The sequence below is a fragment of the Marmota flaviventris genome, chromosome 2 (assembly GCF_047511675.1).
Source record: "Marmota flaviventris isolate mMarFla1 chromosome 2, mMarFla1.hap1, whole genome shotgun sequence".
NCBI classification, from domain to species: Eukaryota; Metazoa; Chordata; class Mammalia; order Rodentia; family Sciuridae; genus Marmota; species Marmota flaviventris.
The window spans coordinates 5,861,967-5,931,948 of record NC_092499.1 but is presented as its reverse complement, the minus strand read 5'-3'; the positions used below and the strand labels follow the sequence as shown (position 1 = coordinate 5,931,948).

The window sequence follows — 69,982 nt, the reverse complement described above, 5'->3', positions numbered from 1 at the left end:
TCCTTCCCTGTGCCACCACTTTCTGGTCCTCTTGTCAGGACCATGGCCCAGGGCCAGCTCTGCGGTGGCCACGCACCCCTCCAGGTTCAGTTGAGCTGTCCCCTCCTCCAGGAAGGCCTCCTGAGTGCCTCTGTCCTCCTGACCCCCACCCAGGCTAGATGGGTTCTGTGCAGAGCCTCAGACAGGAGGGCTGATGGCACAGTGTGTGGAGGTGGGGCTCCCGGGGCCTCTGAGGCTGGGGGCTGCTCTCCCCACTGCCCCTGGCCACCCCACCGCCCTGCTGGGCTCATCCCCTCAGCCCCACCCGGCTCCCAGCACAAGGCAGGTCCATGGCCACCGAGTCTGCACCAAGGGTGTGGGCATGACTTAGGTGGCTGCCTGCTCCCTGATGGCGTGGGGGGACTGATTACCCAGTTGCTGCAGGGGGCTGGGCTGGTGGGCGCGACAGGGAGGCTGACGCGGGGTCTGAGTCTCGTGGGTTTGCTGGGGTGGGGGCGTGATCGCCTCGGCGAGGGTCCCTGTGAGCGCCCGCAGGGCCCCACCCGCAGGGGCACATCAGCATTCCCTGCACGGGGCTGGGAGCGGTGACTCACGCACCGGCTGACTGATTGGAAAGTGAGCCGTGGGGCTCTGAGTGGGAAGGTTCAGCGGATCTTAACAACGGAGCAATGGAGATTTCATTCTCATTCTAGACCTTTCCTTCTGCCAGGAAGGCGGCTCTGCCTCTGTGGATGACAATAAAGTGTCTTTGGTTGCTCACCTGCGGCTGCTGGGGTTGGGAAACTGGTCAGTTTGCTCTGAGCTCAGGGGCTGCCTAGGCTGGGTCACTTGACCCTCTCGGGACAGCAGGGACCGCGTGTCCGAAGGAGGAGAGACCCTTGGTGGACACGGACCACAGTTCAGACTGAACATCTTTCAAACCAGGAGGGGGACCCGGCACTGCCCTCTGTCCCCCAGGGTGGCGGGCTGCAGAAGGGGCTGCTTCTCTGGTTCTGGGGGCTCACTGTGAGAGGGCAGGGCTTCCCCTTATCTTCAGATGGGCAGCAGAAGCACAGAGAAGTGAAGTAACTGGTCTGAGGCCACAGAGCTGCCGCGTACAGGGGTGGGACAGCCCAGACTGTGGCTGCCGCCGCGGAGCTGGTGGGGCGGAGCTTGAGCCCTGAGGTCAAGCTGCAGTGTGGCCTCTACTTGGGAGGCTAGTTAAGTGTCACTGCTTTGGTTCTCCCCCGTCCTCTGGGACCCTAGCAGCAACACTCCGGTGGCGCTCACTGTTTGCATGCACGAGCTGTCTCCGTGCTTGTGGCAACTCTTCTTGGGAGGGGGTGGTGGAGAGGGAATGGACTAATGTGAGTCCAGCACCTGGGACAGGCACAGAGGACACGCTTGCTGAAGCCTTGTTGTGACCTTTCCTTTTCTTACTTGCTGTGTGTCTTTGGGCAAGCAGCTCTCCCTCTCTGAGAGCCAGCTGCTTCATCTGCAAAGTGGCGATAACGATGATCCCTATTTCCCAGGGAATTCGGGAAGCCCTAATGAGGCGGCTCATAGAAGATGCTTGGCACAGGGCCTGGCACCTTTAAAGTGCCCCATTAGAGCTTGCTGTGATGATTGTGAAGTGGCAGCATGGGGACTGGCACCCGGCCCGGGCAGGCTCTTGGCCTAGCAGCGTCGGCCTCCTCAACAACCATTTTACCTTCCCCAGGTCGCGGGTTCTCTCTGGCTGCCGACGATGGGCAGAAAATGGAAAAGCGGAGAGCGGGAGGGAGTGTATTAGTTCCCAGAGGCGCCTCCTCCCCACCAGGAGCCGCCAGGCAGAGATAACATCCCCCAGATAGGACGGCTGGAGTCAACCCATTACAAGTGCGGACACGCGTGGAGATAACAGAGCCCGCGCGCCCTTAATATCCTGCCTGGCGCGCGGGGGGAATAAATGAGGGCCCGGCGAGACAGCCCGGCTGCAAATGTGCCGCCGCGTCCCTTGGCCATCCATCAGCCCAGGTGTCAGGCAGTGCCTTTGGTCTGGATTTGGGAAATATGGTAGCCATAGGGATGGCGTCCAATGCATCCTTTCAAAAATAGATCTGCTTAAAATTCATTAACTTGGACAAGTCCACAGAAGACGCGATCGATGCGCCACTCCATCGGCGAGCCCTGCGAGCGGCTCTCCTCCTCAGTGCCCGTTAAGCTGATGAAGGCCCTTTGGGTCCAGCCGGGAGGTAAACCCACCCGGGGGGGCACGAAGGGGGCGTGAGGTGGGCCGTCTCGCTGCGACGTCCAGGGTTCAGACCCCATTACCCACCGTGTTCAGCCTTTCCATAAGTCATTCATCACTGGCCAGGGCTCCCCTGGGCCTTCTGGGTGCCCGGCTGGGCCAAGGTGAAGAGAGACCAAGGTCTGGTCCTGCTCCCAGGGAGACACAGGTAGTGGAGGGACGTGGCCCTTCGTGATGGTCCTGAGTCACCTCTGCAGCAGGGACCTCTTCCCTGAACCCGGGGAATCCTGCCATCCAAAGCACAGCCCCCGGCCCCGAGCCTGCTCCCTGGTCCCAGCTGCAACTCAGAAGCCCCCAGCACCTTCACCCCAGGAGCGGGTCTCCTCTGCTTCCTCCCGTCCATGAGCACCCTGAGTCCAGTCTGTTACAGACCCGTGGGCTCCAGCCTCCTCTCTGGGCCTTGGGGAGGCGGGGGCGGGGCTACAGCAGCCCCCACCTGGTCCGTCTGCTTCAACCCGCCCCCATCTCACCCCCGCGGCTGGAGGCACCCTCTGCAGGGGTGACCCACAGCAGCCCTCCTCTCCTGAGGCTCCTGGGCCCAGCCAAACCCAAGGCCCTCCCCCTGGGCTGCACCCCATCCCCAGCCTGCTGGCCCCGCCCCCCGTACTGACACGGGTACCCACTGGTCACCCAGCTGTCCTCTCCAAAGCCCCGGGGCTTCTCCCCCAGGAGCTCCCTATGCCTTCCCCAATGCCCTGCCTTGACAGCCCTGCCCACACGCTCCTTCCGGAACTTTCCCTCAACTGCCTGTCCCTCTCGGCCCCTCCCCGCTGTCCCTGAGAAGCCCCCTGCACACTCTCTCCCATCCCCACCTGTTCTCAGCACCAGCCCAGCCACTGGCCTGGGGGCCTCTGGGCCCTTGGTGCTCCCCTGCCCCTCCTGCCCCCTGCCCCTCCCCCACCCCTCCTGCCCCTCCCCTGCTTATGACCTGCACTCTGCTCCCTCTCCCTGTCCAAGCAGCCTTTGAGCCAGCCCTCCCAGCAGTGGGCAGTGGAGGCCAGCCGTGGGCAGCAGCAGACCTGAAGGGAGGGCCGGCCGGGCAGGGTGGCGGCCAGAGCTCACACTGGAGTAATGAGGCACCACTTATGCATGCGGTGAACCCCACTAAGAAGAGCCACAGCACAACCTGGGCCTCTCCGGAAGCTTCTAGGCTGTGTACCCTGCACTCTCTGTTGATACAATTCAGTTTGATCCGATTAACAAACATTTACCCAGAGCAGGCTGCAGACAGCCCTGCGCGGCCCTGGGGAGCCTCTCCGCCGCCCCTCCCTCCTGCCTCCTGCTCCTCCCTCCTGCTCCTCCTCCCTCCTGCTCCTCCTCCCTCCTGCTCCTCCCTCCTGCTCCTCCTCCCTCCTGCTCCTCCCTCCTGCTCCTCCCTCCTGCTCCTCCTCCCTCTTGCTCCTCCTCCCTCCTGATCCTCCTCCCCCTCCCTCCTCTCTCCTGCCTCCTGCTCCTCCTCCCTCCTGATCCTCCTCCCTCCTGCTCCTCCTCCCTCCTGCTCTTCCTCACCCTCCCTCCTCTCTCCTGCCTCCTGCTCCTCCTCCCTCCTGATCCTTCTCCCTCCTGCCTCCTGCTCCTCCATCCTGCTCCTCCTCCCTACTGCTCCTCTTCCCTCCTGCTCCTCCTCCCCCTCCCTCCTGCCTCCTGCTCCTCCTCCCCCTCCTCCTGCTCCTCCTCCCCCTCCCTCTTGATCCTCCTCCCCTCCCTCCCCCTCCCCCTCCCTCCTGATCCTCCTCCCCTCCCTCCTCCTCCCCCTCCCTCCTGATCCTCCTCCCCTCCCTCCTCCTCCCCCTCCCTCCTGCTCCTCCTCCCCCTCCCTCCTCTCTCCTGCCTCCTGCTCCTCCTCCCTCCTGCTCCACCTCCTTCCTGCCCCCTGCTCCTCCATCCTGCTCCTCCTCCCTCCTGCTCCGCCTCCTTCCTGCCTCCTGCTCCTCCATCCTGCTCCTCCTCCCTACTGCTCCTCTTCCCTCCTGCTCCTCCTCCCCCTCCCTCCTGCTCCTCCTCCCCCTCCTCCTGATCCTCCTCCCCCTCCCTCTTGATCCTCCTCCCCTCCCTCCTCCTCCCCTCCCTCCTGATCCTCCTCCCCTCCCTCCTCCTCCCCTCCCTCCTCCTCCCCTCCCTCCTCCTCCCCCTCCCTCCTGATCCTCCTCCCCTCCCTCCTCCTTCCCCTCCTCCTGATCCTCCTCCCCCTCCCTCCTCTCTCCTGCCTCCTGCTCCTCCTTCCTCCTGATCCTCCTCCCTCCTGCCTCCTGCTCCTCCATCCTGCTCCTCCTCCCTCCTGCTCCTCTTCCCTCCTGCTCCTCCTCCCCCTCCTCCTGCTCCTCCTTCCCCTCCCTCCTGATCCTCCTCCCCTCCCTCCTCCTCCCCCTCCCTCCTGATCCTCCTCCCCCTCCCTCCTCTCTCCTGCCTCCTGCTCCTCCTCCCTACTGCTCCTCTTCCCTCCTGCTCCTCCTCCCTACTGCTCCTCTTCCCTCCTGCTCCTCCTCCCCTCCCTCCTGCTCCTCCTCCCCCTCCTCCTGATCCTCCTCCCCCTCCCTCCTGATCCTCCTCCCCTCCCTCCTCCTCCCCCTCCCTCCTGATCCTCCTCCCCTCCCTCCTCCCCCCTCCCTCCTCCTCCCCCTCCCTCCTGATCCTCCTCCCCTCCCTCCTCCTCCCCCTCCCTCCTGATCCTCCTCCCCTCCCTCCTCCTCCCCCTCCCTCCTCCTTCCCCTCCTCCTGCTCATCCTCCCCCTCCCTCCTCCCCCCTTCTCTTCCTCTGGCCCTTCTGGAGGCTTCTCCAGAGACCCCCCGACCCTGACTCTGGAGGTCACGCTGCCTGGCCACCCAGGCACCAGGCCTGACACCTGTCCCTCCGGCGCTGTCCACCCGACTCTGATGGAGAAGCAGGTCTCCTTAGCCTGCGCTTTGCTGGTGGCCTGCTCAGACATCCCAGCAAGGGCCATCTAGGAAGGGGAGCAGCCTGGGCACAGGCACAAGGGGCAATGGGGGTGGCAGCCAGGTGACTCAGAAGGGAGCCACAACCATGGCCAGCCGTGCTGGGTGGATGGGGGTCTGATGGGGTGAGGGGACTCTGAGCTGACCGTGTGCCCGTGTTTGTCCACCTGCTCATTCACGCATCTGCCAATTGCCAGCTGAGCATCCAAAGCTGGGTCTCTGGTGATCGGGCTCCTGTCCTTGCTGAGCTCTGTCCAGCCAGCAAGAAGTCAGTGAGACGATTCCCAAGAAGCAGGTGGCATGGCGAGCCACGGTCCCCACGCCCCAGGGGGAGCAGCCCAAGAGGAAGTGCCCACTCCTGTTCTCCAGGGGGGCAGGGCACAGCCACACCCCTGACCAGGACGGCCTGTGCGGACGTGGCTTTTCCTCTCGTCCCTCTCACCCACGACTGATTTATCTGGCTGCTCTGGTGTCCCTTGCTAAGCCCCAAAGCCTCCGCAGGATAGAGTGGGGATAAATTAGTACATGCTGTCAGCTGCGGCGCGACGGGGCGGCCAGACCTGCCCTCAGTCCCCGCGCGTCTGCCCGGAAGGTGACAGGAAAGCTCGGAGGACTTAATTGTTCCGAGGCTAGGTGTTTTTTATTACAGCCAGGAGTCTCCAGGGCTGACCTCGTGTCCCATCTGCATGTCCCCTCCTCCAAACCAAGTTCAGAGGACGAGCGTGTGAGGGCATCCTTTGGAACGGCGGGGCCAGGACGGTCAGCCCTGAAAAACTGGCCTGAGTCAAGCATCTTTGCGAGCTGCCCCCCATCATTAAGGGGCACCCTGAATTTGCTCACCCTATCCCCCACTTCATCCTGAAGCACCCCATTCCCGTCTGGAAAAACCACTGTCAACCCTGGCTTGGGGCCCCCGGCCCCCGGGTCCCCAGCCTGCAGAGAGCAGAGCGACCCAGACCCTCTGGCTTCCTTCCAGATCTCCCTAAAGGTCACGTGTTCTAAGCTCGACTGTCACCTGCCCACCTTCCTCACAGGGGCCAGTGCTGTGGGCGAGGGCTCCAGGGCACTGCTGAGTGGCTGTGGAATGACTTGGGGTGCCTGGACAGGAGAGCATGACCCCAGGCCCACAGTGTCCCCTGCCACAGGCCCTCCTTCAGAAGCCCAGTCTGTGGAAGATTCCTCCCTGGTCATTTTACAACCAAGACCCTCTCAAATCCATATGCCACCTTAGGCGTGACATCTGTGAAAAACAAGCGGGCCCGCTGCAGCCCCCTTTGATCCCGCACAGATCCCCTGCTGATGTCCCTGTCACCGGCAGTGAGCCACCTTGCAGTGCTGTCACTCTGGCTGACAGGCTCAGGCGTACCCATGTTCAGGGCTCCGGGCGAGTTCCGTGTGGCCCGTCTTCCCAGGAGACCGTGGGCAGGCCTTGAAGGCAGGCCTTTGATCCCGCCCGTGTGATCCTGCGGGCGCTGTGCTGTCCCTGGACTGGTGGGGCTGAGGCACACTCTGTTCAGAAGCCAAGCCCTGGGGTGCAGCTTCCTTCAGCTGTGCGTGATCAGCCTCTGAAAGTTGCTGCTGGGCGGGCTCCGCGCAGCAGCCGCTGGGTTTCCTGGGTCACTTCACAGGCATGGAACCCACCTTTACACCCCTGTCCAAGGACACCTGGGCTTACGGGTGTCAGCGGTGCTGGCGAGGGGGCGGCAACACCAGATAGCGCCGGAACCCGGCCCCCTGCGGGCCCAGCTTCAGGGCATGTGGGCGGAGGCTGTGTTCACAGATTGAAGGAGGGATTTGGTGGCACCGAGTGCATTCACAGTGTTGTGCACTCTTCAACCCCATCCTGTTCCAGGACATTTTTATCTGCATCCAAAGGAGACCCTGTGCACACCAAGCAGTCATTCCCCGATCCTCCCCCTCCCAGCCCTGACCACCACCAGCACCCATTCTGCTCTGTGGATCCACCGTCCTGCACGTTCCGTGTGAATAGGATGACATCCCGGGGACGGAGCCTCTCTTCCTTCACCTAACATTCTGTTTCTGGGATCTGCCTGTGTGTGGCCTGTCTCAGACTTCAAACCTTTTCATGGCTGTATACCATTCCACCGTGTGGACACACCACTTTGCTTATCCGTGCGTCAATTGGTGGACTCTAGGCCACTTGCATGCTTGGCCCTGGTGAATAACGCAGCTGCGAGTGGACGTGAGTGCGTCCGTTTGGGGCCGTTGGTGGTCAACCCCATTTGCCAGGGGAGAGGCCTGAGGCCCTGAGAGGTGCTGAGAGCTGCCCACCTGTTGCAGCCCCGAGAGCCAGGCAGGGTCCTCGTGCAGGGAGTGTCCCCACCAGCCTTCAGACTCCCCTGCTTTCCCGCTGTCACTCCGTCTCCCCCGTGCTGAGTCTGCCCTTCCTGTTCCTCCGTGAAACATCATTTAAGATTTAATGCACTTTAAAAGGTGAGCCAGGGCGTCGCGGCCTTGCCAGTCTCTCTCGTCCGTGTTCCTGCGTCCTTCACGTGTCTCGTTGGAGGGGTGGCGGTGACGGTGGCAATGACACAGTGCGGCCCATCTCAGAGGTCCTGGTGTTGAGTGGTTGGATCCTCCCCGTCACCCACCTGCCGGCAGCTCTGGGCTCCCACGCAGGCCTCAGCCAGGGAAGAGTGCAGGCACAGATAAGCAAAGTGGTGTGTCCACACCGTGGAAGAGTATACAGCCACGAAAAGGTATGAAGTCTGAGACAGGCCACACACAGACAGATCCCAGAAACACAATGTTAGGTGAAGAAAGAGAGGCTCCGTCCCAGGGGATGTCATCCTATTCACACCGAATGTCCAGGATGGTGGATCCATAGAGCAGAATGGGTGCTGGTGGTGGTCAGGGCTGGCGGGGAGGATCAGGGAATGACTGCTCGGCGTGCACAGGGTCTCGTTTGGATGCAGATAAAAATGTCCTGCTGATTAGCAGAGGCTGGGTAGGCACAGGCCTCAGACGAGGAAGCCACAGGGCTAACTGGGCCCCCCTAGGGTTCAGGGGTCACAGGGCCACTGTCTGTCTCAGTGGAGGCCTAGAGACCCCGCGTCTCAGTCATGGGGGCTGCAGACAGACATCCTCGGGCCGTCTGGCTCCTTCCTGAGAGGGCAGAGGGCCCACCCCAGGCGGCAGGGGGTCTTCTGCGGAAGCGTTGTGGCACTGCCGGTGCAGGAGGCCCACCAACAGGGCCGAGGGGGTCCCAGGGCCCTTTGCAGCCACGCCCACTTCCCGCGTGGGGAAACTGAGGCTCAGGCTGTGCGGCTCGCACAGAGGCCCTGAGGGCTGGAACTGGGGGCTGTGGGAGCCTGGGGCCTCGAGGGGGACTCTGAGTCTCAGGACTGGATCTCAGCATGCCGAGCTGGCTTCTCAGAGGGACGTGAGCCCTACTGGCCCCCGGACACAACGGGGCGCCCAGCCTGGGCTCCGGCCAGCGCAGGAGCTCAGGGTGCCGGGAGGCGCTCCCTGAAGTCCCCGGGTGGAGCCCCTGCCCTTCGCCCCTTTGGCCACGGGAAGGGCGGGTTTGCACTTGGGAGTTTGAGACGCAGCCCCTCCGGGATCCGAGGTTCACAGCCTCCCACCGCGAGCACCTAGAGTGAGCGCCACCCGGGCAGGTTCTTCCTGCGGTCTGCCCTGCACCGCTCTCCTCCTCTGGGCTGTGGAAGTGTAGGGGACCCTGGGCCACTTGGCCCTGGTGAATGACACTGCTGCGAGTGGACGTGACTTGTGTCCGTTTGGGGCTGTTGGTGGCCGGCCCCATGGGGCAGGGAGAGGCCTGAGGCTCTGAGGTCCTGGACTGCCCACCTGTGGCAGCCCGGGAGAGCTGGGAGCCCCTAGAGTCTTTCCAAGTCCAATTTGCTTTTTAGCGGCTTTATCGGTGTGGCATAGAATTTCTGTGCTGCGAAGGTCACCCCTCTTAAGTGCACCATTCAACAGTGTTTAGTAAGTGGGCACAATCGCACAGCCATTACCACAATCCAATTGTGGACACTTCCAACCCAGAAACCTGCCCACCTAATCTGGTTTCCGCGTATCCGCTGCCTTCTGTGCCTTTGCTGCGGGGCTGCGTCCGACTCCCGCGGTAATGGACTCCCCTCCTGCTCCGGCCCCCCCTGGTCCTTCCTTGGGCTTGCTGAGGACCTGCCCTTCCCTGCCAGGGCAGCCAAGCGGCCAGCTCCGTTGCCAGCGAAGAAGCAGGGGCTGGAGGGGGCCGCGTGACCTGCTGATGGTGGCTGACCGGTGGCCCAGAACCCACGGTCCTCTTTGGGAAAAGGGTCGTAATTGAAGAGACGGAGGCAAAAATCTCAAGGTCACCCTGGATCACCTGCGCGGGCTGCAAGTCCAACGTCGCGTGGACACAGGAGGCGGCCTGCAGGGAGGAGTCAAGGCTGCTGACCGGGAGCTCGCTGGGCCATGGCTGGCCACTGCCACCTACACTTGGCAGAGACACACGGGCAGCAGAGGTCCCAGCGACAGGGACACTCGGCTGCTGGCCGGGTGCTGGAGGCCCTCTGGACCTGGGACCTGGTCCGGAGCCGGGAGAGGGGAGAAGCGAAGGAGGCTGTCAGTCAAGGCCTGGCCCTTGGGCTGTGGGGGAGGTCACAGGTTGGCTCCCAGGGTGGTCACCAGGGTCTCCTGCAGGCTGACCTGGAGCAGGCGGTCTCTTGGGGATGAGGGTGGCTTGCTGGGCCCGTGGCCGTGGGCTCTGGGTCAGAGTCGTCCTCCTATGTGGCCCCCACAGTCTGTTTGTATGTTCCCATGTCCATGGACAGACGTAGGGGACACAGAGGCGGAGTCTGGGGGGACATGGCCATGAGACAAAGCAGGCCAGGAGTCACCAGAGGCTGGGGACGCCCAGGAGGGGTCCTTCTGGGCTTTGAAAGGAACGTGGCCCTGGGGTCGGGCTTCTGGCCTCCAGAAGGTCAAGAGAACATTTTGGTGTTGTTTCAAGCCCCCGGCGAGTGGTGACTTGTGGCAGCCTGAGGACCCCTGTCGATGGGGAGGTTAGGCCCTGGCGTGACCCTTGACCTCAGTGGCCAGGGGCAGGCCGAGGGCTCTGTGGTCCCAGCAGGTGAGCCTGGGGGTGGGTCTGAGCCTGGCCCTGGACCAAGCTTGGCCCCCTCCAGGCCCCAGTGGGCAAAAGCCCCTGGCCACCTGCCCCCAAACTGCTGAGTTCTCTTCAGTGCTCAGCCCTAGGAACTGAGGGGACAGACGTCTGGCGATGGGCCTGACGGTGACTTCCTTCTTTCCTCACTTTGCTCCAGAATGGCCCTAAGGAGATGACAAGTGACATCCACCCTGTGGGTCAACCCACAGGGAAGCTGGAAATGTGCTTCAAGAAGGAGTGAAGCCCGGGTCCAGGGCAGAACAAGGCTGAGCATAAAGGAGAGATGATTGGATGAAAAAAGCATGGCTCACATTCTTCTGCTCCTGGATCCAGCCACGCCTGATGTCCTTCCCCAGCCACTGTCACCAGACCTCTCAGTTAAGTGAGTCAACCAAGGACTAACAAATTGCTTTAATAAATTGGTTTTAGAAAGAATGACTTGGGCTCAAGTGTCTAATACGAGAAGGACAGAGCAGGAGAGGTGGGGGGGGGGGCTGGCAGACCCTGTTTCCTTCACCCGTGCTTTGGATGGTCTTTGGGCTGTGATGGGGCCTGTGTGTTCTCTGAACCTGGATCTGGAGTCCCTCGCTGCACAGAAAATGGTGCTGAGATGGCTATCCCGCTGAGACATCAGTGCAGGAAAGGCTGGCCCGCGCAGCTGTGTGTTGGGAGGGTTGTATCGAGGACGGAGGTGGGCAGCTGCTGACCCACGGAGCTCACCGTCTCCTGGGCGAGGGTCCCAGAGGCCCCCATGAGAACACAGCAAGCCCAGCCCCCAAGGCAGGCCAGGGCCTGTTGGTACAAGAATAAGGCTCCTTTTTTCTTTGGAAATATTCTGTTTCTTCACCAGGACACTGAAGGGGACAAGCTTGGGTCTTTCTTTGGAAGAGTGACCGTCGTGTTCTGCTCCCGGGTCCTTCTTGAGGGCAGGGCTTCTCCCCTTAGCTCGAGCCATTTTCAGGACTGGGTAGTACTCTGCCGGGACCAGCAGCATCCCTGACCTCTACCTGGACGCCAAGAGCCTCTCCAGCCCACGTGACAATCAGGAGTGCCACCAGACCCGGGGGCACGTGGGCCAAGCCTCTTGTGCCCAGCACGTGTGTCTCCCGGATCAGAACAGGGAGAGGCTGCGGAGCGCGGGGCGGCGGTGAGCGCTGCCTGCTCTCTGTGTTTGGGTGGATTTTCTAAGTTACAGTCAACGCTGGGGTTGGATCTCAGGGCTGGGGTCCTCGACTGGGTGTGCCAGGCCCTCGGTCCTGGGCTGGGAGGCCGCTCAGCTGGTAGAGCGCCGGCCTCGCGTGCGCGAAGGCCTGGGTTCAATCCCCAGCACCGGAAAACCACACCAAACCAGAAAGCCTCCATCCCACCCCCAGAACAAAAATACTCCTCATAAGTACAATCGGAGTAGAAGAAAAACAACAGACGTGTGGCCCCTGCCGTCCCCAGGTGCAGGACGTGGCGCCCTGAACACCCTCCCATCGTCCCGCACCACCACCGTCATCGTCCCAAACAGCATCTCCGAGCCCTTCAGCCCATCCCTGCTCCCCCCCCCCGAAGACCCCCATCCCCACTTCCTGTCGGTGAGCGTGACTACTCTGGGGACCACGAAGAAGTGGGCTGTGACATTTGTCCCTTTGTGTCTGGCTCTTTGTCCCTTGACCCAGTGTCCTCTCGTTTCCTCCCTGGGGGGGCGGGGGGCAGATGGTCTTTCCTTGTGTATTGTCAGCTTTCTTTATCCTTCCGCCAGGCCAAGGGCGTGCAGGTCATTTCCACCTTTGGGCTGCTGGGAGGGCGGTGGTCTCAAGGCTGTGGGGGAGCATCTGCCCGAGTCCCACAAGTGGCATTGCCAGACCGACCGTGTGACCGCTGAGGCCTGGCATGGAACCCAGGACCTGGTGCATATGAGGCAGATGCCCCACCACTGAGCCACCTCCCAGGTCTTCGTTTTGAGCCAGGGCCTTGCCAGGTGGCTGAGGCTGGCCTCAGACTTGCAAGCCTCCTGCCACTGCCTCTGGAGCCGCTGGGTTACACGCATGGGCCATCTTGACTTTGAGTTTGGAAACGGGGTTTGGAGGTTCGTGTGATGAGAGGGAGGGGAGCTAGGGACATGTGGGCAGGGTGGGGCTTGTGAACCTCTACTGTACCGGACAACACCTGATCCTCCAGTAGCTGCTGCTGCCTCAGGGTCCCCGGAAGTCACCCCAGGAACGGGGAGGTGGGGAGTGAGGGCCGAGAGTCACCCCAGCCACCCCACGGGGAAGAGCCAAGGAGGAGACACCAAAGTGGCCGTCCTGCGTGCTGGGTTTGTGGCTTGCGATTCGAGGCACGGCGCTGGGCCCCAGGTCCTCCCCCATGGAGCGTGACCACCGTATTTTTAGCCTGGACATATTCGCAGGGTGGGAGCTGCCCAACACCTACATGGACCATAAAATAATTTCCATAAAGCAGCCATGGAACACCTCGCTGGGAACACTGTGAGCGCCTGTGCACCCTCCAAGATCAACACGGCTCCCAGCGCCGCCAAGGCCCCGAACAAGGAGGGCTGCTGTATGGGGCCAGACGGGGCGGCCGCCCGCAGCCGCGCAGCGTCTCCCTGGAACAAGGCCTGCTCTCTGGGGCCGCCGGCTGCAGCCCTCTCCCTGGCGGTGGGCACTGACAGCACCAGGTGTCTGGGAGGGGTTGATAAAGGCTCCCTGTCTTCTGCTGGGCCCAGGGGACCACGCAGGGCCTCCACGGGCCCAGCGCTGCTCATGACTCACCCGCAGGCTGGCCCTGGACAGTCCACACGGCTTTCTCAGAACAGCTCAGAGCTGCCCAGTGTGTGGACGGGGACCGCAGCACTGGCACGTGCCAGCTCACGCCTGCCCAGCCCCCTCCCTCTCCAGCGTGGTTCCCGGGCCTGGACGGCCTGTTCCTGGGTTGATGCCATCAGCGTCACCGTGGCACAGAGAGGACAGGGCAGGGCATGTGGAGGAAGGGGCTTCTGGGGCAGGGGAGAGGGGATGCCAGCTCTCAAAGCCCCCGGGGGGCAGCTGACCTCCTGGGAGGGAGTCTGGCGAGGGTCAGCTGTGTCCCCCCGCAGGATGACTTGGAGGGGAGCAGTCGAGGAAGGACCAGCCCCCTCTCTAGCCCTGGCCTTCAGTCTGGCTCCCTGCTGTTGTGGCCTGTGTGTCCTTGAGCAAGATCCTTAACCTCTCTGAACTTCCCACTAGGGGACCCAGGGGGACAGTCCTAGAAGGTAGGGGCACTATGAGAGGAAATGGGGTGTCGCAGGTGAAGGCCCAGCCAAGTTCCTGGACAGGAGTCAAGAGCGCGACGTATGTTCGGTGGCCTGGGGGAGCTGGGGGCTGCGGCCAGTATCAAGGGCATGCGTCACTGTGGGGTTGTCAAGGGGTCGGTGCCAGTCTGTGTGGGTTGTTAAGAGAAGTGAGACCCCACAGTTCACTGGAGCCATAGCCCTCCAGGGAGAGGGGACACGGTCAGGGATGGGTCTCTTAATTATAGCAGAGAGCCTGACATTGCACCTCTGTCCCAGGTCAGTGTCCCCTTCTGGTGCCACCTGATGGGTGGTGAGCTGTGCTTGCAGTGCCAAGGGACATGGGGTTCGGGGCTACCTTGCCACATTATACCTGAGCCCAGGTATGGGACCCGCTGGGCAGGTGGTGCTGATAGGAGGCAGGGCCCTGGCCCACCCACGTGGGCACTGACGCAGCTGGGAGCTGCCATCTCAGTGGCCTTGGGACGCAGAGGGAAGGTGGGCGGCTCTGTGGAAATGGTTGGTCTGGATAGGGTCCAGGGGTCCAGGCCAATGCCCGTGGCAGGCTGTCTTCACCACCGTGAACCCACACGGACAGGCGAACCTGTTCACGAGGCCAGGACGGAGCCCAGGGGGCTGGTGGTGTGCCAGTTGCCCGCAGGTCCCTGGCACTCAGGTGCCCACTGGCATCTCCTGGGAGGGGAGGCTTGGAGGGCTGCGAGGGGCGGAGGTGGGGCCACGCGGCCTCCTGGAAGTCCCGAGGAACCCTGAGAACAGACGCCGCTTCAGGGACAGAGTCTCCTTCCTCTTGGCCTAACAGGGACAGGTGAAGGGTGGACGTGGCTTGGAGGGTGCCCAGGCCACGCTAGATCCCTGCCGTGCCCACAGGACTGCGGCACTCAGTCAGTGTGAGGTGCTCAGCGAGTGAACCCAGAATCCAAAACACTGCGGTGCCCAGAGGAAGGTCAGCCAGGGACCAGCGGGCAGTGCGAGACCCCCAAGAAGGCAAGTGACCGAGACCTGCAGGAGAAGTGAGCCGCACGGTCACCCTGACCAAGGCTCCTGCCAGGCCCAGGGGGAGACCTTCCCGTCTGAGCCCTGCGGGGGCCCTGGCTGGAGGGAGGGTTAGGGGAGAGGGGCAGAGGGGCGGTCAGCTAACGGGCAGAGGTGGCTCCAGGCCCGGCAGGGCCGGAGGAGAGCGCCCATGGTGAGGCCTGAGCCTCTGGCCCTAACAGGCCGGCCCAGCGGGAGGCCTCCCCAGGATCTAGCAGGAGAGGCCCTAGGTGGGCCCCAAGGTCAGGATGTCCCCCAGCTTCTAGTCTGAGCAGGGGCCCAGGCGGGTGCTCCCTCGTGGATCTGTGGTGGTGACTGAGAGGCAGTGAGATGGGGTGCTGGTGGGAACCTGGGCCTCACTGACCTGCTTCTTGGGCGAAGGTGGCTCTGTGGCTGCAGTCGGCAGGACCCCGTGTCCCCAGCCAGAGGCGGGCCTCATGGAAGCAGAAGCCGCACAGCACCTCACATGTGCAGTGCTGGCCGAGGGAGGGTGTCCCCCATGAATGTGTGCACATGCATACACACTCACACAGGCAGCCGGCGGGCTCACGCACACTCACGCACACTCACGCACACTCACACCCGGGTCGTGGCTGTAGAGACACCCATGAGGTCATCGTCCACTGTGCTTTCCTCTACGTGTTCTAAAGTGATACTGTGACTTGTGTCAGCCGAAAGATGCTCTGTTTTTTTTTTTTTTTCTTTAAAAAAAAAAAAAAAAATATCCAGGCACAGTGGAACGAACTGAGGCCAGAGGGTCACGAGTTCAAAGCCAGCCTCAGCAACAGTGAGACACTAAACAATTCAGTGAGACCCTGTCTCTAAATAAATAAAATACAAAATAGGGCTGGGGATGTGGCTCAGTGGTCAGGTGCCCTGAGTTCAATTCCCAGTACCAAAAAAAAAAAAAAAGATTCTGCCCAGGAGGGGTGTGGCTCAGTGCTTAAATGTCTTTGGGTTCAATTCCTGTATTAAAAAAAAAAAAAAAAAAAAAGATTTCCATCATCTTAGATACAGAGATTCTACTTTTGGGAAATTATTTAAAGGAATGAATCTGAAATATGAGAAAATCATTAGACATCAATGATCCCACAACAGACCTGCTTTTCCACATCCAAAGTATATTTTCAGGCTGGGGATGTGGCTCAGTGGCAGAGCGCTTGCCTGCCTAGCATGCGTAAGGCACTGGGTTTGATCCTTCGTACCACATAAAAATTAAAAATAAAGATATTGTGTTCACCTAAAACTAAAAAATAAATATTAAGAAATAAGTACATTTTCAAATCCCCAATATCACAAATGAAAATTTATCAGCTAGCTGTGGTGCCAGTCACTGGACGGACGGTGACGTGGCCCTGACGCTGTCTGCCGACTCTGCACAGATGGGGGGAGCCTGCCCTGGGGAGCAGCGAGGAGCCCGCTGCAGACGCAGTGTGGGAGCCAAAGAGAGCGCACAGGAGGGCCGGGAGGACAGCGTGGTGCCCCTGCTCCTGCGGGGAGGAACCGTGGATGGTTCTGTTTTTTCTCGATTTTTCAGTCCTCTCCGAGTTTTCGTGAAACATCATGTATTACTCTCAGAAGAAAACAAACCAAAAAACAGCTCCAGTTACTCTTCATTTAAAAACAAAAGTTCTCCCCAGTCTTGAAATCCCACCGAGTTCAGGCTTCAGGGTCCCCAACAACCCTTCCCCAGGGCCCCTTTAGCCATCAGGTGCTCCTTTCTGTCCTCTGGGAGTTTGGGGTCCAAAGGGGCATCGAGGGGGCCAAGTGGGACTATCACCCTCCAAGGGCTGGGGTCACCTGGGCCACCCACTAGGACTGGAGAGGCAGGGCCTTCCCTGCGTCGGGTCCAGCTCACCTGGCACCTTCTGGTTCAGGTCAATTGCTAGCCCAGGCCTCTGGGTGGCTCCACCTGGGCTGGGAGCCGCTCCTGCCCCGCCCAAACCCTCCCTCCTGCTCCTCGGGTGTCCTCCTCCAAGGTCAGATGGAGCCTGGGCACAGGGGCCTGGAAACACTTCCCCTGTGCTGGGTGAAGGGCCCTGGGGACAGGTGGGGTCCCTCTGCACCCCAAGTCCCTGAGTGTCAGGAACAGACAATTGCTGGGAATTGGCCCTGGTTTGCAGAAAAGGGACAGGGGCGCGCAGAAGGAGCCTGGCAAAGGTGGGGGACTCCACGCACACCTTTGGGGGAGGGGCACGGCGGATGGAGGGCTGGGACTCAGGCTGCCCCCTCCCATGTACACGGGGCAGTGGCCCCTGGCTTGGCCTCCTCTCCCCCCTCCATCCTCCCACACATCTGTCCCTGAGGCAGCAGGGCCTCCGTGCCCCTCCCGAGCACCCCTCCGGAGGGGGGTGGCCAGACCTTGACCGTTATGACGCCAAGAGAGCCGTTTGGCCGGCCTGGGGCGGGTGATGGGGAGTGTTATTGAGCAGCCCCGCAGTCTGGGTTTTGTCTGACGCAGCTGTCCATGCAGCTCCCAGGAGGAGGGAGAGCATCCAGCCACCTGGCCGTGCTTGCTGGGAACGGACGGACGTCAGGAGCCGGGTCTGGGCCTGGGCCTCCATGGGGCCTGGAAGGGGGAAACAGCTCAGTGGGGCCCTGGGGCACCTTCCCTCCCCACACAGCTGCCACGGTCAGTGGAACAAGGACCCCATTGGCACTGTCCCCCTCCTGGACCACCACTGAGGGGCAGGAAAAGAGTTTAGGGATGGCACCCTGGGACCCCACCCCTAGGTGCAGGCCCTGTGGCCTCCCCTGCCTGGCCTCCCATGGCCCAGGCTGACGGCAGGAACAACCCACCGTGTCCTCTCCATGCTGGGGCGGTGAGGTGTAACATGCCGTGTTTTCAAAATTCGTTATGGGCCTCGCTCGCAGGCCTCCCTGTTGGGCTGTGCAAGGAGCCGCAGGAGCAGCCGCGTGTTCCTGAGACGTGACTTATGGGGACCTGGTGGGTCCCTGGCTGGGGGGAGTCTGGGAGCCGAATTTATCACTCCGGAGAGAGCCTTCCAGGGGGTTCGTTAGGCTGGACGTGGTAGCGCCTATCTCCCCTCACCTGTCTTGCTCAGAGCACGCTCCTCTTATCTCCTGGCCGCACGGACTGTTCCCCTAGGAAACGCGTCCCAGGTGGCAGGGCGCCCGCCAGGGGAAGCTCCTGGGGCAGCGGGAGGGCCAGCGGGCCCGCCGGCAGGGGGCGCAGCCGGCCCGCCGAGAGCGGGGGAGGCGCCTGCAGGGCAGCCCTGCCCTTCAGGGGGACACAGGCCTGGGCAGGGCCGGCAGGGAGGGGGACCCAGGCCAGGTCCGCGGCACCGCCCGGGTCCCCTGTCCTGGGCCTGGGCACGGGCCCGCGTGGCCCTCCGCCGTGCCTTTTCACCCGTCTCTCCTTAGTTTAGAAGTTGCTTCAAGCACACAATTGACCTTTTCCCTTGGCACTTTGTAAAAGTGCCAGCTTGTCTTCCTCCTTTCCCAGTCCCCAGCCCACTCAGCAAAGATGAGCTCTAGTGACAGTTTTTGTGTGATCCTCCGGAAACTTCTATGCATGTGCAAACACATAAATAGAAGAGTGGAAAGAAAGTGGAGATGGCACATTTCTTTTCCTTTTTACCTAAACGAGCTCATTGTATGCGCACTATTCTGGAGTATCTTTTTTTTTTTTCCTTTTTCTTTTTAAACCTCACAGCCAACCCTGGAGAGTTTCCAGCAGTTTTTTTCTCTCCTTGTCATATGGAGAGCAGAGTGGGGGGAGCACAGGGGACAGCGGGCAGGGGCAGGGGCCGTGCTCTTCAGCTTCCAGGGGACTCTGCTCCCAGCCCCCTGCCCCCGGGCCACCCACCCCCACCGGTCCAGTCCTTTTGGCCTCTCAACTGGGCCGACCTCTTTGTGGTTCCCACTGTCCCCACTCTCTTTCCTCCGCCATGGCCACTGCAGTGACCGCTGCAGCTCTTTCAACGCTCTGGCCTTGTCTTCCCGCTTCCCAGAACCTGCCCTGGCTGCCCATGACTCCGCCAGGCGGGCGCCTGACACTCAGGACCCCTGGCTGAGCAGCCCCTTCGACCTGCGGCCACCTCAGGGACAGCTGCTCCCCTTCACTCTTCTGGGTCTCTGACTCGGCTCCCAAAATAGCTGGGCACGTGGGCGCCCTGGCCTTCCCTGGCTCGAGCTGCCCTGCTGCCGGGAAGGCCTCCCCCTCCCCTGCATTTGGCCAACTCATTTGAACCCTTCAAGGCCCATCCCCAAGGTCACCTCTGCTGGGAAGCCTTCCAAAGGCCCTCAGGCCCTGCCTGGGCCGCCATGGCACCCCCAAAACTTGGCTGGCGGGAAAGGACCCCAGCCTGACTGCTCCTGGACACCTTGTCCAGCTCAGGGCTCTGCTGGGGGCTCAGGGCATTAGGTCCACGGTGGCCTCCTGGTTCTCCCTTCTCTGGACCCTGTTGCCTGCCGGTTTCCGCTGGGCACTTACCAGGGCACAGTGTACCCACCATATTGGTCCTGGGTCATTCCAACTTCATAAATTCCACTCTGAAATGCAAAGCTGCGTAAGCAGCTCACCCCAGCCCCACAGCGTCTGTCTGTCCACCCGCATTCTCCTCTGTGGCACGTCACAGCCCTCCCTTTAAGAAACCTCTGCTGGGCAGCGCTGAAGAAAGACGAGTTCGTTCGACTGAATTCTGCCCTTGGGGTCTCAGTTCAGCGGCTGCCCAGCCCTTGGGGGGCAGTACAGTCTCCACAGATGTGTTCCCATCCCTGGGCTGCTGCTGAGGGGTCTCTGCCCTCCTCAGGGCCTGGGAAGGACAGTGGGGCCTGAGCTCTTAGCTGTGTGCGTCAGTGCAGGCTGGCCCAGGAGGACGGGCTTGTGTTTTGTCAAGGGATAGGGTGACGAGGTGTCCTCAGGTAGAGGAAAAAATAGGAGCTGCTGCCAGGGAGGGAAGCCTCGGGCAGGTGGAAGGGGAGCAGGCCATGCCCGGGCGGCCAGGAGGGAGGCCCTGGGCAGGTTTGCTGGAGGCAGGAAGGTCGGGCCATGTTCAGTGGACACTGGGTTGAGGTAACCTGTGGGCTTTGTAACCATCCCCAAGGACAGAAGGGGAAACAGACCTGAGCGGGGATGCCACCACTGTCCCTAGCCTGTGGCTCCACTGTCCCCAGGCCATAGGGCCACATGTGAAACATGCAGCAGCATGTGGGCCCTGGCGGGGTCCCCTCATCACGGCCTCTCATGGCCATGGCCTTCAGACTGGCCAATTATTGGACAACTGCACCCTTGAGCATGGACCTGCCATCAGGGCATGGTCCCCACTCCAGCACCCTGTTTTGCCTTTTTCCCTGGGAGATGCAGAGAAAACCCTAGAGCCTCTCCCGTCCCAGGGAAGTCACGGCAGATGTTTCTACGGAGTTGGGGCCAGGGAACGTGAGAAAGAATGCCACGATTCAGGCTGGCAAACCCCTCCCTGCCAGCTTCTGTCTTGACAGGCAGAGGCTGAGAAGAAGAGGCAGATGTAGAGGCCAGAAGGCAGCCCAGGCTTTGTTGGGGACAGTGTTCCTGGCATAGGCAGACCGAGCAGCTTGCAGAGCTGGGAAGCTCCGTGACAATTGGGGGCTCAGGGTGCCCACAGGCAGCCCACAAGCCAGTCATCACTTGGATACCCCCAAACAGGTGGCAGACTCCCCCCGCCCTTGAGGGAGGCCCAGTCACCCTAAAGGTCAGCAGGCACATTCCTGATGGTTGTGATAACAGCAGTCAGGCCCTGTGGTGACACCCGGGGCCAGCTGTTCTGCTCCCAGCTCTCCTTCCAGCCCAGCACCTCCACAGCCTTTCGGGGGTTCTCAGAGTAGGGCCGCTTTGCCCCCCCCCCCCCCGCCAGATGTGCACACTGAGGTCTGGCAGAGTTCCAGTGCCCATTCCACCCCAAGCTGCCTCCAGGCAGTGCGGGTGGGACGTGGTGCTGGTCTTACAGACTCCTAACTGGGGCTAAGGCTGCCACGGCACCCGTGGGACAGGGAGTGGAGAGTTTGAGGGTTGAGTCCCTGAGGTCACAGGTGGAGGATGATCATCTCCTTTGGGTTCCCACCAAACTGGTCCTGCCCAAAGAAGCCTGGTGTTGATTAAGCACCTACTGTTTGCTCCTGTGGGACATTGCAGCTTGCTCTGGGGTCCTCCCCAATGACTTTCATAAACGGACAGACTGCAGTCCTAGAGAGCTACCCATAGCAGCCAGGGCACCGCTGACCCATGTGTCATGGCCCAGGAAGGACCAGGGGATGCTGGGTGGAGCCTGGGCATCGGGGAAGGGCAGAAGGGGGGTGCTGCATGTGGTTCCTTATCACCTCTGCCTTGGATGAGGGGCAGGTGGAGGGGTCCCCCAGCATCTATACTTAGGGTGAAAAGGCAGGAGGACAGAGAGAGCCGGAGGGTCAGCAACTCCTCCAGGGCTCAGTAGCTGCAGGGAGCCTGTTGGGGTGGCCCCCAGCAAGAGGGAGAGAGGGGAAGCAGAGCAAGAGCCTCCTGGGTCCAGGAGAGAAGACAGCAGGTGGTGGTCAGCGGATGAGTAGTGGCCACTGGAGGAGGTGGGAGTAGACCCCACGCCTGCTCCCCAGCCACCCACATGTAGGAGAGCCATGCACGTGGCGCAGGGAACTTCCTGAAGAAGGTGGTGGGGTCTGAGGGGCCTGCAGAGAGGCTGCAGAGATCCTGCCCATAGTCCAGGATCCCTGCGTTTCCAGGTTCCGGCACATTGCGGTCCTGAAGTTGCAGCTAGAAGCCCACTGGTGGCCCCAGAGGGACAGGCCTCCCTAGGATGGAACCAGCCACAACAGCTTCTATCTGCAACCTCAGAGTGGTGTCTTAATTAGTCGAGTCCTGAGAGCATTGTTTACTGCTCCCCACACAGAGGGTTTATTAAAAGCCCCGCCAAGTTAAAAATACCAGCAGCAGGGATGTGCGGGCCGAGGCAGCCGCTGAGACGGGCGCCCCAAACCACCAGGAAGCCAGGCGGCTCCCCTGGGGAATCCCTGCCCACGGCCTGCGGTAGCCCTCTGGCAGGCAACCCAGCAAGCACATGGGGACCGGGTGGCCACTCGCAGCTGCGCCATTGCGGCTCCTCCTGGGCCCAGTGCCAGCCCACAACCAGGCCTCACACCCTGGGTGCCTCAACCTGTCCAGGCCACGGCAGTGTGGCTGCTGACAGGCCTTCACCCCAGCCTCCGGTCAGACGCCCTCATCACAGTTCAGGGAGGACATGAGGTGCCCTGGCAGGGTGCAGGGAAGCCCCTGGGGCAGGTGGCCCTCTGCACAGCGTGGGCTGGAGGGTGGACACCCAGAAGACCTTTAAAGGGAGCCTACATCGAGTGAGGTGGGGAGGTCAAGGGCAGGAGCATTTGGGAGTCCACAGGAAGGCCCAGGCCCTGGAGGCCCAGGGACACCTGAGCATGTCAGGAGGGGCCAGCAAAGGCCTCATCCCTGCCCTCCCCACCTCTCCCATGCCTCCAAAGGGCTCTGGAACCTACAGGTCCCCAAGGAGAGGCCACAAAGCCAAAAGCCACAGCCCTCCTGCCTTCTCAGAAGGGTTGATGGCACCTGTGGAGGTTCCAGATGTTTGACTGTGACAGAAAGTGAATCCAGACATGCGTGAGGGCCTCCAGGACCACAGCACCCAGGCCCGGCCAGGGGTGAGAGCCCTGCAGCAGCCGTGGTTTACCCTGGTGCCATCCGTCCACGCATCCATCATGCATGGCTCCTTGGGCCAGGAGGTGGCCGCGGTGGGTGTGGAGGAGACTCAGGCATGCGCCGGGCCTCGGGAGCCTTCCCCCCACCTCCCAGCCCGCGGAGTGGCTCCCCATTCTCCGAGGCAGAGCATGACAGATGCTGAGTTCTGAGGAGTAAATAAAATCAATGCGAAACCGCTTTGAAAGTTAAAAGCACAATTAACGCTCGTGCTGCTGCTGTGATAAGGACAGTGCCCAGAGCTTCGGACGCCTGGGCCAAGGCAACCGCTTTGTGTCGCTGGGCGGGAAGAGGACCTGCGGGACACCTCCCGAGCCCCAGGTGGCTGCGGCTCCTTGGCCCGCTTGGCCCGCAGGGATGCAGCTAACTCAATTAGACAGCATGTCGGATTGAAGGAGGTGTCGGTTCAAATCCCCGTCTCCCCACCAGACCCGGAACCCGCAGAGGAGCAGACGTGTGCTTCTCATTCAATTAATCAATTACGCCCTCGCTCAGCATCTGCAGGCTCTTGGCTCCCAAACCCCGAGGGTCCCCGTGGCCAACCCGAGACTCGCACCCCGCGCATGCGCACGATGGCGCGAGCTCCTCTACACCCTGAAGCGTGGCGGACGACTCCCTCCCGACTTCTCACCCTGGCGCAGTTTCTCTCCCAGCGCTGCAACTCCTGCTGCCCCTGCCGGCCCCAGCGGCCATTCCCCATCTCCACTGGATTGATGTCCCTGCGGCATTGGGCTCTCCCGGCCGCCCCTGTCCTGTCGCTCTTCTCTCTTGGTGTCTGAGATTCCTGTTTCTATAGAGAGGAAGTTTGGAGGGTGTTTGGGGCATCGAGGAAGGACAGTTGCTGGGAGCACAGGGCCGCATGGGGACGAGGGGCAGCCTGGGTTGCGGCCCCTGCCCTTGGGTAGCTGCTGCTCCCCTCCTGAGTGCCTCCTCTGTCCTGTGCCTTACTCGCTGCTGCCTCCACCTCCTGACTAGCCGCCTCCATGGGCCCCTTCCACTGCCACGATGTCCACCTCCCGTCCCAAGCTCTCCCCCTGCCTGGCCACTGTCCTGCCCACGCTCCCCCTATGCACCAAGTACCCTGCTCCCCTCTTCTACCTGGTCCAGGGCTCCTTCACGCCTGTCCAGGCCATGTCAGCAGGCCAGAGCCACCAGAGACCAGGTAGGGAAAATGACGCCCAGAAAAGGGGGACGCGTTGCCCAAGACCACCTGAGGCTTGCCCGAGTCCTGACAGGAGGCCTGTGGTGTCTTTTCTGCCCATTTTTAGCTCTTGCAGATGTCACCCCCTGGCTGAGTGTAGATCTCAGCTCAGATGGTGGCGGGGGTGGGCCCGACTTCACAGCCCTGTGGGGTTCCTCCTGGTACAGGAGGCTGTGTGGGTGCGGCCACACCTGGCACTCAGCAGCTTGGGCCCTGAGGTCTGGCTCATTCACGGGCATAGCTAACTCGGGCTGCCTACGTGTGTGAAGGCCACCAGGGGAGGCAGCACAGAGGCTGTAGCCTCTTTCTGGACTTCCACCCCATCTCCAGGCAGCTCAGGTGGGCCCTGCTCCAGGTTGACACATACCCAAGGCAGGGAGGGCTGGGGGCATAAGACCTGGGCTCTAATCAGAGGCCTGGCTTTGAGGCCCAATTCTGCCACCAAGAGGATCCTGTGGCCTCAGTTTCCCCTGTGAGAGGAGGCAGTTGTCTCTAGTGATGCTCTGGGTCCTGCAGGCTCTTTTTCTTACATCACTGCAGAGCTGTCCTCCACCCTTTGTCCTGTCTGTGTCCCTAGTGACCACCTGATGGTCTTCCTCAGTTGGGAAGGAAGTCAGACCCCTGGGGTGGTCACCATGGATGGAACCCCCCTACCAAGGATGGCAACCCACCCGCTGCCTCTCCACCCAGCTCTTGGTTGCTGTTCAGGTACCTGCACTGCCCTCGACAGCAGGCCCGTGGGTGACTGGGCGCTCCCCATCCTCTGGCTTCCTTGCACCCCACCCACAGCACTGTAAATAGTCCTTTATTAAACTCTGGTTTAACCATCTTGCATGCACCATCTGTTTCCTGCTGAGCCCCTCCCTGAGTCACACAGGCCTCCCAGCCCTGGTCCTGGTCCCTTGTTAACTCAAGCTGTCAGGCAGGAAGGGCTGAGGCTGGGAATGGGCCCTGAGGAGTGAGCCCCACAGTGGTGACCCTTTGGGATTGCAGGAGCCGGTTCAGGACAGCAGCAGGGCCTCAGGTGGGTGGGCCTCAAGGGCCACATGACTTGTGTGGCAGCTGACTCTGAGCGTCCCTTGCTGGTGGTGCTAGAGGTTTGTCCCCATCCTCCAGCACCACCAGCACCCTCATACTGGAGAGGAAACCAGAACCAGACCCTGAGCACCTACTAAGCGCCCATTGCTGGCAGAAGCTGCCCACTCAGACTATTCTGGCCCCCTGACATCTCCATTAGGTGGGGGACGATGACAAACAGTAGCTCAGAGAGCCTGGACCATCCTCCAAGCTCCCCTGCCAACCTCACACGGGTCCTGCCCTGTGCAGAGGAGATGCTGAAAATGGCCCGCAGTACTGGGGTGCTTCTGAAGCCACTGGGAAAACAACATGTTGACAAAAGACAAACCCCAAGCCAGGTGAGGCTGTGCTGGCAAGGTCCCCTGCGTGCGTGGCATGTGAGGATCGATAGTGGCCATGCTTCTGACCTCACACAGCTTAGGTTATTGCCCAGCCACTTGCAGGGGAGCAGAATTAAGTAAAATACAGTCAGAAATGACTGCTCATCAGAGGCAGGGGAGCCACTGAAAAGAAGCTTGCCGAGGAATCAATAAGGAAGGTCTGCAGGCTGCAGGCAGATTTTCGCAGGGAGGAGTTTCTCCCCAGGGTTAAAAGACCATTTCCGGTCTCCAAGGCGCCCCAAACAAGCCAAATGCTTCTGTATCGATTCTTTGACAAAATGGTGCAATTCAATGTCACAAATACTTAGCGAGAACCTACTGTGTGCCTAATTCTGATCATGGAGTGCTGGAAGAGCGGAAATGACTGGAAAGGGCAAATCTATTCCCATCCCTGCTCCCTCCCTCCCTCCCTTCTTTCTCTTCCCTCTCCCTTCTGGCTGGGAGGCTCTTCTGGATACTCACATCAAGAAAACCTCTCTGCTTCCTGCCCCACACAGCCGGGGTAGGCAGAGGCTGGGGGAGACAGTCCCATAGCTGGTGTCATTATTAATGAGAGGGGCAGTTGCTGGGATCAGGCTGGTGGTGGCCAGAATGGGGACACAGGAATGGGCTGGAGAGCCATTGGGGAGGTGCGGAGTCCAGGCCTTGGGACCTACGTGCACAGAGGAGCGAGGCCGAGGGAGCAGGAAGTCCAAGCCTTGGCTCCAGCAAGTACAGAGCGATGGAGGTCCTGGGATGACAGATGGGAGAGAAGTTTCCCAGAGACCTCCAGGGAGAGGCCTGAGAGGAAGCAGGCTTGCACCTGGGCCCAGCTTTCAAGTAAGAAAGGCACAGAGAGCTGGATTCCAGGACAGGGAGGAAGAAGGAAAGAGAACACGAGGGGGTGGGGGAACTTGGCCAGTCCAGGGGGAGCCTCACTGCTTCCCCAAGTTCTCTGACACTGAAGCAGCAAAGAGAGGGCCATCTCTGTTCCAACTTGGCTCCGACTCCTATGACATGATTTCTTCTGTTTCCAGTCTGGGCTTTGTGATCAGACCTTGAATAGACCCTTTTAAACAAGGAAACCTGGGGCTCCTCAAAGGACTTTTTATAATTAACTTCTACAGTCTTCCTGGCAGGGTGCCACTCCCAAGATTCTAGTGACTGCTTTGTCAAGTCTTTACTGTGTGACCTACAGAGAACCATTCAACCTCTCTGGGCCTCAGCATCCAGCTCTATCACTGAGCCCCAGAGATGGAACAGAGGAATGTATATTTCTGTATAGGGATCAAATTAAAACATCAGAAATTGACTACACTTGAGGTTGGGTGATAAGAAATCCTGTGTGTGTGTGTGTGTGTGTGTGTGTGTACACGCGCACGCGCGTGCGCGTGTGTTGAGAGAACAGGGGTCAGCTCAGGCCCGTCAGCCCCTGCTGTCCATCTCTGGCTGCAGTCTGGCTGCAGACAGCTAGGTAGGGCCTCCCGAGGTGCAGAGCGTCGCCATAGGAACGGGCTCTCAGCTCAGGAGAGCAGTTCATAGAAGCCAGGCACTTGGGGGAGGTGAAGGGGGGGTTGCTCCCTCAATCCAAGTATAAGAACCGGGGTGCCCTGGTTGGGGAGTAGCTAACTGGGAACACTGCTGCACCCCTGGGGGCCCTCCATCTGGGAAGGCTGGTCTGGGAGGTCAGCAGCCCCTGGAACCAGGAGACAAGAGGATGGCTTCTCGGGGGGCACCGTGCAACTGTGGACAGTTGCCAGGACACAGGGTCTTTCCTAGGGGACCATGGTAACCCTTAGAGAACATTTTGTGACTCATTCATTTATTCATGAATTCACTTAATCCATAATCACCTCGTGGGTAGCACTGAAGGCCACCGGCTGTGGGCGCTAGGTTGAACAAGATGCTTCTGGCCTCCCGGGGTCAGGCACGTGTGCAAAACCCATTAGCAGAGGGCATGAAGGTGTGTTCAGGGAAGATGATGGTGCCCAGGGGTGACTGGGGAAAGGGCTCACGCTTCCAGTACTGGGCCAGGACCACTGTGTGCTGGTGGGTAGAGGTCAGAGGCTGTCAGGCTCTGGGCAGAGAGGAGCAGGCCTGTGTCCATCTCACCTCCTGCCCATGTCCCACTCCACTCCCTGGGGGTAAGAAACGTCTCCCTTCTTTTCAGGAGATCCGTAATGTCTCCCATATAGTAGGACATCAAGAACACTTTTTAAAGGTAATTGAATAAAACTGGTAATGCTTCCTTACAAATAAGAGAATATAGTAAAAGAACATTTTAAATTCCTCGAGAGCCATGTGTTTTCACAGCTTTAAACTTGACAGCGCTTCCTGCCAACAGGTACGGTGGGGGGGGGGAGGGCAAGCCACATGCACACACTCCCTTTTATAGACACAGGCGTGGAGATACGGCAAGGTGATGACTCTGCCAGTCACCCCCAAACTCCCAGGCTAGGTCCAGGGTAAGGACCTAGGTAAGAGCTCCTCTTTCAGGCTCTGGGCTTGAGAAGACTTTTATTTATTTTTTCTGTAATAAAAGGCTCTCCTATTTCCATCCGATTCTGGGGCCCTTTACCTCTGCCTCTGACAGAAGCCATCACTGGGTGCCCCTGGGAAGGCAGGTGGGCAGCACTCCATGGGATGTGTGTGGGTGGGTTGGCTGGAGTCCAAAGACTCAGCACCAAGTCCGGGCATGACACATATGTAGGTGGACCCTGGTATGCAAAAAAGGAGGTTTCTTGTTCTGTAGACTCTGTTTGCCAGGTCAGGGAGGTTGTAGAATGTTTAAGAATAGTTAAGACAGATTTATTTCCCAAATGATGAAAGGTTTGCATTATCCCTCAGCTTCACCTTTTGCCAATTCTGTCTTAACAATGTATACTTTTTTTTTTTTTTTTTTGAGATGGGGTCTCACTATGCTGCCCAGGCTGGCATTGAATCCCTGGGTTCAAGCGATCCTCCTGCCTCAGCCTCCAGAGTAGCTGGACTACAGGCATGCCCCACCATGCCCAGCTCTCAACCTACACTCTTTTTTCTTTCCTAGCAACTGAAACCAGGGACACTCTAGCACTGAGCTGCATCTCTAGCATTTTGAGTTTTTATTTGGGGACAGGGTCTTGCTATGTTGCCTAGGCTCCAACTTACATCCTCCTGCCTCAGTATCTGAGATTATATGTGTTGGCTTCCAGGCCCAGCTTCAGCCTGCACTTTTAAAGGATCACAGGGATGCCTGTCTCTTGCCACCAGGCCTGGATGCAGCCCTTCTCCCCACCTACAAGGCCCTCCCCAATGAGCAACACTCCAGAGAACCCTTCAGCACCCTGCACTTCCAGCACAGGTCAAGCCCTCCCAGGAGTGCCCAACTCCCTCCCCACTTGGGCCCAGCACCCCTTGCTCACCTCTCCCCAGTGCTCACACTCCTGAATCTCAGAGGGGTCTAAGTATTAGATTTCTGCCTTGAACTATTTGAGGCCAGGGACCACCTTGGGACCCATCCCACTGCACCCCTGCAGAGGCCCTAGCAGAGCCCCAGGCACACAGTAGGGGCTCAGCAAACACTGACAGATGAAAGACTACATTTAAAAAGGCAAGCCCCCATTTATGGAAAATTAACTTCTGGGAATTTTTGATGAATGGAGAATCGTTGCAGTCTTTGCCAAAGCCTGCATGGACCAGCTAACTGATGAAAAGACTCCTTTTTCCTCCCTCCTGGTTGAGGGTGAATTTACCTACAAGGTGTGGGGGCGGGGTGAGGAGTCATTAATCCTCTAGAGACCCCACAAGCTCCCCACGCACCGCATGACTCAGTGGCGCCCTTTAAGAAGATTATTTGATTGATGACGTGGACAATTAGACCTGTGAACTTGACATCCCTGTCGATCGCAGTGGTGAGAGAGGAAGGGAGAGGTCTATTTTTGAATCCTATCATCGATGATGACGAGAAATGGTGGTGTTTGGGGGAGAGGGGCGACCAGCAGGCAGCACTGAACAGGGACCCAGGCCAGTGAGCGCCGCTGTCCGGTGGTTTTCTTCCCGGGCTTGCTGCGGGGTCTGGAGAAGCCGAGCTCCTTCTCCCCCGCGTCACTTGCAGGCCTGCGTGGGGCCTGGGGACACGTGCAAGCCCTGCCCGCCGCGGACCCTGCCCACTGCCGGCCGCCGGCCACACGCGGCCCTGGAAGCGCGGGCGAGGGCCTGGGGTTGTCACGAGCCGCCCCGGGTCCCGCACACGAGGCCGCGCGGGGCGTGCGCCTCTGCGGCGCGTTCCCCGCTCGCCGCGCAAGCAACCCACTTGAGCCTGAAGAGCCTTCTCTCTGATTGAACTTGAAACCAAACAGTCATGTTCTCCCGCCTAAATGTACCCCGGCGCGCCTCTCGCTTCCCTCCAACCTCCGCCCCCGGGCCCCCTCCCCTCCGCAAAGACAGAATTTGTTTCCATAATTCCAACTTCTTCCGGGGAGGAAGAAAAATCCGAGGGGTGGCAGCTGCGCGTCTCCCTGGTGTTGGCGTGTAGCCCTCATGGCCCCCAGGGTGGCCTAGCTGCCCAGCTGCAGGGCTTCCGAGGAACCCAGGGCCTGTCCACTCTCCTCTCTGCCCTGTGCTCGTCTACCCCTCCGCTGGGAGTAGGTCTGGATTCGAACCCAGCTCTGCCAGCTTTGGCCAGGGACCTCTCACAGAGCCTAAAAGGCTAGCAGGCTCATCTCTGAAATAGGCCTGCGTCACCCCTCAGCCAGACTGCGGGGAGCTCTGATGACATGGCTCTGAGCTGGAGTCTGGATCCCAGGGAGAGGCAGAAAAAGCTGTGGCGGCTTGCTGTGAACCCTAGCTGGCACGGGTTAACTGTGTCGCTGCAGCGGGACTCCCCGCTGTAGGTAACTGGGGAGTCTGACTCTGGTCCTGCCTTGGTAAATAAGCACTCCCTTTGGGAAGAGCAGCGGAGCGGCAGAGCCCGGGAAGCCAGCGGCTTCTCTTGAAGGGAGGGAGGATGGAGAATGTATTGTGCGGTGCGTGGAGAGGGGGACACGGGCACCCACAAGACCTCATGGTACCTGGGTCTCCTGGCCCTACCTGATCCCACTAGGACTGGCTCAACGGTGGCTCAGACGTCTCCAAACAACACAACCCAGTTCAGGCAGGAACAAAGCCTGTTGGCGGGAGATTCTCAGCGCTGGGGAGGGGGCGAGTCTCAGAGCAGAATGTCAAGGTGGGGGCACAGCCCCCAATGGCCCTCCTTGCCTGCTGTCCAGACTAGCTCTTGCTCCACCCTGCCGACCTTCCCTGATCAGCAATTTTGTCTTTAATCAAGGGGGAAGTGGTCTGGAGCTGGCCCTGGCGGGGTCAGGATTTGAATGGTGGGGGGAGGGAGAGGGGAAAAGACTGGCTATAACATTTCTTTAGTTCCCTTAGAAAACTTTCACTCATGGCCAGCTTTGTTGCTGGGCTTTCTTCTGCCCACTGGGGGCTGTGGCTGCAGACAGAGCCCCTTGGTGTGGCAAGTGAGAAGGAGCCTGGCCCCAAGGAAGTCCAGGCCCTGTATTCTAATGTGACCCCATGGTTGGCAAGTCCAGTCGCGGTACCCGGTACCCGTGTAGTCATGTGCCGTGCTGTGGTGACTGGTGGGCTGAGCATTTCCAGAGGGGGGCTGCTGGCCTCATCCCTCTGCTCCCAGGAGTCTGAACCTAAGCCCTGGATGTGGGGAGGGGTGCGGAGAGGAGAGATTCACAGAGAGAGGAGGGGTGGCTGTTCTCCAGCCCCAGGATCTGCTTGCAAACTGCAGACGCTGCTGTCTTTTCCTCAAGGGACTAGATTGGCATTTTCATTCTTTCTGTGCAGCCTTGGAGTCTGTGACAGTCCCCACCCTCCCCTCCCTTAATGCTCCTAAGCTTACCCCTCTCAACGTCTGCTTGCCGCAAAGAAATCTTTGGTCTACTGAATTTGAAACTGCTTTATTGAGACCAGAGCAAACCAGCATAGGCCCCCGGGCTGGTGTCAGTGGGAAGCTCTTCCCTCCCTCAGCAGACCTGCGAGGGGCTCCTGAAAAGGCCCAGGGCAGAAGGACCCTGCCTTCTCTCGGTGAGATCTCTGTAGCTGGCTGGGGCAGAAGCGGGGTCACAACTATTGGAGGAAGGACTGGAAGGGACAGACCTTGTAAGCACAGAGCTCCCCCGTTTACAAAATCAGAGTTCTTTATGGGGACAGGTATATCATTCTGCTTACAGACAGGGAAAGAGGACCCAGGGCCCAGGGCCCTCAGCAGATATGGGATGAAACTGGGATTAGAGAGCAGGAGCCCATTAGCCAGGGGAGTGCCCTTTGGTGAGGATGCCCCCCCCCCACTTCCCTCCCTTCCAAAACTGGGCAGGGCAGAGAAGGGACCTGGTAGGGAGGAGTCATTTAGATGGAGGACCCACTGGACTGCTGCTGGGGCCCCCTTTATGCTCCATGGAGTCACAACCTCTCCATGTGACTTGGGCAGGAGCCTGGGGAGCCCTCACCACTGGGCAACCCAGCTCTAAGATCTTCCACCCCTCCTTGGCTTCTAGCTGAGAAGCCAGCTCTGCCTCTTGCATAGGATAATTTTGGAGGCTGAAGACAGGGTCCTCAGGAGGAGGGAAGAGAGGAAGGAGGGTCAGGAATAACTTGGTGCTTGCAGTGCCATGGACAGAGGGGCTTCCTGGCTTGGGCCTGCCAGCTGCCCAAAAAAGTGTGTTTTTTAAAGATAATAATAATATTTCTTTCTTTATTTATTTTAAAATAATGATAATTTTATTTATTATTATTTATTTTATTTATTATTTTTAAATAATAATAATAATAATTATTTTTTATTTATTATTATTTATTTTTATTTATTATTTTAAAATAATAATAATAATTATTTTTTATTTATTATTATTTATTTTTATTTATTATTTTAAAATAATAATAATTATTATTTTATTTATTATTATTTATTTTTATTTATTATTTTAAAATAATAATAATTATTATTTTATTTATTATTATTTATTTTTATTTATTATTTTAAAATAATAATTATTATTTTTTATTATTTATTTTTAATTTATTATTCTAAAATAATAATTATTATTATTTTATTTATTATCATTTATTTTTATTTATTAGTTTAAAATAATAATTATTATTTTATTTATTATTATTATTTATTTTTATTTTAAAATAATAATAATTCTTATTTTATTATTTATTTATTTATTTATTATTTTAAAATAATTATCATCTTTAAAAAACACTTTTAAAAATAAAAATAATTTTAATATAATAAATAATTATAATAAACAATAAATACGAATTTTAAAATAATAATAATTATTATTATTATTAATACTGGGGATTGAATTCAGGAGTGCTTAACCACTGAGGTACATAGCCAGCTTTCTTTCTTTCTTCTCCCTTCCCCCCCTTTTTTTCCTTTTGGTACTGGGGAAAGAGTCCAGGGGCACTCAACCACTGAGCCACTTTCCCAGCCCTTTTTTTTTGCATTTTATTCAGAGACAGGGTCTGGCTGAGTTCTTTAGGACCTCTCTAAATTGCTGAGGGTGGCTTTGAACTCTTGCTTCAGCTTCCGGAGCCGCTGGGATTACAGGCATGCGCGATGGCGTCAGGCTCCCCCAGCGGCTCTCGTTCTAGTCCGGGGCATTGGACACAAAGATCTGCCGGACTAGACTTAGCTTTATTGATTCGAGGAAAGACTCCATGGAAGAGAGAGGAGCCACAGAAATGCATGGGCATCTGGTGGGCACCCTGACTGTTCCTTCTAGCCTGCCCCCAAAACAAAGCCAGTAGTCCCCACCCATCTGGGTCTTCTGCTCAGAACACCAGAGAAGAGACACAAAGGGATGGGGATTCCGCTTCAGCCGCCTCAGAGCGGTTCTGAGGTCTCCACCCGAGCCATGTGCTCTCCACACCCCCCTCCTTCCCCGCACCCCCCCCCCCCACAGCTATCTTAAGGGACTGCACTGGCCCTGGGGGTTCCCACATCTCTAAGGATGGTAAGAGTGTCCTCAAACCTGCCAGTGCACCTTCAGATGGCTCTAATTCAAAGGAACTACTCCCCAGGGTTCAAAGGGGCAAAGATCCCCTCTACCCAGCACTGAGTAAGGAGAGGCTGTGAGGAGCAGGTACCAGCTCCCCAGATCTGCAGGCAAATTAAGCCTACAAAAATGGCCCCTCCAAAAATCTTGATCTCCCCAGAAAGTTAAACACCTTTAATCTCCTCTTCCCCCTCCCTCCCTATCTTTTAGAGCTGGGGATTCAGAGGGTGTGGCTGCCCCCCCTCCAGAGTGAGGGCTCCATCCAGAGTTGGAATCTAAACTGAGTTGGGGGCTGGGGGGCAGGAGGGACATTGGGGAGACCCCTCCCCAGAAGCTTTGGTGGGGGGTCAGTATCTGGCAGGGTCAGTATTCCCTACCCCCACTCCAGCAACCCCTGGCTGTAGGCTTCCCAGTGGGTCTGGAAGATTACATATTGGAAGGCTAACAACATGTGTCACTGTGGACAAAGATGAATTCAATTGTGTATGTGTTGGGAGAATTTTCATTGGGGGAGGTGTGATTGCATATTTGAATTTTTTTAAGTGTATGACCAAGAATCTGATTTGTGGGTTTTGGGAACTGAGCATGGATGCTTATGAATATCAGGTGTGTGGCCAGCACATGTGCGCAGGAGAATCCACGTGTTTATGTTTCTGATGATTAAGACCCCCGCTGTGACGCCAGCATGTGTGTGGGTGGCTGAGACTGAATCGGAGCAGGGTGTCAGTGTGTTTACAGCGTGTTTAGGTGCGCGTGTGCTCTGCTTTTGCTTCTGCACAGAGAATGCCCAGATTTTCTGAACTTTTTATCTATTGTCTGGGCGCCTGGGACTAAGCATGCGGTGGTCTCAGTTGTTACTATTATTGACCTTGCGGTGTGTTTGGGTTGCTGTTTGTGTCTGGGTAGCGGGGTGCGTGTTGCTAAAGGGGCATCTGAATGCCCTGTCGTGCCTCTCCATGACTGGGGAAACTGAGGGCACAATAATTTTTCTGAGTGTTTTTTTGGGCGCCTGCTTGTTAATGTGCGTTTTCCACGTTGCCGTCGTGTTCGTTTGTGTTCTTCTGGGCATATAACGCAAGCCTTGAGTGCTCCGGACCCTCACAGTAAGTCTCTCGAAGTTTTGGGGTGCGTTTCTCTCTTCCGCGCGTCGAGTTTCCTCGAGCGCCTGCCGGCTTAGCCAGGCTTGGTTTCTGCAACTCGCGCTCGCTTGGCGGGCTGGCGGGCTGCGCAGGCACGCCTGCGCGCTGTCCTGTGCGTCCTGTGCGGGGGGTACCTGTGCCGGTCCAGCCCGAGAGTGCACCCGCGTGCGCGAGCGGGCTTCCAGGCTGCTGCGGTGTTGCGGGCGGCTTCGCGAGGGGCGGGGGGGTCACCGGGACTGGCCGGCGCCGGCTCCGTGCGCGCTAGGCGGGGGCGGGGGCGGGGGCCGCGGAGGGGGGGGGGAGGCGGTACGAAAAGGGCGGCGCGCGGCGGCGGCGGCAGCTTCTCGGCAGCGGCGGCGGAGAGCAGCGCGCAGCCCGGTGCAGCCCTGGCTTTCCACTCGCTGCGCGTCCGCGCCCCTTTCAGCGTCCGCAACCAGAAGCCCAGCGCAGCTCCCGGAGCCGGATCTGCGCCCGCACCGCTCCCTGGACCGCGACCCCGGCCACCCCGCGATGACCGCGACCGAAGCCCTCCTGCGCGTCCTCTTGCTCCTGCTGGCTATCGGCCACAGCACCCATGGTGAGACCCCCGGCGGCTTGGCTCGCGCCCCCTCTGGGGAAGCCTGCGATGCCCCGCTGGTCGCCCCTTGCCCCGCGCGCCTCGGGTCTCCCCAAGTCCCGCTTGTCCCACCTAACCCTAAGCCCGCGGCGCCGTGCCTGCTCGCCCTCCCCTCCATCATCGCATGCCCAGCCCGCCCCCTGGGGTCCCTGGAGTAGGGGAGGTGGAGACCCCAGCCCCTTCCCGCCTCACAGAGTGGTGCTCCGAGGGGTGTCATTGCGCTGATTGAGGAGGTATGGAAAAAAGCGGCGATGCTGGGAGGTCTTCTATAGAAATGCTCAGTGGCGCAACTTTGGGGGGTGTCCCTGCGTGCGTGTTGAGAGCAGGTCTTGGGGGGCATTTGGGGAAGTGACTTGGCCGTGGTAGCCCCCCATTCCCGTCAGGATCCCAGTCTGAGCCCCTCCTGCGTGGCGTTGCGCGTTTCTCTAGGTGAGGGGCTGCGGCACTTCTCTCTGCAGCGGCCATCTGTCTCTGGCGGCGAGAGAGTTGCCCCCTTCCCGCAGTGCCCCCCGCCCCTTCTGCGCCAGTGGTTGTGTGTGTGGGGGGCTATCTAGAAAGCTGGTTGAATAACCTCATACAGCAGGTGCCTGTTAAAGTGTCAGAATGTCTTTTAACAGTGTTAAAATTCAGCCCACTCTGCAGTATGATTGTGTGTCCCCCTTTCTGTGAAGACTGTGGGGTGGGGAAAAGGGGAAATGTGACCTGGGTGCCTGGTTTGACAGCGATGAACCTTTAAAACAACCCAGCTGCCTCACCTGGGAGCAGCCAGGTGAATCTGCCTCGGCTTTTCTAAACTGCGCACCTCAAAATCTGTCCCCCCCTGTTAGCCCACTGTGCAAAAATGAGGGTTTGGCTGAGCTCAAGGGTGGAGAGCACCCCCTCCTCTGTCCCCAGGCCCGCTTTTAAAGGATTTGAGGTTCATTAGGTGTTTTCTTTGAGGAAAAAGAGGCGTCTGTCTGCCGTGGGAACTGGGGGGTGTTCTTTGGTGTCTTGGCTAGGAACATGGCCGAGCATTCTTTCCAAGCAGGTTCAGCCTCTTCCATCCACAGATAAGAAGTACCTACTGTGTGCCAGGCTGTTAGGACCCAAGAGGGTCGTCTGCTCCCCTGGGGGCAGTCAGTGAGTGGTCTGTTTAGAAGAAAATGGGCTTTGCCTTGGTTGCTGGGCCCTTGTGGGGTGAATTGTAACCTTTCTTGTGCCTCAGGAGCTGAATGCTTTCCGGCCTGTGACCCTAAAAATGGATTCTGCGAGGATGACAATGTTTGCAGGTAATGGAGTAGGTCCTCAGAGGCAGCTTGTGGGGTCCAGGGCAAGGTCATGGGGAATCATGGAGTCAGGCTAAAGAAAGGGGGGACATGGCCACTGTGCTGCGTCACACATCTTCCTTGCCTCTGCAGAAAACGGGTGGGGGAATAAGGAGGGGTGGAAATTGTGGGGGCTGTGGAGGGGGGGGATGGAGGAAGAGAGCCCCTTGCAGGGTGAGACCACTGCGGGACACTGCGGCAAAACGCAGCTTTCCTAAGCTCTCAGGGACCCCACTGACTGTCCTTTTGCACATTCTCTGAGTTTTTCTATTCAGGTGATTGGTGTTTGCTCCTGGGACCCTCTGGCCGGGCACTATGCAGAGCCTTCCCTGTCCCCAGAGCTCTTGGGTCCACAAAAAGCAGCCTGAGTGCCCTCTCCACCCCTGCCCACCTGATATGTTCCCATCTGCCCCCCCCCGTCCCTCCTACAGGTGCCAGCCTGGTTGGCAGGGTCCCCTGTGTGACCAGTGCGTGACCTCTCCTGGCTGTGTCAACGGACTCTGTGAGGAACCCTGGCAGTGCATCTGCAAGGATGGCTGGGACGGAAAACTCTGTGACATAGGTTGGCACTTTCCTCTGCCCACTGTCCTCCCTGCTCCCCGACCTCCTGCCTCCCCTCCCACCGCCTCCCTTCCCCCTGGCGCCTAATTCCAGCACACCTAGAGCCTTCTGTTGTAAAGACCTCTATGGCTTCCCGCTGGGGCCCAAAGCTTCCTTAAAGGTAGGGACTTTATTTTGCTCACCTTTGCACAGTTAGCATCCTGAGAAGGCTTTGGGGATGGGGGTGAGGGGGAGCTGCCTGTTGAATAAAAAGTTAAAAAATAAACAACACCACACACAGCTGAGCAGCTTGAACTGTGGACCCCAGGCAACCTGTGTAAGTCACCAAAATACAGAGATGGGGAAGGGCTGGGGTATCTCAGGGCTTAGACACCAAGAAAGTCATATGGGACACTGTAAATGCAAAACGCAAGGGAGGAACAGAGAAACAGACAGGGAATGGTGAGTGGGGTTGAATCTGTAAGGAAGGGACAGGCTGCCAGCGCTCAGTGGTCCATTGTGGCAGGAAGCTGGGGGTTTGGATAGCCGAGAAGGGGTTAAAGTGCAGATTGGTGTTATCTGTTGAGTTCATTAATTCATGCCATTTTTGTCCTCCATTACCCCGAGCAATTGAGTGTTGGCTGGGGCTGCCCTTTTAGGCTGCAAAATGTTTGTCTGAACCCACTCTCATTTGGCAAAACCCTCCCCAAAGTCCCAGTGAACAAAAGTCCTTAAAAAAAATCTCCCAGCAGCATACGCAGCTGCCCCAAGGCCTGTCTCCCCAGTATTAGAAAGGCTGTGTGGCACAAATAGGGAAACTGAGGACCACAGAAGCAAAGGGGGCTCCCCCTCCCACTGTCTCTGGCCCTTAAAATCTGACCCCCATCATGGTGCAGGGCTGATCTGCAGCTGACTCACGCTCTGGCCAGCAATTCCGCAGCCCCTCGCTGCTGCCGCCGCCGCCCCACTGCAGCCGCCGCAGCAGCAGTGTCGGCACCAGCAGCAGCTCTGAGCCATCTTGGGATTCAAAGGACCGTGGAAAAGCCACGGTTAGGGGTCAGAGTCAGGCTTTTAACCTAGAGCACCCTCTCTTTGGTATCTGAACACAGAGCACCCTACAGGAGTTTTCAGACAAAATCCTCCCTCCCTCAGCACACCCCTTTCCACCAGGTTGACAGGCTGCCTGGTGGGGGGCTGGAGAGTCTGGGGTCGCATTGCAGGAATAGCCCTCTGGGTAATTACCTGCCCTCTCCCTTCTCCCCTGTTGGGCACCCAGCTGCTGCCGAGCTGGAGACCCCCAGCCTGTGCTGGGAGCAGCGTCATCGTCTGTGCTTTGGGTTGGCCTGGGGGGGGGGGGCTGATGCGTGAATCGCAAGGCTTGGCATTTCAGGGAGAGGAGCAGGGTCAGTCTGGAGGTGGTCACCAGCTCTTTAGCTTAAATCTAACAGGAGGGGAGGCAGGAGGGAAGAATTAGGACCCTGCTGCGGAGGCTCCCCAGGCTAAGGCTCCCCGGCATTGTCCCAGAAAGATAAATCCTCCTTGTGGTTTCCTTGCACCAGGCCGGGTTCCCACCGAGAGCCCATCAACATGGCGTTCTTGTTTTCCTTTGCTGACGGATTGCAGTCTCCCTTCCACGAGGGAGGGGGTCTCGGGGGCTCTGCACACGTGGAGTTAGCCAGCTCCCCACCACCACTGCCCCCGCCCACCTTCACCTGCTGTCCCTGGACAACCCTGGCTTTCTGTTTGGCAGGTGCAGCAGCCCAAATTACAGAAACCCCTCAGGGATCAGCCAGGGAGACCCCTTCCTTTTATAAGGAGGGAAACTGAGGCACAGAGTGGTGGGGAGGTGGACTTTCTGTCACTCAGCAGAAAGGGACCTGGCTTTGCGGGGGAGCTGAGGTCTCCACCAGCGCAGAGCCCCTGACCCAGGCCCTTTGTTCAGCTCATCACTAGCTTGTCGAGCCCGAATAATGAAGTGAGCATGGCAGGGGGCGTTAAAGACAGAGAGAGTGCGCTAGTGTTCATGGAAACCCGTGTGGGCAGGAGGCGCTTGGATTTTGCCGCCGTCAAAAGATTCAGCCTTTTAATTTTGGACCCCCTTAATTTGGAACCTGTGAGCAGAAAGGCCATAGGCCTGTGCAGGCAGCAGTGGGGTGAATCATATGTCTTGGTGCCTGACAGGGGTCTTTGATGGAAAAGTGTGACGGGCAGGTGGTTTTCTCCAAGGGTTGGGCTGGACTAGTCCCCCAAATGGTGAGGACCCCCTCTCCCAGGTATGTGTGGAGGAGACGAGCACTAAGGAATCTCAGGGGAGGGGTACCTGTTTCGGGGCTTGAAGGGGACGGAGGAAGGGGGGCAGCTGTCCTGAGCTGGACGTCAGGAGCCCTGGCTTTCTGACTTGTGACCTTCTAAGCAAACCCCCACCCTCAGTTTGGGAGTCAGTATACCCTCTTACTGTGAACCCCACTTAGTAGCTACAAGCAGTCATTTGACAGCTCAGCCGGGATCCCTGCCACACTAGCATCTGGGACAGAAGCTAAGTGGGATTTTTTTCGGTACCCCCCAGATGTCAGGGCTTGCACCTCTACTCCATGCTCCAACAATGGGACCTGCGTGGACCTCGATAGCGGCCGCTATGAGTGCTCCTGCCCCCCTGGATTCTCTGGCAAGGACTGCCAGGAGAAGGACGGACCCTGCGTGATCAATGGGTAAATACTTCTCCCCACTCTGATCAAATGATTGCTGCCTTTGAGTCTTGCTTCTCCTGAAGGCCCTTTTGGCCTGACCCTGTTGGACCTGTCACCTAAGAAAAGATGTAAGTGCCCCCAGGATCCCATGGAGAGCCACTTTAGATGCGTGTTTAGGGGGGAAGGCATCATCTTCATAATTTTTTCAAAGGATCCTGAAGGTGATTTCATATTCTCTTGGTGTTCCCAAGTCCTGATGTGTGTGAATGACAGTAGATTGGAATGGTGAACGGGAACTCCGAGCTGCATAATTTTCTAAAGGCAACATAATAGGAGATCAGAGTTCAGCAGGGCCAGGCTGTTTGTGAAACCCACTTAACATTGTGGCAGGCGCTTTGGGCACCTGGTGGGCTCTGCAGTTGGATTTCCTGGGATGTCTGGAGAGGGAGCCACCGACTGCGGGGCTGGGAGGGGACAGAGAAAGCAGTGGGCCAGCTCTGGGACTTAGCAGCCCTCACCCTTGGATGGGCCTTAGGCTGAGGCCAGGGGAGGTGGTGATTGGGGGGGGGGATTTGAATCCATTAATCCAAAGGACAGAAAGAACCCTGTCCGGGGCCTGTGCTGGGGCTTGGTTTGGGGTGTCCTTCTACAATGAGCACCTTTGACCTGCCCCTTCAGGGTGGCATACAGTGCCCAGGAGGCCGTAGCTTTAAACAGACATGAATGTGTCCTCCAAAGATCAGTATTCAGAAGGGTGTCAGCTGAGGGAGGTGACAGCTAGACTCTATTGCTCTCCCTTTTAGCAAGAAGGAAAAAAAAAAAAAAAAGATGAGACATTTATAATATTTTACCCCCTCCTTGAGATTCCTTCAGAGCCCAGCTCCTGTGTGCCCCCACCCAGAGCCGCAGCAATGCCGATTCCTGGTGTTTATGGCCCCTTTCTTCCCTGGAGTTTGGCATTTATCGAATGACAAAGGGCTTGCTCCTTTAAAAGCACTTACATTAAATGCCCGTGTGCGCTTGGCTTTGAGCACAGGGCTTCAGTTTGCAAGCTGCCCTTGGGTGAATGGGCCCCTGTTAAACAGCCTGCCACAGACACCGCTGCCACCAGCCTAGACAGAACTCATTGCTTTCACTCTGAGAGTCCCCAAGGGTTTCCCTCACAATAGCCTGCAGGCCCACTCCCTCACCAGGAATAAAAATAATAATACGGGTTGGGAGTGGGGCGGGGGACACAGATGGGGCAAGGGCAGCAGAGCCCGGGAGAGTGTGAGCAATGCCCCTCCTGCTTGGTTCTGCCTCAGCAGCCCAGAGCCGGAGCTAAGGGAAGGGGCTTGCTCCAAACCTGGGCTGTCCCTAATGATTCCTCTCCCAGCCTCAGTTTCCCCACCTGTCTAGCAGCTAGCCCTTGGTCCTCTGGATGAAATAACAGGTGGGAGAGGACGTGGGCATCCTGGCATGGGAGGTCAGGTGTGTTCCAGGTTGGCATCGTTGATGGGGTGAGCTGGTGAGCCCCTTGCAGCCGGGGGTCCCAGGTGCCTCCCTGGCTGGCATTCCTTCCCTCCCTCGCCTGCTGTGTGGGAGCCCCTGTCCTCTGGTCAGGTCCTGGACCTTGCAGCTGAGGAGCCTGGCCTCCCCCACCCGCCTTCGCACCCGACATCCCTGTCCTGGCCCACCCCGAGGGCCTTTACCATGTCCTGTTGTGTGTGTTGCAGTTCCCCCTGCCAGCACGGAGGCACCTGCGTGGACGATGAGGGCCGGGCCTCCCATGCCTCCTGCCTGTGCCCCCCTGGCTTCTCGGGCAACTTCTGCGAGATCGTGGCCAACAGCTGCACCCCCAACCCGTGCGAGAACGATGGCGTCTGCACCGACATAGGGGGTGACTTCCGCTGCCGCTGCCCGGCTGGGTTTATCGACAAGACCTGCAGCCGCCCGGTGACCATCTGCGCTAGCAGCCCCTGCCAGAACGGGGGCACCTGCCTGCAGCACTCCCAGGTGAGCTACGAGTGTCTGTGCAAGCCCCCGTTCACGGGTCCCACCTGCGTGAAGAAGCGCGGGGCCGGCCCCTCGCAGGTCACCCATCTGCCCAGTGGCTATGGGCTGACCTACCGCCTGACCCCTGGGGTGCACGAGCTGCCAGTGCCGCAGCCTGAGCACCGCATCCTGAAGGTGTCCATGAAAGAGCTCAACAAGAGCACCCCTCTCCTCACCGAGGGTCAGGCCATCTGCTTCACCATCCTGGGCGTGCTCACCAGCCTGGTGGTTCTGGGCACCGTGGGCATCGTCTTCCTCAACAAGTGCGAGGCCTGGGTGTCCAACCTGCGCTACAGCCACATGCTGCGCAAGAAGAAGAACCTGCTGCTGCAGTACAACAGCGGGGAAGACCTGGCGGTCAACATCATCTTCCCCGAGAAGATCGACATGGCCACCTTCAGCAAGGAGGCGGGCGAGGAGGAGATCTAAGCAGTATCCCCACAGGCCCCTCTATATTCTCGGGGTTTCGCAGAGCTCACTACATGCGGTCTGTGCTAATCTTTGTGGTGGAATTTGCTTTTTTCTGTGTGAAATCTAGTGAACGCTATGCTTACATGTATTGCTTTTGTGTTGCTGTGTGACAAGCGCAATGCCCACGGAGACTATCTCCTCTTTCTCTCTATTAATGCATGATAACGAATAATAATAAGAATTTCATCTTTAAACGAGTAAAAGAAATAAGTATGTTATTCTAAACTCTAAAAAAATATCAAAAGACAAAAAAAAAACATGGTAACAGAACCAGGGCTCTGTGAACCGACATCCCTATCCCAGGGGTCTCAGCCACAGAGTCCTTGCAGAAACCGACACGAGTGCTGTGCATGACCATCCACTGTGAAAGGGCTACAGTCTCTTTGGTTCGTTGATTCTCACACGTCACATCCGACTCGCACTCACCTCCTGCTCCGCACCGCACCCCTGAGGTCTTTCTGATTGATTTGAGATTCCACAGAGTGCAGCGGCAGTGTGTCAGGCAGAGAGAGCCCCGGGTTGACTGCTGGGGGGTCGGGACCCTGTCCCAGCCCTGCCACTAACTCGCTGTGTGATCCTTGGCGAGTCCCCACCCCAATCCCGGGCCCACACTTCTCGCCCCCCTCCACAGAGGGGTGGCAGCACCCACCACCAAGGTCCTGACTCTAAAAAATTCAGAATTAGGAACAAGGGATGTGTACCGAAATGTGTCCTGACCCTGAGAACAGGATCTGATGAAGACTAAGTCTCATCCTGCGATCCGAAAGGTTTTGGCCTATCCTGGATGCACACTTGATGTTGAAATTGATCTTGACTACATTTCTCAAAGTGGGGAGCCTCCTGGCTCACTTCCCCTGTGGGAGCAATTGGCCCCTTTGAGTCATAATATGCCATGGGGAGCTGCCTCTTAGGCAGCCTGCCCCCCTACCCCAGCCCAAGGCCCACACCTGCCACCCCCCCCCCCCCCCCGCGAGACCCGTAGACTAGACGCGACCCTCAACTCCCACGCACCTTGAACCGCAAGTGCCCCTGGCAAAGTCTGAGCAGCAGCACAGCCCTCACCAAGGTTTTCACAGAGTTGGTGGAAATTGTTGTGGGGCGCTTTCTTGTTCTATGGCAAAAGTGGCTTGAGACCTGGCCATGGATTTACATTTGTGTTGCTGAGTTAATAATCCTCAGATCCCAAGACCTAGCCAGCTTCTGAATTTGATTTCTTCTTCTTTTTTTTTTTTTTTTAAAGAGCATCTATCTTTTTTGCGAAAAATAGAGGGAAATGGGACAGAGCTCTGTGTGGCTTCCCAGCCCTGCTCAGGACTAGGCAGCGACACAGCCCCTGTTTACCAGTTAGGGATATTTTGCTTCTTAAGTTATTTGGATAGAGATCTATACTGTAGCTTTATTAAGTATGACCTGCGTGTTTACCTTGCTCCAAGTGCTTATTTCCAAGTCCTTGCCACCCTCATCATCTACCGTCATCCAGATCACAGCCACGCACACTTCCGTCGCCACCCATTGATCACTTGCGCCACCGTCATATGGTCATCCACCTCATCAACTCCCCGTCACTGTCCCAGGTTCATGTCATTTCAAAGCCCGAACAAAGAATTCTTCATAACCACTTCCAGTCATCTCTCCCATTGGTCACTCTGGTCACCCCCAGTCCCTGGTCACGGGCACCCTGTCAAGTCCCTCCTACCCACAAAGTTCCCACCCAGACCCTGTACCACGTAAGCCCCTCCCAGTGTCACCCTGAAGTCCCCCTCCACTTTACCCCAACCTTCCCCGACTTCATTCCACAGGGTGCCCGGGCTCCCCAACTCCAGCCACTTCCCCACCCTCGCCCTGACCCACAGCCCAGCCCCTCCCCCATCCAAGTCCTCTCCCCTGATCCCACTCCCCTGCCCGACGAACCCCCTCCCAAGCCCTGATGACCATCTCCCTCCCCCCGCTCCCATGGCCCGCCCCTGTCCCTGATGACCCCGTCCTCTCGCCACGTCATCCACATGATCATTACATCTCACTTTGAGTTCATTTTATGAAATAAAAATTTAAAAAAGACAAAAAAAAAAGAATTGTTGGCACGTGCCAGGCGGTGGCTGGTTCCCCGCCTGGCCGCTCTCAGCGTGAGACCTTGATGGAGTCTGCTGACAATTCTGCTCCTCAGTTTCCCCAATGCGAAATTCTAAGATTGGACAACACATTCAAGTTCCAGACTCCATGTTTTCTTTTCAGTCTCCGTGCTATGGAGAATAGCCGAGTCCCCTGAAGGAGGACAGAAAGAGGTCCGGCTATTGTCCCTGACAGTTCCTCATCCACTCACTCATCATCCACCATCATCCCACCGGGGAGCACCTCCACGCACCTGCTGTGTGCAAGGCAGGGTGCGGGGAGCTGCGGCACTGCAGGCTCAGGGGAGGGGAGCGGCCTGTGTCCGCAGGGAGCCCAGAGCAGTGCAGGTAAATTCCGTGGGAGCGGAGGGTCCTCAGCAGACCCTCCCTCAGAATGCCACCACCACCACCCCACGTGACAAACCATCTATTACCAGCACTTAATGAGGCCGCCCCACCCAAATTCCACAGCGCCCACCCACACGCACCCCAGTGCAGTTGGAGCGGCATCAGCAGCCTCGCCTCGGTCTTACGTCACGCAGAAATGGTCCATTCCATCCTCTGTGGGTTCACCAGATCTGCTGAGAGTGTCGGGATCCCTGGCTGCCCACCCACACCTTGTGTGTGCTTGGTGTAGTATGTAGTTTACGAAATAAACGGAGAAGCTCAAAGACAGCTGTCAGAGACATGTCCCCCAATTCGGTCCCAAATTAAGAGAAGGAAGACAATAATTCTGAAACCAAAATGTTAAAGAACTGTCAATGACGCTCTTTTTAGCTTTTCCGTTTAACCACCAGTCCAGACATGCAAAAAAAACCTTTGTTTATTGAAAAATAAACAACAAGGGCTACTCTGAATCTGTTTCTTTGATTTATTGTGCGCCAGCTACACTCGTCCCCTTCTCGCGGTGGCCAGGAGCTGCAGGGCCGAGGAGGGGGCTCATGGGCCCTGTGCCTGCCCTCCCCCCCACCCCAGGCCCCTCTGGATCCTTGGAATTGGGAGTTTCCTGCTGGGAGGGTCCTCCAGGCCTTCAGGGCCCTTGTCCTCACCCGGGGGCCAGGAGGGTGGTGGGTGGGCCTTGAGGGGGCTACACAAGAGCCCTGGGCCCCTGCACATCACCAGCCCAAGCCCAGGGTAACTCTCTCTGGGCTTGGCCTAGAACTCTGCAACTCCACATAGTCCATCCAGGGCCTATTGGGGGTGGACGACCAAGAGGAGAGGACACTGTCCATCACATTCTTTGTGGGACTTGGGCCTTTTAAACATTTCTATGACAAGATGTGGGTCCCACTGATTTTCCTGATGGAGGCCTGGTGTAGTTGGGGCTGGGGCCCTGCCTGTCTCCCAGTCCCAGGGTCCAGGTGGCCAGAAGCCTGTAGACCTAACTGACACAGTAAGTCCACACTTTGGGCCCTGTAGGGCACCCGCCCCAAGTGGGCAGCCACTCCTGGGGACCAAGGAGACTCAGTCTGGCCTCTGCTGACCTTGGAGGTGGCCCTTGGTCTGGGGTCCCATCTCCCCTCCTCCCATGCCCTACCCCTCTTTTCTCAGATTCTCCTGGTCAGGTTGCTGCCGCCACCCACCCAGCTGCCCCAGACTGGGGCCCCATGTCCCTGGGACTCCCCTTTGTGATCCACCATGGCAGCTGCTCCTCTGCCTCCTCCCTGTCTTCTCCCAGCCTCAGCCCCCTCTTCCCTCGGTGCCTCTGTGGTCCTCTGCCCCAGCCGTGGCTGCTCAGCCCATTTCAGCAGAAAATGCCAGAGGTCGGGAGGCTGAGGCAGGAGGATCGTGAGTTCAAAGCCAGCCTCAGCAAAAGCCAGGCGCTAAGCAACTCAGAGAGGCCTGTCCCTAAATAAAATACAAAGTAGGGTGGAGGATGCGGCTCAGTGGTTGGGTGCCCCTGAGTTCAATCCCCGGTATCCCCTCTCCCCCCAAAAAGAAAACTCCAGAGGGACAGAGAGAGGACAGGTGCTATCCTAACGCTGTAGGAGAGCCACATGACAATGTTAGGTCAATAAATACAGCAGCTCTATGCAAGGGATCCGTTTTCCGGGAAAATATTCCTACCCAGAACCCTCAATGCAGCCTGCAGTTGCAGAGCCAGAATCCAGGGGAAGAGCCCTGTGTGCAGGGCCTACACAACCCGGGCCCACAACCTTCGACACTTGGAAGCATTGCCCTGGTGAGGGACACTGATCCTGAGTAAAGACAAAGACCTTCCAAGGCAGGGCAAGGCCAGGAGGATCCCAGTGGGAACACCTGAGAGCAAAGTCGCTGTCACCTCCCCAGCAAAGAAACAAAAATCTGCAACAAAGTAACAACATGTTGGAGAGAGCTGGGTTTTCTAAGGGGATGGAGCAAGCAGACCACCTCCTGGGAAGCATGTCTAATTGAATGCTAGTGTTGCGGGCAGACAGCGAAGGCTGGCGCAGGTCTGGGAGGCATCAGTGAGGGTGGGTCACTTGGGGTCAGTGAGACAAATTGGAGTCATGCTGGGGACCCCGAGAACCTGGGAGAAGATGTATAGCGGCCTCTGAGGTCCAGGATGGGAAGGCCCAGAGGCCCAGGGTGGGCTTAGGTCAAGAGGCAGTGATGCTGGGGGGCTCTGCTCTGCACCCTCAGCTTAGGAAGCAGACGTGGAAGGTCCCCAGTGCAATAGCTTGAGTCCCAAGTGTCCCTTAAAGGCCTCTGTGTTGCAGGCTTGATGCCCAGCTGGGTCCTTCCCGGGAGGTGGAGGAAGCTTGAGGAGGCCTCTAGGTCATGGGGTGGGGGTGCCCTTGAAGGGAGTTAGGGAACCCAGCTTCCTCCTCTTCCTCTTTCTCACTCTGCTCCTTCCACACTGGGCCACCATAGGCCCAAAGCGATAGGATTAACTAATCATGGACTGCAGTCTCCAAAACTGTGAGCTAAAATAAACCTTTTCCCTCTGTAAGTGGATTATCTCAGGTGTTTGGAACAGTCTCTGCAAGTTCACATCCAGTGAACTTCAATTAGGGGAACGGACAAGGGATACTGAGGAGTACCTGGGCAGGTGGGTGGAAGATTCCAGAAAGCAGGAGGAGGGGACACATCTGGGACAGGGAATAATAAAGAGCACAATGGGCTCCCCAGGATGGCCCCTGTGGTTGGGAGCCAGTCTTGGCCCTAACACATAGCAGGTTGCCAGATGGCATCAAGCAGGAGCCCAGTTCCATAGCTTGGGGACTTCTGGATCTGGGTACGTGTTAAGGTATGCAGCCTGATTTAAAACCAAACCTGAACCCCTTTAAAGAACAATAAAACATATTTCACACACACACACACACACACACACATAGATGGGGGGCTAGGGTTGTGGCTCAGTGGTAGCGCGCTCATCTAGCATGTGCGAGGCCCAGGGTTCGATCCTCAGCACCACATAAAAATAAATAAAATAAAGATATTGTGTTCAACTACTTCTAAAAAATAAATATTAAAGAGAAACACCTGGATGGGGCTGAGCTTGTGGCTCAGTGGTGGAGCGCTCGCCTAGCGTGATCGAGGAGGCACTGGGTTCGATCCTCAGCACCACATAAAAATAAAAAACAAAAATATTTTTTAAAACCCCTCCACGTGGATGACATCATTAGGGACTTTCTCATGCTGCTGAAGAACACCTTGGCCTTGGTATCACTTAAGCAAGAACCTTAATTAAACCCATGTCTCTGTGCACGAGGAGAAAGTCCAGTCCCAGTCTTAGGTGGGAAGGAAAGACACGTAATGCCCTGCAGCGGAGCCTGAGGGGATTTGATAAAATGCATTCCTGATTCTGAAAGAAGTCTCACCTGGTGTGGTGGCACAGGCCTGTAATCCCAGAGACTCACACATGCAAGGCCAACCTGGGCAATCCAGCGAGACTCTGTCTCAAGATAAAAAAAAATAAAAAGAAGGTTGAGGCAGGAGGATGGGGAGTTCAAAGCCAGCCTCAGCAAAAGCCAGGCTGAAGCTAAGCAACTCAGTGAGACCCTGTCTCTAAATAAAATACAAAATAGGGCTGGGGGTGGGGCTCAGTGGTCGAGTGTCCCTGACTTCAATCCTGGTACCAAAATAAATAGATAGGTTAATTAATTAATTTATTTATTTAATTAAAATTTTCCCAAAAAAAAGGACTGGGGAGGTAGCTCAGTGATAAAGCACCCTTGGGTTCAATCCGGAGGACCCCCCCAAAAAAAGTCTTAGAAAATGAGGTGAAAGTTCGTATTTCCTTCATGCTGTAAAGAGCTTCCATCTTACACTAATGTGAGGCTGTGCATTATAGAGCAGTTCTACAGCAGCCAGGGCCATGGCTTTCAAGCCGGAGGCACCTGGCTTTGCATTTTGGCTCTGTCCCTGGGGCTACCTAAGATCTACATGCCTGCTTCCTCATCTGCATAAGAGTGGACATGAAAGTGGTTTGTATTACTATTGTTCTAGCACTTATGGCCTATGTGAGAAGATAAGAAAAAAGCAAACAGGAGACATGATGATTGGAAAGGAAGTGAAATGACTATTATTCTCGTCTGCCAAAAAACCTCAAGAGAACAACTGGAAGAAATAACACGAGCTGGGTGTGGTGGCATATGCCTATGATTCCAGCGACTTGGGAGGTTGAGGCAGGAGGATTGTAAGCTTGAGGCCAGTCTCAGCAATTATTTAGTAAGGCCCTAAGCATCCCTAAATCAAAATGAAAATATAAAAATAAAAATGGCTGGGGATGTGGCTCAGTGGTAAAATGCCTCTGGGCTCAATCCTCAGCACCAATAAATAAATAAATAAATAAGAGAAATACTATGAGAAGTCAATGAGACAGGACATACATTCCACATATACAAAACCTACACACTGGGCTGGGGCTGGGGCTCAGCAGTAGAGCGCTTGCCTAGCACGGGCGTGGCCCGGGTTCCATCCTCAGCACCACATAAAAATAAAGGTATTGTGTTGTGTCCATCTACACCTAAAAAATAAATATTTAAAAAAAGATTTTAAAAAAACCTTCATACTACTAACAACCCATTAAAATATAATGAGTTGTTAAATAACCCAATGAATAAATGGGCTAAGGAAGTGAACAGACACTTCATAGAAGAATACAGTCAGTCAACAAATACATGAAAACCACCATTTGACCCAGCTAACCCTCTCCTCCATATACACAAAGGACTTAAAAACAGCATCCTACAGGGTCACAGCCACAACAATGTTTATAGCAGCACAATTCACAATAGCTAAACTGTGGAACCGACCTAGATGCCCTTCGGTGGATGAACAGATAGGGAAACTTTGGTATATATACACAATGGAACGTTACTCAGCATTAAAAGAGAATAAAACCATGGCATTTGCAGGTAAATGGATGAAGTTGGAGAATATCATGCTAAAGAAGTTAGCCAATCCCAAAAAACCAAAGGCCAAACGTTTTCTTTGATATGAGGACCCAGATGCATAATAGCGATTGGGCGGGATCATGGGAGGAATGGAGGAACTTTAGATAGGGCAAAGGGGAAGGAGGGGAAAGGAGAGGGCATGGGGTAGGAATGATGGTGCAATGAGTTAGACATCATTACCCTAAGGACATGTATAAGACACGGATGGTGTGAAAATACTTTGTGTACAATCAGTGACTGGAAAACTTGTGCTCTATGTGTGTAACATGAGGTGAATTGCAATTCTGCCATCACGTAAACAAATTAAAATAATTAAAAAATAGAAAAAATGACAATCTAAAAAAAGTTCAACTGTCTAACAATTAGAGAAATGCAAATCAAAACCACACTGAGATGCCGTCTCACTCCAGTCAGAATGGCAATTATCAAGAATATAAGCAACAGTAAATGTTGGCAAGGATGTGGGGGAAAGGGCTCACTCGTACACTGTTGGTAGGATTGCAAACTGGTGCAACTACTCTGGAAAGCAGTACGGAGATTCCTCAGAAAACTTGGAATGAAACCACTATTTGATCCAGTTATCCCACTTTTAGGTTTATACCCAGAGGACTTCAAGTCAGCATATTACAGTGACACAGCCACTTCAATGTTTATAGCAGCTCAATTCACAATATAGCTAAGCTATGGAACCAACAAGTGCCCTTCACAGATGAATGGGTGAAAAACCTGTATTATATTCACACAGTGGAATATTACTCAGCCTTAAAGAAGAATGAAATTATGGTATTTGCCAGTAAATGAAGGGAACTGGAGAATATCATGCTAAGTGAAATAAACCAATCCCAAAGAATTAAAGACTGAATGTGTCTCTGATATGTGGATGCTAATTCACAAAGTAGGGTGCTAGCAAAAAATACAGGTACTTTGGATTAGACAGAGGGGAGTGAAGGGAGAGGAGGGCATGGGGGTAGGAAGGATAATAGAAGGAATTGGACATTATCACTCTGTGTGCATATATGATTGCACAACTGGTGTGATTCTACAACATGTACAACCAGAAGAATGAGAAGTTATACTCCATGCATGTATGACGTGTCACAGTGCATACTACTAACTAATTAGGACAAATAAAACAATAAAAATATAATGATTTGAGTAATTTAAACTCAATATTACTGGATGTGGTACCTGTAATCTCAGTGACTTGGGAGGTTGAGGCAGGAGGATAGCAAGTTTGAAGCAGGTCTAGACTGCAGATGACCTACCCCCTAGGAGGCCTGGCAATTTCCGGTGCCATTCAAAGTTGCCAAAGCTGGCAGCTAAGGAGGAGAGGCCAGGGACACGGACAAACAGCCTGAGAGCACAGGACAGCCCCACACAAGGAATTATTGGGTTCTAAATTCGGATAACGCCCAGGGTGGGAAGGCCTGGTGTGGCGGGAAGGGCGGGGCTGGGACTGGTAGGAACCACAGGGCACAGTGGTCGGGCGCTGTGCAGGGGATTCGTGCAGGGTCTCGTGTCCTTCACTCGTGACCCAGGAGGTGGGGAGCAGTGTCTCCAGCCTAACAGATGAAGAACTTGAGGCTCACAAGTGGAAACACATGTCCCAGGCCACCTGGCCAGGAGGTGAGCTGAGCCCCCAGGCAGACCTCCACTTGCTCATGTCAGTCTTGTGGCCGCTGACTGCTTCTGCCTTCTGGTGTGGAAGAACAATGTACCCCCAGTGTTCCCAGGCTGAGCAACTGTGCTCCCCAGAGCGGCTGGCAAATGATCGTCTCAGGCTGTGTCCCTCCTTGCAGGTCATTATTAAAAATCCCGAGGCTCCATCCTGGGTCATTTCTGAGTGGACCCCCTGTGCTCACCTCCTGTTCTCCCCCTCACCCCCGTGGAATAACCCACCACGCCTCTCCCACCCCCCGCAGCTGCCTGGTGCAGTCCAGGCACCACGTTGACGATTTGAAGATAAGGCTGGAATCAAGATGCTCAGCTGCCTTTGGAGTCACTCAGAACAGAACCTGCCATTCTTGTGATGTAGTGGCACTGCATTCAGGGACCCATCTTCATAGTCAGCTTCTCAGTGACCTTTGGACACTGGCTCTGACTTAACGCTCATTCCTGGAGACCCAAAGCTCCATCACTAGTAGGGGTTTGGGAGTCACTAAGTGATCATGCCTTCCATTCAGATCCACCACACAGGGGGTCGGTCGGAGGCTCCCCCAAGGCACCCTGTGTTTATCTTCCCCCCTCCAGTTCACAGTTGGAAGAGATGCTCAGGATGGACAGAGTCCTCAAGACTCACTGCCCCATGGAGCAGGGGCTACTGTGGTGGGAAAAGTCAAATGGAAGCTCCTAGAATTGCTTCCCTCCATGAAGACAGCACACTCACAGTGATGCTGTATCCCTGGGGGGGAAACAGATTAGAGCCTCCAATGTTTAAATGTGCTTCGTCCTTCCGAGGTTCATGTGCTGGAAGCCTGGACCCCCGAGTGGACATGCTGAGGCGGTGGGAACTTCAACATTTCCCTTGCACACAAGGTGCCACCACGATGCCACCCTCATGCTGAAATGTATCCAGAAGACCCTCACCAGAGGCCAGACCAGTGGGGCTGCCTGATCTTGGACTCCCAGAGTACCAAACGGTATGCTAAATAAACAGGTTTTGTTTTTGGTTTTTGGTGGTTTGAGGGATTGGATCTAGAGGTGCTTTATCACTGAGCTGCATCTCCGCTCTTCTCATTTTTTTATTATTTTGAGGAGGGTCTCACTAAGTTGGTCTTGAATTTGTAATGCTCCTGCCTCAGTCTCTCCAGCTTCTGGGATGATTGGTGTGTACCACCATGCCCAGCCAATCTCTCTCTTTTTAAAATAAGTCACCCAGCCCCAGGTATTTTGTAGTAGCAAGAGCAAATGTGCAAAGAATGTGCCACCATCAAAGTCTTGAAAGAGGTGATTCGTATGCTATCCTCATCCAACTTTGGCCTGAGAAGAAAACAGATGGGTCTTGGAGAATGATGATGAACTGCTAAAAATTTAATCAGGTGTTGATCCCAATTTGCAGCTCCAAGCCTTTCATCCCAGCAACTCCGGCGCTGGCTGAGGCAGGTGGAGTGCAAGTTTGGCCAGGCTGGGCTACGCAGGGAGACCCGGTCTCAAAATACAAAGGGGCTGAGTGTGTAGCTCCACGGTGGAGCCCTGGGCTCACTCCCCAGGAATGTATAATGCGAAGCTCCTGATCCAGACGTGGTTCCTTCTGCCGGAACACACCAGCACAGCACCAATGCTTGGCACAGCCGTGATTTGAGGAATGCTGTTTTCTCTATATCTGTTAGTAAAAATTATGAAAGTAAGTTTGCTTCCAAACCGTAATGTTGGCAAAGCCAGCAACACATCCTTGCCGCCTCCCCTGGGGCCTCTCATCTCTCCAGCTCTGTGTCATAATCTACTCCCCAGGACTTTGATTGTCTTTCCCTTACACGGGGCACCCTGCTGGTTCATTGCATTGAAGCTATTCCACTGATTGTACCTGGCGAGCAGGACACGTTGTTAAGACACTGGCATGCCAGAGAGCGAAAAATAAATCCTGCAAAAATTCAGGAGCCTTCCACCTCGGTGAAAATTCTAGGTATCTGCTATTTGTGGGGGACGTGGAAATAGCCACTCCAAGGTGCAAGACAAATGGCTTCATCTGGGACTTCCTACCGACATGAAGGAAACTTGACTTCTAGTGAACCTTTCTGGATTTTGGAGGCCACGTATTCCTCAGGTGGGCCTGCTACTCGGATCCATTTGCCTTGTGACTCCATCATCCGCCAGTGTTGAGTGGGACTCAGAACCGAGGAGGCTGTGCAGGAGGCCCGGGCTGCCGAGCAAGGCGCTCTGCCACTTGGCCACGCGATCCAGCAGATCCCATGACGTTGGAAATGTCTGTGGCAGATGCTGATATTATGAGGAGCTTTTGGCAGACCCCAGAAGGTGAATCGCAGTGCAGAACACTAGAATTTTTGGAGCATGGTCCTGCCCTCCTTTGTGGCTAACTAACTACCTTCTGTTTGAGAGTAGTTGAGAAATGACTTCTCCACAGCCACTGCTGAGTGCCCAGAGAGCCAAGAGATCACGCCGAGTCCCAATATGGCGGCCCTCCCTGGGTTGTGGGGTCAGCCTGTCACCTGGAGGCACAGTGATCATGTGGGAGCACTTCCAAGGGGAAAGGTAGCTCTCTGTTCTGCCTGGGAGAGAGATTTGCTCTGGAAAGGAGTTCGCCTTCCTCGCTTTCAGGGCTCTGCCAAGATGAGCACCTGTGGGCCCACGGCTGCCCGATCCTCGCATCCCATTGGGCGGGGTGTTAGGATCCGCTCCTGCCACTGAATCAGGCAGCCAGGATGGGGCTTGCGGGCTGGGGCTGGGGCTCAGCGGTAGAGCACTCGCCTGGCACCCGTGAGGCCCTGGGTTCGATCCTCAGCAGCACATAAAAATAAACAAATAAAATAAAGGTATTGTCCATCCACAACTACCAAAAAATTAAGAAAAAAGATGGGGGTTGCTCTGCTGACTGGGGGTTGTCCCCATCTGTCCTGCTCGGGGGGAGACCGAGTGGCTGTGGCGCGTGGGGGTTGGGAGGGATATGCTGGAGGGAGGGGGCGCCTGGGTGCTTCTCCGTGCTCTCACGTGCTGTGGCTAGAAGCAGTGATATTTTCTTTTGTCAATTAAAAAGAAAGTAACTGGAAGGGGCGGTGGCCCACGCCTGTAATCCCAGCGACTCTGAGGCAGGAGGATCAAAGTTCTAGGGCTGCCTGAGCAACTCAGCAAAACCCTGTCTCGAAATAAAAAGATAAAAAGGGCTGAGGAGGCAGCCCAGTGACGGAGCACCCCGGGGCTCAATCCCCAGGACCACAGACATAAATAAAATATAAAAGGAGATCAAGGAAAAACTTTAAAAATCCAATTTACATAGAGCCTGCCATGCTGCACCTCTTCCTGAATGACCGTTTGGGCCAGTCTGCAAGCCCAGGACCACGGGGCGCTGGAAAGCTTGCTCCAGGCAAAGGAGCAGGCAGACCACTGAGGGTGGTGGCCACAGCTGTGACCAGATGGTCCTGTGGCCAATTGTAGTAACGGGGACTGCAATCACTCTTGAGAATTTCTTCTTTATTTTGAATATGTTGGGACCCACCAAGTCTCTGTTTGCTTCCCTTCTCTCAACTCTTCATCATTCCCCCAGCATAGGCGGTGACAGTAGTTAATTTCCCATTACAAGATCTAAAGGTCTGTGTGTGTGTGTGCTCCTGCTCCACAGACACCTGGGGTGGGGCTCCTGTTCAGCTCTGTAGTGAACCACGGGGACCCCAGGACGCTCACCCCAGAAACCTCTGCGGCACCAAGACCCGAGCTAGGTTTGCCTGTCCTCACGGGGCCCGGCTGGCCCTCCACCGCCCTTACTTCACCTTTGCCTTCCTCCCCCTCCTGCCGGGCCCTCTCTAAGCTCTGACAGCAGACAGGAGAGAACAGGCTGCACACTGCCTGGCCAGCCCCACCGCTGGGTATAAGGTCAGAGTCTTGGAAGGAATCGCGGTCCTCTCTCCCTGGCTGGGCGTCCGGCTCCTCTGGTACGACTCCCAAGCCAGGGTTCTCAAACACTCAGTTTCACACTCAGCCCAGAAGGGGTGTCAGAGGAGACCCTGCACCCCAACGCGCGTGAAAAGGTTCTATCTCCGTCCCCTTAGGAAACGTGTCCTCCTCCTCTAGGGGCAGAGCCCAGTGCTGACCCTGGGACCCACCACGAACGGAGGCTCTTTAAGCCTCAGAAATGCTACACAATTGTCAGGAGTTATCGTCAAAGTCCTGGAGACCACAGTCCTGTGCACGCAACATTTTTCATCATTTGAGACATTGTCATCAGAGAGGATTTAATTATCCATTCACACAACAGTGGCCTCAACTTTAGCATCTGTCAGGGAGCCTTTCTGGTTTTGTTTTGAGCCACCCTCTCCCCGCCAGCTGCCAGGAAAATGGAGGAGGAGGGTCGACTTGTGGTAATTGTTGGGCTTAATTTGTATGATTGCACCAAGCGACTGAAATACCAATTGCTGCAGGTCGGGTTCCCCTGGAAGAGACTTTGAGTGGAGGTCTGTGCTTAGAGCTTTGTCGGGAGATGTTCCTCAAATCAGTGCTCTGTAGGGCGTCAGGAAGGGGGGCGTTGGATTATCATGCTGTTCCTCAAAGACCGCACACAAGCTTGTGGGGAGATTCAGAGCTCCGTGGCCTTCAGAGCGGGCCTCACTGCAGCAGGCAGTTAGTCCTTGGTGCCACCACGGTGGCCAGCCACTGGACAGGCATTGCCCAGGGAAAGGGGCTTTGGTTGGGCAAGGAAGATCTCTTCAGCCTAAAGCATGGTGCAGGGGCAAGGTCAGGGAGAGGGGCGCTCTGGGCAGCTGTGAAGTCGGTGTAAATCACTGTCCGTCCCCGCCCCCCCTCCCCCGTCCTGTTGTCTGTCTGTACTTGCTTCCCATCTTAACTTTTGAGAGCAGCTCCTCCAGGGGTCTGCGGACCTCCTCTCCTGGGGCGAACTCACGGGACAAACGTTAGTGGATGAGCCGTGGGAACCCCGCTGATCTTCAAAATGTCTCCCATCTCTACTACCTGAGCAATGTGGTTCTCACCCTTAGGTAGGATCTATATGGCCTTGGTGGCTTATACGTTAGGGTGACCGAGACCCTCATCTAAGAGATCTTGAAATGTTGGTCACCAAGCACTGCTCCGGTCAAGGTTGAGGCATTAAAGTGGACAAAGGTGTACTAAGAGGTGCCCAGAAAACTGGGGTGTCCGACTCGGGAGGCTGAGGCAGGAGGAACATGAGTTCAAAGCCAGCCTCAATAATGGTATGGTGCTAAGCAATTCAGTGAGACCCTGTCTCTAAATAAAATACACAATAGGCTGGGGATGTGGCTCAGTGGTCAGTGTCCCTGAGTTCAATCCCCGGGTACTTCTAAGAAAACTTGGGTGTCAATACACTCCTCTTGTCTCCATCATTTAGCAGAAGCCCTGTCTCTTCCTGATCATGCTCAATTTCTCCTGCCAGAGAGGAGCGCCCTTCCTCATTTACTGGTCTCTTGATAGGAAGGGGCTGAAATGACTGGCCAATATTGAGTTTAAAATGCAATGGGCACGTCTGGCGTGGTGGCTCATGACTGTAATCCCAGCGGATCCAGAGGCTGAAGCAAGAGGATCACAAGTTCAAAGCCAGCCTCAGCAACTTAGTGAGACCCTATCTCAAAATAAAACATAAAAAAGAGGGTTTGGGATGTGGCTCGTGATTAAGCGCCCCTGAGATAAACACCTGGTACCAAAAAAAAAAAAAAAAAAAGTACTGGGCAGCAAGGCCACAGGAGGGCCTCAGGAGGTCCTATCCCTGGGACAGTAATGGTAAAATTGGACAAAAGTGTCAAAACAACCATCTCACAACTCTGGAAATTCACCAAGGCACCCAGCAAATTGAGAGACATTTATTCAATAAAAACTGCTGAGCCTTAGTTGCCAGCGGCCAGATCTGTGCCATCTCCGTGTGGAGCTGCCCCGTCCCCCTCTGCATGAGCTCTGGGTGGTAGCCACAAGGCCAGGAGTCTTGCTGTTGCTGGAGGGTCTGATCTCATTTGGAGCTCCACAGAAAACGCCACGTCCAGGGACACTGTCAAAGACAATTGCCATCTCGGGAGCAAACGATTAAGGAAGGCCAGGATCCCTGAGTCCAAGCTACTGATACGGGCATGCAGGAACCAGGCAAAATGTACAAGGGAGATCTGGGAAATGGGTAAAATAGGAGGAGGAGGAGGGCCCTCTATGCCTGAGGATCTAGAAGGCTCTGCACATGCACAAGGAGAAAGCAGAGGGGACCCCTTATCTACTTGTCCCCTCATGTGTTGGCCATGAGGCCCTGCACAAAGCAGGAAGTAAAACCCGGGGCAAACGTGCAGATTACTGTGTCTCCTCACACCAGAAGGTGGCCCTCACGGACTCGTTTATTTAAGCCCAACCTTTGACCCATCCTTGGCTGACTACTAGGTTCTGCTGAACCCGGATCAACCTATGGAGAGTGACACTCTGGATCGCAGGTGGTGCCTTGTTACTGGTTTGCAATTGGCACCTCACATGGTAGAAAGGGCAAAGGAGCGGCTGTGGTCTATGTTTTTCTGTGCGAGGTACTAAGGGGAGAACCCAGGGCCTTACACATGTTAGGAAGGTGCTCTACCACCGAGATGGAGCCCCAGAACCTTGGTGCATTTTGTCAGAATGCTATTCCTGCTCCCCAAGGCTCCGCCTTCAAGACCTGTCTCCCTGGGATCCAAAGGCTCCTCCTCTAAGATCATCGTCATGGGAGTTAGGATTTCAGCATATGCATTTGGACCATAGTACATTTGGACCATGGTATAGGATGAGCTGAAAGACATGCTGCCATCAAAGGGTATGCCTATCATTCATGTCACCAAAGGCCAAGTTTTAATGGAAAGTATCAACAGCAAAACGACTCATGTGCAAGAGAACCACAATCAGATACAGCCAACATACGTTCACTAACAATAGAGTCCATACTGGGCCGTGGCGCATGCCTGTGATCCCAGAGAGTCTGTGTCTCAAAAAAAAAAAAAAAAAAAAAAAAAAATATATATATATATATATATATATATATATATAAAACAAAACAAAAAAGGCTGAGGATAAGGCTCTGTGGCAAATTGCCCCTGGGTTCAATCCCAGTACCAAAACAGAAAAACAAAAATCTAAAAACAATGGAGGGCAGTTCAAACCCTTCAAACTAGCAAAATGGTACAGCAAACTCTCCTTCAAACCTGCAGGCAAAACAGAGACATTTCCAGATAAAGGAGATGGAAGGTGTTCAGCAGCCCTTGCCTCCAGTGTCGAGTGGCGGCCTGGGTTCCCTCCCAAGCACTGCAGAAACAAACCAACAAAAATATAAAATTAGACAAAAGACACAAAGAATTTGTTGTTAGCAGGATTGCCTTACAGAAAACACTAAAGAAAATCCTTCAGGCTCCAAAGACGTGACACTGGATAGTAACTGGAATCTGCGTGGAGAACTAAAAAGCACCAGTACAGGTCATTGTGTGGTAAACAAAGATAAAAATAGATCATCAATGTGTTTTTACACTTTTCTTCTCTCATTTGATATGAAATATAACTTCATAAAGTGATAATTATAAAATTATGTTGTTAGGATTATAACACATCAAGATGTAATTTATGGCACTATTAACAAAAGGGGAGGGGAGGGAAAGAAGATATATTATAGCAAACTTTCTGTATCCTACTGAAATTAAGTTAGTATTATTTGCAGATTATTTTAAATTAAGGTAGATATTACAATTCCCAGAATAAACACTAGAAAAAGGTTTTTCATTTTGTGTTTTGTTTTTTTTTCCCCTCCTGGAATATTGAACCCAGGGCCTCAGTCTCATGTATGCTAGGCAAGCACTGTAGCACTGAGCTACATCAGCAGACCAGATTCTTTAAATGTAGCCAAAAAAGAAAGAAAGAAAATTGGAATGGTACACTATTTAACACACACACACACACACACACACACACACACACACACAAAATTCAGTAGCCAAGGAAAGAGGAATAAAACATATATGGGAAATATGGAAAACAAATAACTAGCCAAACGGTGCCTGGCACTAGTAGCACATGACTATAAGTCCAGGGAATGGGGAGGCTGAGGCAGGAGGTTTAAAAATTTAAAGGCAGCCTCAGCAATTTAGCAAGAACCTCAGCAACTTAGCGAGACCCTGGCTCTAAATAAAAAATTAAAAGGGTTTGGAATGTGACTCAGAGATTAAGCACCCCTGGGTTCAATCCTTGGCACGCAATAAATAAATATTAAAATTCTTAAAAATCAATGAAATAGAAAAAAAAAAAAAAACTTTAGCTAATTTGATCAGGAAAAAAGAGAGAATGAAGAGCTCATCAAATTCAGTGGTGAAAGAGGACCATGATATCTAACCAGCATTTTTTTATTTTTATAGAGTTTTTAAAAAAATTTTTTTTTAGTTGTAGATGGACACAATACCTTTATTTTATTTGTTTATTTTTATGTGGTGTGGGGGATCAAACCCAGTGCCTCACACCTGCCAGGCAAGCCCCCTGCCACTGAGCCACAGTCCCGTGCCCTACCCAACATTTTAAAAGATTATAAGGGAATACAGTGAACAACTCTGTCCCCGCAAATGAGGCAGCTAAGGAAACGGACAAGTTTCCAGAAGGACCCAATCATCAAAATTAAATCTGGAGGAAGCAGAAAATCTAAGTGCATTTATGAGAAGCAAAGAAAAAAGAAAAAAAGAAAAGTCTTCCTATAAAGAAAATCCCAAGTCTAGTTAACTTCACTGATGAATTCTATCAAAAGTTTAAAGAAAAAAATAAGTCTCCCAGAAAACAGAGTGACATTTATCAGCTCCTTCTTTAAGGCCAGTATTAACCTGGTATCAAAGCTAAAGACAAAGATATCACAAGGGAAAAAAATGCAGATCAATATCCTTCAGAAATAGGATGAAAAAAATTCTCAGCGAAATATGAGCAAAGTGGCTTCAGCGATATATAGAAAGAATTACATATCATGACTGAGGAAAATCTGTCCCAGAAACATAAGAGCAGATTAACATCCAAAAATCAATTAATGTAATGAAGTGGATTATTACAATAAGGAACAAAACCCACTTGGCCATCTCAACAGACATTGAAAAATCATTTGACAAAATTTTATGTGCATTCCTAAGAACTCCAAACAAAGGCAGAGCAGACAGGAAACTTCACCAAACCGGTAGGAAGAGGCTGCAAGAATCCTGTGCTTAATGGCATGCTTAATAGAGAAAAGTGGCATGTTTTTTCCTTGGGATCAGGAACAAGGCAAAGAATTCCATTCTTGCCACTTATATTCCACATTTTAAGAGCTGGGTGTAGCTGAGTGATAAGAGAGTTTGCCTCCTTTTCTTGAGGCCCTGCATTCTCTAGAACAAAAGCTTTTTATTGGAGGTTTTGAATGATGCAATCCGGTCTGACCACTGGCGTCGTCCACACCGGAAAAGAGAAAAACAACCCAGGCCCACCCTCTAATCCCAGGGACCCAGAGGCCCAGGCAGGAGGATTGCAAATTGGAGGCCTGCTTGGGCAACTTAGAAAGACCCTGTTATACCTTGGGTTGTGTTCTCGCTCACCTTTCCTTTCTCCTCTCCTCTCTCTCTCTTCTCCTTTCTTGAACAGTTTTTAAAATCTAAAAAATAAATAAATAAAAAGGAATGGGGGTATAGCTCAGTGGTCAACCACTCCACTTCTGGTTTCAATCCCCAGTACCCCCTCCCAAATACAGAGAGAGAGAGAGAGAGAGAAATAAAATTGTCTTTATGTACATGACTACCCTGTAGGTAGAAAATCCTATGAATCCACAAAAAAATTATAATTTATAAACAAATTCATCAAAGATATAGAATACAACATCAGCACCCCCAAATCAATAACATTTCTGCATACTTGCAATGAACAATCTGAAAGGAAATTAAGAGAGCAATTAAATATTCAAAAATCAATAGCATTTGTATATACTAGCAATGAACAATCTGAAAGGAAATTAAGAAAGCAATTCTATTCAATAGCATCAAAGAGAATAAAATACTTAGGAATAAATTTAATAAAAGAGGTGCACGACTTGTACACTGAGAACTATAAAACTGCTGAGGGAAATTAAAGAATATCTAAATAAATGGAGACATTTCATGTTCATGGATTAGAAGAATCAATATTGTTAAGATCGCAATTCTCCCCAAATTGATCTACAGTGCAAGCCCAACCTCCATCAGAATCCCAGCAGGGTTTTTCACAGAAATTGACAAGCTGATCTTAAAATTTATATAGAAATGAAAAGACCCAGAATAGCAAAAACAATTTTTGAAAAAGAACAAAATGGGAGGACTTTGATTTTCCAATTTCAAAACTTCCTTTATAGCTTTGGTATCAGACAACATTGTATCAGCATAAAAATGACCCATCGGTCAATGGAAAAGAATTGAGACGGTGATAAGCCTTCCTGCTTGTGGTCAGCTGGCTTCTGATAAAGTCACCAAGGCTGCTCAGTGAGGAAAGGGTAAGTTTCTCAACAGTGGTACTGGGACAACTGAATGTTCCCGTGCAGAAAGGCAATCTTAGGTTTCCATGACACACCAGGCACAAAAATTAACACAGAATGGGCCTCAGCCTGAATCCAGGGGCTTCAGCTATGAGACCCTTAGAAACGCAAAATGTCTTCAAAACCTTGGCTTTGACAAAGGTTTCTTAGAGTCAATGTTAAAACACATCACAATAAAAAAATCAAAACTTGAGCTCCACCAAAACATGCCCTTAGGGCTGGGCACCCTGCTGTATGACTGTAACACCAGTGACTCCAGAGGCTGAGGCAGGAGGATGGCAAGTTTGAGGCTAGCCTCAGCAACTTAGTGAAGCCCTAAGCAGCAACTTAGTGAGTCCTGTCTCAAAATAAAAAATAAAAAGGCTGGGGATGTAGTTGGTGCTAAAGTGCCCCTGGGTTCATTCCCTGGTACCCAAACAAACTGAACAAAACAAATCAAGAAACAAAAACACCCTCATGCCATTAGGGAAATGAAAAGACAAGCCATAGATGGAGAGAAAATATTTGCAAATGGCACATCTGATAAAGGACTTGTAACCAGATATGTAGAGAACTCGACAAGAGGACAAACATCCAATTTAAAAAATGGGCTGGAGATTTGAATAGACATTTCACCAAAGAAGATAAACAAATGACTAATAAGCACTCCAAGAGATGCTCCACATCATTAGTCATTAGGGAAATGCAAATTAAAACCACAACGAGATCCCACTCCACACACCCTGGAATCGCTATAATTAAAAAGAGACAATAACAAATGTTAGCGAGGAGCTGGAGAAATGGGCTTCCTAATAGATGGCTGGTGAAAATGCAAAGTGGGGCTGCTACATTGGAAATCGGCTGGGCATTTTTTTTTTTTTTAAATTAACAACAGCTGCTGATGTAGCTCAGCGGTAGTATAGTGCACTTAGCATGCTTGAGGCCCTGGGTTCCATCCCCAGCACCAATAAATAAATAAAGTTAAACACAAATTTACTAAATGACCCAACAGTTACCCTTGTGGATATCTAAGAAAGTTAAAACATAAGTCCACACAAAACTTTTATGTGAATGTTCAAAGTGGCTTATTTTCTACTTCTTCTTCTTGTTTTTTTTTTTTTTTGTTACTGGGGTTGAACCCAGGGGTATTTAACCACTGAGCCACATCCCCAGCCCTTTTTTTTTTTTTTAATTTTTATTTAGAGACAGGGTCTCACTGAGTTGCTTAGTGCCTCACTAAGTTGCTGAGGCTGGCTTTGAACTTGTGATCCTCCTGCCTCAGCCTGAGCTGCTGGGATTATAGGCATGTGCCACCACACTAGGATCTGGGGCTTAATTTCTAAGAGTCAAAAAGTAGAAACAACTCAAATTTTGATCAACTGATAAGTGGATAAACAACACATGATAGATCTATCCAATGAAACGGTATTCACCAATAAAAAGGAATAGAACTGGGTACCACCTGTCCCAGCCATGGGGCAGCCCGAGGCAGGAGGAGCTCAAGTTTCCAGGCCAGCCTCAGCACCTCAGTGAGACCCTGTTTTTAAATAAAAGGAAGAAGGCTAGGGGCCGTAGCTTAGGAGTAGAACACCTGCCTGGCATGTGCAAGGTCCTGGGTTCCATCCCCAGCCCCTCAAATAAGTAAGTAAGTAAATATAGAGGAGTGCTGTACGCAGGCAGGCAAGCTACGGCACGGAGGAAACTCCCAAACCTAAGAGGTGAAGGAAGCCAGGCGCAAAAGATGGCTTGATTTATGATTTGATTTGTACAAAACGCCTAGAAAAGGTACATAAAGAGACAGAAAGTAGATGAGGAGTTGTCGGGGGCTGGGGGTTGGAACGGGAATTAACTGTAAATGGAGATGAAGGATCCTATTGAGATGATGGAAATGTTCTAAAACTGGATTATGCTGATGGTTATAAAACTCAGAAATTTATTGAAAATCATTGACTTGCATACTTAAAATGAGTGAATTTTTATGAAGCAATAAAGCTGTTAAAGTTTAGAGGGACTCTCTCTGTGTTGCCTGGCACAGGCTCTTCCTGGAGGATGAGGCTGTCCGAAATCACAGGGTGCTGAGCTGCAGAAACCAGAGTCACGAATCCCCCAGGTGGGGAGGGGGCGAGATCCTGAGGAGGGCCCCTCCCACTGCGGCCCCTGGGTTCTGGAACAGTCTATTTTACTTCTTGGGGCAGCACACCACAGGAAGGTCGCCATCAGAGTGTGTGCACCGAGGAGGACAGCAGCATCTTTCTAGGGTGTTGTCTTCCAGCTGGTATCTCAGTGGTGCTGCAACAAGCCATGCCACCCCCTGTGTGCCCAGCAGCTTCCCAATGGCATGACGGGCAGTCCTGTGCACTCGGCCGCACCCGCTTGCTACCATGTCCTGTGCGATCCTGTAGGGGTGGCTTGAACTCTCTGTGATCTTCAGTGGGAGTTGGGTGGTGGGAGGCACAGACAGAGCCTTGGCTGAGCAAACCTCTTCCTGAGGTGATTGTAAGTTTGTGTGTCAACTGGAAGAAATTGGCACATGAGCTGGTGGACCGCGGTGAAGCAGGTTGCCCTCCATGCTGTGGATGGGTCTCTTGCTCTCCTCAGTGGCAGGCCTGGGTGGGACAGAGCTGCTCTCCCTGCACAAGAGGGCATTCTCCTGCGAATTGCCTTTGGACTTTGGTGCCGTCGACAGTCCTGGGTCTCCAGGCTGCTGACCCACGCTGCAGATTTGAACTTGGCAGCCTCCAATAATTACTTGAGGAGGCTCCTTACCCTCAGTGTCTGTCTCTAGGCACAGGCCTGTTGGTTTTGTTTCTCTAGAGAACTCTAAGTCACAGAAATGGGCCAGTCCTGGTCAAGAGCTGCTGCTTCTCTGGTGGAAGCCTCCAGTGGGGTCAACTTGCCACCAAGTGGCTATGGGTCTCCTCAAAGGACAGGCCACACCAGGAGCTCAACGCTGGTGTTTGCCACTGGCAGGTGGGACATACAGCCAGTCCCCGAGGCCACCTCAGCTCTGGTCAGTGATCAGGAGACCATGCTGCTTGTCACGTGTCCTGTCGAAGCTGAGGTGGCCAGTGACAGAGGCTGGCTGATGTCAGGTGGCCAAGTCATTTTGTCATTGCTGTGGTTTGTGACTGTGTTAAGCTGTGGGACGTTTAAGAGTGGCCTACGCCGAGCGCTTTGCCTGCCTGATGGGTTGATGGCATTATTGCAGGAGTGAGTTCCTGGTAAACAAGATGTTTGGTCTGGTTCCCTTTCCGTCTGGCCAGTGCTTGCTTGTCCTTCTGCCACCTTACCATGTAGCAAGAAGGCCCTCACCAGATGCCCACCTGCTCCGTCCTCAATTTTTCAGCCTCCAGAACTATAAGCCAAATAGACCTTTCTGTGTGTCATTTGCCGGTTCTGTGGTCCTCTGTGGGGCAGCAGAAAACCGGCTGAGTTGCCTGCTGAGGAGCGTATTCCTCTTCCATTGTGGGTGCTCTGAGGTGGGTGTTCCCCTGCAGCACAGCTCTCTCCCTACACCATGCCCTCTCCCCAGACCCGCCCACCTGCCACTTCCTTAGGCCCACTCCTCCCTACTTTCCTTTTTCTAGGCCCCTGAGAAGCTAGGGAAGCCAGTAGCCCTTGCCGAAGAAGCCACATTCTGAGCGCAATGGAGAGACGATGCACCAGCCCCCGCTCTGTCACGACATTGATGAACAGGGCGTGGCGAAGTCCTGAAAGGCTGGTTAGCTGCCACCTGCCTCACCATCTTGCGATACTTGCTTTGAGGCCCAGAGCCATCACGGAGGAAATGAGGCTACCCTGAACTGTCCCTGTTGGAGAGACCACAGAGATGCCCAAGGAGCACCAGCTGTCACTACTCCCGTGTGGGCCTCTTAGCCCAGGTGCCAGACATGTTAGTGGTGTGCCTCCAGAAGATTCCAGACCCTGTGCTGACCTCGATGCATCAGATCTGCCCAGGCTGAGAATCCCACCTCTTTCAGAGCTCTAGAATACTCATAATTAAGTCCTAGGTCAGCACCTCGATGTTTTCTGCCCTCCAGCTGCAGAAGATGAGAATCTCCAATTTATACGATGTGAAGGAGACCCTCTGGTTATCTTAATTAGCCTTTAATTGGTGATTAACTACCCTCAGCCTTTGCTTGTCTTCCTCCAAGGCTGAAGTTGCCCCCAGCAACAGCCAGTCAGCTCCGCAGCCCACCTCATGACTATTTCCCTTGTTCTGCTCAAATACCTGGTCCAATGTTCTGGGTGCATTCCTCCCTGCTGGTCTTAATGGCACCCCGCCCCATGCCAGGGACTATCAATGGACCCCCATCACCAGTGATAGAGTCCTCATTGTCAGCCATCTGGTAGCTGAGCCAGCTCCAAAATCCCATTTCAGAGATTCTTGGACTACTCCTGGTACCATCTGTTGCAGGTTGGGTCCCTGGCATTTGGTCTCTGAGATGAAAATTTGCATACAGGCAGAGAAGAGTCCTTGAGGCCGATCTCCTGGGACAGTGGGACATGGTAGAAGAAGCTGAAATGCAATGCAGTCACCACCAAGGCCTCCATCAACAAAGTGGGGGCCCTGGAGATGGGGTGCCCTCCAAGTGGTCCCCTCCCAGGAAAAGGAATCGTGCCCTTTAACACCACACCTACTGCTGTTATGTGTGAGCTGCCACCAGTAACGGAGTGTGGCTTTGGGCCAAGCTGGTCTGTTTGGGTGAAGCAACCCCCAGAGAGGATTCTACTGGGAGCTGTAAGCCGAGGGCACACTAGCAGGTGGGGGCTGAGTCCTTTCAGTCCTGGGGACAAGAGTGACTCTGAGCAGTGTGCTGGAGTATCCACCATGTCTGTGTAAATTTCTCTGTGCCTCTGATATGGGTAAAGCTCAGTGTGGACCTACAATATATTTGGGTAAGTTCCTGGAAATCCTAGAAGAAACAGTCATGAGACCTCTGTCTTGGTAATTCATCTTACCGGGCTTTGAATGCCATGTTCTGAAAGATTGAAGTCTGCAATGGCAAAGGCAGTGATTTGTTTTGATGCTGGGAAAAATAAGTCTCAAAGCCCCACGTTCAGGTGGAAAAGAAAGAAGCAGATTTTTTTTTTTTAAAGAACATTGTACACATTGCATTTATCAAACTCTATATTCATTTGTTTATTAGCAAACACTTGTAAACACCCACCAGGTACCAGACACTGTATTATGAGTTGAAATATGCTCCCCACAGGGCTTTGACAACCCGCCAACATCCTTGCTTTGGGGAGATCACTCCAAGAGGTCTTGGTAGGGCTGTCAAGCTCGGGTCCCTGCTCCCTCTGCACCCGGCCAATCATGGAACACTCCTCACCCCCAGAAGCGATCCAAGGGCTGGACATCTGTGTTAACTGCACCGATCCATGCCCACGTGTTGACATACAGGTGCTGGGAGAAAACAAACCCTTCCCACCCAAGTCATCAACATGGTACCATCAGCACCGAGTCCCTCAGAGGAAGCCTCTATGGTAGGAGGGGAACGAAACGGAGGGAAGCAAGAGAAGAAGGGAAGAGAGCGGGAGAGGGCAGAGAAGGAGAAAGAAAGAGGAGAGGGAGGAAGAAAAGGGGAAAGACAAGCAGGACAGGAGCCTGGATTCCACAGCTGTAAGTTCTTGGATTCTCTTTGTTTCTGAGGCTCCAGAGGTGCTACTGCTGCTCGCCATCCCAAGGCTCCCAACTGCAGCTGTGGCCCAGCGGGGGTTCCGGTCACTACGCTCTCCCAGGCAGGTGGTTCCTGCCCTCTGTGGGACGGACGGACGGACGGACGGACGGACGGGTGCTAGAGGTCCTGTCTCTGCTTTTACAGATGAGGACACGGGCTTTAAGCTAAGTGAGACTTAAAAATGTGATGGCTGTCCCAATGTGCTGTAAGGTGAGCAGCTCCGTTTTTAGGGGACTTTTCTCTGCTCCTCGTGAGAATCTCCACTGCTGCCTGCAAAACTGGGCACCTTCCAGATGCCATCTGTGTCTTCAAAGGGCTTTTCCGCCCTTCAGGGTCCAGGTGCTCGTTGAAATCATGCTGACCGAGTGGAGACACCATGTCCAGTCTCAGGGGGTGGGGGTCTGGGAGGCTACAGCTTAGCAGTGGTCACCAAATAGTCAGAGATGGAGGCAGGGGGTAGGAGGGAGCCGTGTGAGGGTGGCAGTGGGGTGCCAGGTTCAGTTCCAGGGCTGCTATCACACTCCGCTGCGAGCCTGACCCTCCACTGTCTGGGGCCTTTGTCCCTCCCTGTGAGGAGAGAGGGTGTCGGGTCTTTCCTCTTCCAAAGCCCCTGGAGGCTGTAACCCAGGGGTGAATAACACAGGGGCTTGCATTGCAGATGGTTGGCTTGGATGGGTTCTGGGTTGAGGGTTCCAGAACCTCCTACTTGACCATCCCAGGGGAGGACTGTGTTCTGGTGGCTGGACCCCGGGCACTAGGGATAGGGCTCTGGCAGGCACAGTTCCAGGACTGAGTGGGGAGGGTTGGTCTCCCGATGGCCAAGAAAGGGGACGGAGGCTAAGCATGCAAGACCAGCCCAAGTCCACGCAGCCGCTGGTGGCTTGAACTCCCCCACCCTCTCCGACCAGTTCATTTGGCAAACATTTACCCAGCACCCCTGGGCCACCAGCGGAAATGCAGAAGATGATGTCTCTGGAGCAGACATGGGGCAGAACTGGACAAATAACCCGTGGAGCTCTGCCATTTCCTGGCCATAAACGCTCCAAGCCTCAGGTTTCCCAACTGACAAATGGGCCGTGACCCAAGAAGGGAAAGTTTTTAAATTCTGTGCCCAGCACTGTGGTGGGCGCTCAGCCCCTGTGTCCCCAATTCTCCTCCCTTCCAGATGGCTGCTGTTGTTGCTTTGGTTTTGAAAAGAACAGGACAGAATGTAAGTGAGATTTCCCAGCAAGCTGAGCATGGAGTGCACCCTGGCTGCTCCTGGGGACTTGCGAAGGCTTTCTGCCTGTGGCACCGTCAGCCCCGTCAGCCCCGCTGCGTCAGTCCTGAGAGGTGCTGCGTCTTCCCTCTGGTTGACGAGGCTGCCAGCCATCCTGCTAATGAAGCTCCCGCTGTGAGCTCAAGTGTAGGGGACAGGCCTCCGGGACGCGCTCCAGCCCCACACACCTGGGTTTTTCTCCCCTTTGAAAATAACAAGCGGGGAGCAGCTCTGCTCTGCCTGCTCAGAAGAAAATGAGGTTTTACACCCAGGCTTTTTTTTCCAAAGCACTTGGGCTCTCCTGTCCGGGTACCCTTGAGTAAGAGGGAAAAGAGAAATTAGCAAAATGTAGAATAATTTGAAGAAATTAGACCTGGTTTGTTCAAGATTAAGGATAGCTCTTAATTAAGTGGCCCAATCTTTCTTGCTGGGGAAAGAAATCACCTCAACCCTTAATTTTCTCAAGCATCCCTGAAAGGACATGTGTGCAAAGGCTTCTGGGGTGTTTATTAGGTTGTTTTATTTCAATCAGCCGCGCTGGGCTTGCCGGGAGACAGTGCAGGCCTTTTGGTGAATTCTCAATCAGCCACTTTAGGAGCTCATAAGAATCTTCCTCCGAAGTCCACTGATTCTCCAGCTGGGAGGAAATTGCCATCCCCTTAAGCGGGGAGTTGTGCCAAACCCAGGAAGCCCGGAGCTGGTGGGTCCAGATCCTTCCGAGACCCCTGAGCTCCAGAAGGGACAGGGATAGGCAAGGGCTCGAGAGGGGCTAAGAGCAAAAGGAAGGGAAGAAGGTTCCAGAAGCCGGGGGAGGGGCAGGAGGCCCTCTGTGGATGTGGGGTTGGGACGTGGCTTCATGTTCACAGACATGAAGGACGGGAGGCAATGAGTTGGAGCGGGAGTGGCCCAGGAGGAGGCTCCGGGCGACTCAACAACGGGGCCATTGTGAGCTCGGAAGGGAAGCGGTGAGCGGTGAGCGTGAGGGAGACCACGCGGAAACCCTGGCGGGGCCGGATCCTGCAGGGTCTTGTCTCTTCCTGGGGTTTAAGCAGGAGAGTGACAAGCTGTAACCCAGGGATCTCAAAGAAAGGTGTGCTGACAGCTGGGCGGAGCATGGGCAGCAGGGCCACGGGCAGGACAGGGTGGGGGTGGACAGTTGGGAACTGTTCGGTGGAGCCCTGTGACAGTGCCACGTTTAAAGGCAGTGGGGGGAGGGCACATCTGACCTCCACCCTGTCCGAGGCTGGGTCTGAGGGTTCCGTCTACCTAAGACAGACCAACAGGAGAAAAACACACAAACACAAACAGACGTTTATTTAACGTGAGTGTTTTGCGGCACGGGAACCTTCCTGAGGAGCAGAGATGCAGCTAGTGTTGAACATCGGCTCTGGAAGGGGCTGGGCACCACAGGGACAGGGTGGGGAAGTGGCTGGGACCACAGGGTGGGTCGAGAGCTTCCCTCAGCCTCGACTTCCCACCTCCAGGACAATTCTGGGGCTTTCCTCCTGGTCCTTCACACGGGAATTCTTGTCTGGCTCTTCAG

General features: G+C 54.9%; 1 protein-coding gene across 1 annotated transcript; it reads left to right on the top strand.

Moving 5' to 3' along the window:
• The first annotated feature begins 34,575 nt into the window (after positions 1–34,575).
• Positions 34,576–41,992, top strand: Dlk1 (delta like non-canonical Notch ligand 1). The gene is made up of 5 exons (XM_027946695.2): positions 34,576–34,764; positions 36,008–36,071; positions 36,539–36,669; positions 39,214–39,355; positions 41,050–41,992. The coding sequence occupies exons 1-5, from the start codon at positions 34,698–34,700 to the stop codon at positions 41,795–41,797; spliced, it is 1,152 nt and encodes a 383-aa protein (XP_027802496.1). The 5' UTR covers positions 34,576–34,697; the 3' UTR covers positions 41,798–41,992.
• The last annotated feature ends 27,990 nt before the right edge of the window (positions 41,993–69,982 follow it).

Bases quoted from the DNA above. Each gene is read 5' to 3' on its own strand.
- Dlk1 (XM_027946695.2), top strand. From the start codon at position 34,698: ATGACCGCGACCGAAGCCCTCCTGCGCGTCCTCTTGCTCCTGCTGGCT. The intron at 36,072-36,538 runs GTAATGGAGTAG...TCCCTCCTACAG, and splicing joins GAGGATGACAATGTTTGCAG to GTGCCAGCCTGGTTGGCAGG. The intron at 36,670-39,213 runs GTTGGCACTTTC...GGTACCCCCCAG, and splicing joins CGGAAAACTCTGTGACATAG to ATGTCAGGGCTTGCACCTCT.